This window comes from Mirounga leonina, unplaced genomic scaffold (genome assembly GCF_011800145.1).
Source record: "Mirounga leonina isolate KUSES-001 unplaced genomic scaffold, KU_Mleo_1.0 Mir_173, whole genome shotgun sequence".
In the NCBI taxonomy this organism is placed as follows: Eukaryota; Metazoa; Chordata; class Mammalia; order Carnivora; family Phocidae; genus Mirounga; species Mirounga leonina.
The window spans coordinates 32689114-32761202 of NW_023270447.1; the positions used below are offsets into that span (position 1 = coordinate 32689114).

A 72089-nucleotide genomic window follows, 5' to 3' on the forward strand; every position below is an offset into this window, starting at 1 on the left:
ACAGACTAATATCCCTGATGAACATGGATGCAAAAATTCTTACCAAAATATTAGCCAATAGGAGCCAACAGTACATTAAAAGGATTATTCACCACGACCAAGTGAGATTCATCCCTGGGCTGCAAGGTTGGTTCAACATCCGCAAATCAATCAATGTGATACAATACATTAATAAACAAAGGAACAAGAACCATATGATCCTCTCAATAGATGCAGAAAAAGCATTTGACAAAGTACAGCATCCTTTCTTGATTAAAACTCTTCAGAGTGTAGGGATGGAGTGTACATACCTCAATACCATAAAAGCCATCTATGAAAAACCCACAGCGAATATTATTCTCAATGGGGAAAAACTCAGAGCTTTTCCCCTAAGGTCAGGAACAGGGCAAAGATGTCCACTATCACCACTGCTATTCAACATAATACTAGAAGTCGTAGCCTCAGCAATCAGATCAAAAAGAAATAAAAGGTATCTAAACCAACAAAGAAGAAGTCAAACTCTCACTCTTTGCAGATTATATGATACTTTATGTGGAAAACCCAAAAGACTTCACCCCAAAACTGCTACATACAGGTATTCAATAAAGTGGCAGGATATAAAATCAATGCACAGAAATCAGCGGCATTTCTATACACCAACAACAAGACAGAAGAAAGAGAAATTAAGGCATCAATCCCATTTACAATTGCACCCAAAACCATAAGATACCTAGGAATAAATCTAACCAAAGAGGCAAAGAATCTGTACTTGGAAAACTATAGATTACTCATGAAAGAAATTGAGGAAGACACAAAGAAATGGAAAAACGTTCCATGCTCATGGACTAGAAGAACAAATATTGTGAAAATGTCAATGCTACCTAGAGCAGTCTACATACTTAATGCAATCCCTATCAAAATACCATCAACTTTTTTCAAAGAAATGGAACAAATAATCCTAAAATTTGTATGGAACCACAAAAGACCCCGAATAGCCAGAGGAATGTTGAAAAAGAAAAGCAAAGCTGGCGGCATCACAATTCCAGACTTCAAGCTCTATTACAAATCTGTCATCATCAAGACAGTATGGTACTGGCACAAAAACAGACACATAGATCAATGGGACAGAATAGAGAGCCCAGAAGTGGACCCTCAACTCTATGGCCATCTAATCTTCAACAAAGCAGGAAAGAATGTGCAATGGAAAAAAGACAGTCTCTTCAACAAATGGTGTTGGGAAAATTGGACAGCCACATGCAGAAGAATGAAACTGGACCATTTCCTTACACCACACACAAAAATAGACTCAAAATGGATGAAAGACCTAAATGTGAGACAGGAATCCATCAAAATCCTAAAGGAGAACATAGGCAGCAATCTCTTTGACCTCAACCACAGCAACTTCTTCCTAGGCACATCTCCAAAGGCAAGGGAAGCAAGGGCAAAAGTGAACTATTGGGACTTCATCAAGATAAATAGCTTTTGCACAGCAAAAGAAACAGTCAAGAAAACCAAAAGACAACCAACAGAATGTCATTTGCAAATGACATATCAGATAAAGGGCTAGTATCCAAAATCTATAGGGAACTTATCAAACTCAACACCCAAAGAACAAAGAATCCAATCAAGAAATGGGCTGAAGACATGAACAGACATTTTCCCAAAGAAGACATCCAAATGGCCAACAGACACATGAAAAAGTGCTCAACATCACTCGACATCAGAGAAATCCAAATCAAAACCTCAATGAGATACCACCTCACACCAGTCAGAATGGCTAAAATTAACAAGTCAGGAAATGACAAATGTTGGCGAGGATGTGAAGAAAGGGCAACCATCCTACACTGTTGGTGGGAATGCAAGCTGGTGCAGCGACTCTGGAAAACAGTATGGAGTTTCCTCAAAAACTTGAAAATAGAGCTATGCTACGACCCAGCAATTGCACTACTGGGTATTTATCCCAAAGATACAAATGTAGTGATCCGAAGGGGTATGTGCAAACCAATGTTTATAACAGCAATGTCCACAATAGCCAAATTATGGAAAGAGCCCAGATGTCCATCAACAGATGAATGAATAAAGAAGATGTGGTGTACACACACACATACACAATGGAATATTACGCAGCCATCAAAAGGAATGAACTCTTGCCATTTGCAACAATGTGGATGGAACTAGAGGGTATTATGCTAAATGAAATAAGTCAGTCAGAGAAAGACAAGTATCATATGATCTCACTGATACGAGGATTTTGTGAAACAAGACAGAGGATCATAGGGGAAGGGAGAAAAAAATGAAACAAGATGAAACCAGAAAGGGAGACAAACCATAAGAGACTCTTAATCTCAGGAAACAAACTGAGGGTTGCTGGAGTGGAGGGGGGTGAGAGGGATGGGGTGGCTGGGTGATGGACATTGGGTAGGGTATGTGCTATGGTGACTGCTGTGAATTGTGTAAGATTGATGAACCACAGACCTGTACCCATGAAACAAATAATATATAATGTGTTAATAAAAAAAAATGAAATCTTGCCATTTGCAATGATGTGGATGGAACTAGAAGGTATTATGCTAAGCAAAATAAGTCAATCAGAGAAAGACAATTATCATAAGTTCTCACTCATATGTGGAATTTAAGAAACAAAACAGAAGATCATCGGGGAAGAGAGGAGAAAATAAAAGAAGATGAAATCAGAGAGGGAGACAGACCAGAAGAGGTTCTTAATCATAGGAAACAAACTTAGGGTTGCTGGAGTGGTGGGGGGTAGGAGGGATGGTGTAGCTGGGTGATGGACATTGGGGAGGGTATGTGCTATGGTGAGCACTGTGAATTGTGTAAGACTGATGAATCACAGACCTGTACCTCTGAAATAAATAATACATTATATGTTTAAAAAAAAGAAAAAGAAGATAGTAGGAAGGGAAAAATGAAAGGTGGGAAATCGGAGGGGGAGACGAACCATGAGAGACTATGGACTCTGAGAAACAAACTGAGGGTTTTAGAGGGGATGGGGGTGGGGGGATGGGTTAGCCCGGTGATGGGTATTAAGGAGGGCATGTGTTTCATGGAGCACTGGGTGTTATACCCAAACAATGAATCATGGAAAACTACATCAAATACTAATGATGTAATGTATGGTGACTAACATGACATAATAAAAAACAAAAAGAAAAAAATACACTAGATGGATTAAATAGTAGACAAGAGGAAGCAGAAGAATGAATCAGTGACCTAGAGGACAGAGTGATGGAAAGCAATCAAGCTGAACAGGAGAGAGGAAAATAATAATAATTGAAAATAAACTTAGGGACCTCAGTGACACTATCAAGTATAGTAACATTTGCACTATCAGAATCCCAGAAGGAAAATAAAAGTGAAAGAGAGCAAAAAATTCATTTGAGGATATAATAGCTGAAAACTTCCCAAGTCTGGGGAAGGAAAGAGAAATCCAGATCTAGAAAACATAGAGAGCCCCCAACAAAATCAACCCAAGCAGGTCAACACCAAGACACATAGTAATTAAAATGGCAAAAAATAGTGATAAAGAAAGAATTTTAAAGGTTGCAAAAGAAGACAGTTACATACAAGGGGAACCCCACAAGCTTATCAGCTGATATTTCAGTAGAATCTTTGCAGGCCAAAAGGGACTGCCATGATATATTCAAAGTGTTGAAAGAAAAACAAAACAAAACAAAACACCCTGCAAACAAGAATACATTATGCAGCAAGGCTATCATTCAGAAGGAGAGATAAAGGAATCCAAAACAAATGAAGTTTAACAAATTCATGATCAATGAACCAGCCCTACAAGAAATATTAAATGGGACTTCTTGAGTCGAAAAGAAAGACCATAAGTAGGAGTAAGAAAATTAGGAAACATAAAAGCAGTAAAATTAAGTATATCTATAAAAATCAGTCAAGGGATTCACAAAATGAAAGGATGTCATGTATGATACCATATACCTAAAACATGATGGGGTGGGGGGAAAGAGTGAAGAATGAATTCAAACTTAAATGACTGTCAACTTAGTATAAACTACTATATGCATAAGATGTTATATACAAACCTAATGGTAACCAGAAATCAAAATCCAGTAATAGATATGCAAAAAATAAAGAGAAAGGAATCTAAGTATATCACTAAAGAAAGCCAGCAAACCATTAAAGAAGAGAGCAAGAGAAGAAAGGAACAGAGAAGAACTACAAAAACCATGATACAACAAGTAACAAAATGGCAATAAGGACATACCTATCAATAATTACTTTGAATATAAATGGACTAAGAGCTCCAATCAAAAGACATAGGGTAATGGAAAGGAAAAAAAGTAAGACCCATCTATATGCAGCCTACAAGAGACTTGTTTCAGATCTAAAAATATATGCAGATTAAAAGGGAAGGGATGGAAAAGCATTTATCATGCAAATAGAAGTGAAGAAAAAGCTGAGGTAGCAATACTTATACCACAAAAATAAACTTTCTAACAAAGACTGTAACAAAGATAAAGAACCACACCATATAATCATAAAGAGAACATAATACAATTAATTTTTTTAAAAAAGAGAGAACAATCCAACAAGAAGATATAACAATTGTAAATATTTATGCACCCAACATGGGAGCACCCAAATACATAAAGCAGCTAATAACAAACATAAAGGAACTAATTGATAGTAATACAGTAATAGTAGGGGACTTTAACACCCCACTTACATCAGTGGATAGATTATCCAAACAGAAAATCAGCAAGGAAACAGTGGCTTTGAGTGGCACAATAGACCAGATGGATCTAACAGATATATTCAGAATACTGCATCCTAAACAGCAAAATACACAGTCTTCTCAAGTACACATGGAACATTCTCCAGAAGAGATCACATGTTAGGCCACAAAACAAGTCTCAAAAAAATTCAAAAAGATAAAGGTCATACCATGCATCTTTTCTGACTACACCACTATGAAACTAGTAATCAACCACAAGAAAAAATATGGAAGGAACACAAACACAAGGAAATTAAATAAAATGCTACTAAACAATGAATGGGTCAACCAAACAAAGAGGAAATTAAAAAATATATGGAGACGAATGAAAATGAAAACACAACATTCCAAAATCTGTGGGATACAGCAAAGGCTGTTCTAAGAAGGAAGTATGTAGTAATACAGGCCTACCTCAAAAAGCAAGAAAACTCTCAAATATACAACCTAATCTTACAAAGGACTGAGAAAAAGAAAAACAAAGAAGGCCCAAAACCAGGGAAAGGAAGGAAATAATAAAGATTAGAGCAGAAATAAAAGAAATGCAAACTAAAAAACCACACAGTGAAACAGATCAATGAAACCAGGAACTCGGCCTTTGAAAAGATCAACAAAATGGATAAACTTTTAGTCAGATTCATAGAGACAGAGAGAGAGAGAGAGAGAGGGAGAACTCAGATAAACAAAATCAGAAATGAAAGAGAAATAACAACTGACACCACAGAAATACAAAGCATAACAGAATATTATGAAAAAGTATATGCCAACACATTGGACAACCTAGTGGAAATGAATAAATTCCTAGAAACATATAACCTACCAAAACTAAATCAGGAAGAAATAGAACATTTGAACAGACTGATTACCAGCAATGCAATTGAATCAGCAATTTAAAAACTCCAGGACCAGACAGCTTCACAGGTGAATTTTATCAAACATATAAAGAAGAGTTAATACCTATTCTTTTCAAGCCATTCCAAAACATAGAAAAGGAAAGCTTTCCAATTCAGTCCATGAGGCCAGAATTACTCTGATACCAAAACCAGGTAAAAACACTACAAAAAAAGAGAACTACGAGCTAATATCTCTGATAAATACAGAAGCAAAATTACTCAACAAAATATTAGTCAACTGAATCCAACAATACATTAAAACAATCATTCAACATGATCAAATGGGATTTAGTCCTAGGATGTGAGGGTGGTTCAATATTCACAGCTTCTCTTCTGCTGAGGTTTTAGTGCCCTTTGGGTGACCATTAAACAAAACCCCTATGATGGCTTGCTTTATACACACACAAGGGGACACGATGTCCTCTCAAACCATTTCCTTCACCTATTCCCTAAATGAGAGATTTAAACTTCTCAGAGAGTTTCCTTGGAGACTTTTGTCATGGATACAGGCAAAAAGAGCCCATCTGGGCAGCAGTTCCTAAACAGAAACCTGAGCAAACCTCATTACTGGTAGCCCAGAAATGTCCTCCCCAACTTGAATGCAGACCAACCTCAAGGAATTAGAAGAAAGCTTTATGATAAAAGAATTAACAACTGTTATAGATTCTACTTGGAAATTGCAGTCACCTCAAGTCTGCTAATTTCCAGCATCTCTTAGTGTCCCCAAAGAGTAATTCCCAAAACCATAATTTTCAGATGGATCCTATGATGGTTAATTTTACATGTCAACTTAGCTAGGCTATAGTGCCCTGTTGTTTGGCTTAGATGTTGCTGTGAAAGTATTTTTGCATGTGATTAATATTTAATCAGTAGACCTTGAATAAATGGTGGTGGGCCTCATCCAATCATTTGAAGGCCTTAAGAGCAAAAACTGGTTTCTTGGAGAGGAAGAAATTTGGTCTCAAGACTGCAACATAGAAACTCTGCCTGAGTTTCCAGCCTGTCTGACCGCCCTACATATTTCAGACTCAAAGACTGCAACATCAACTCTTACTTTCATTTCCAGCCTTCTGGCCTCCTGTACATATTTCAGACTTGTCAGCCCCAACAATCACATGTGCCAGTTCCTTAAAATAAAGTTCTCTTTCTATATCTGTATATATCTGATTGGTCATTCCTCTGGAGGACCCTGACTGATGGAGAGCCCGTCCTGCACTTCTTTCAGTACCCAGCACAGTGCTGAACTGACTTTTCTTGGGAGAAGTTCATCATTCCTTGAACATGAACTATAACATAAGTGTCTATACTCTATCTGGAAAAGTGCTGCTCTGGGTTTGACCCTGCCCTGCCACTTACTACCTGTATCAGACTCATCTTTATGCTCAGCCCTACATCTTTTTGGCAACTCAGTCACATGCAGCCTAGGTCATTCCCTAATGTGGCCTCTGCCCACATTAAGCCCTTCATGGCAGAAGTCACAATGACTTCAGCACTAAGGCCCAACTGACAGGACTCATGGAGACTCTATCTTCCCAATGAGGTTGCCAAGAGGGAACAGGTGACACAAACTGCAAGAGCAGGAAAATTAATGTCACCTGAGATAGATAATGATAAAAAGAAAGACTGGAGATATGAAGGAGCCAACAGAGAATTGTGCTTTTGCTCTCAAAGATGTGTTGTTCTGAGATACAATGGCTCCACATGGATATTTAGACTCCTTAGAGAAGCCCATGTGACCAAGTAGATAGCTGTAGAAAAAAACTCATAATAAAGCACCACTTTGAATTTGCTATCCTTTCTTCTGACTCACTTTTCCTTCATTTATGATCCCCTGGAATTGTACAACCACCACCCCCAAACCAACGTGTTGGCACGTAAATTTTGTCTAATTTTTGTCTTCAAAAGACCTGGGCTAAAACACTAGCTGTATGATCTTAGTAAATCATTTGACCAATGAGGGGAGCATTCCCAGCATTCCTCTTAACCTCACTCATCTAGTATCTCTGTTTCAGTAGGGAGGTGTAAAGGGTAGGCCAATCAGCCAGCAGTGTTTAGAGAAAGTGCCTTTTCATGAAGACCAGGAGTGGTGAAGACATATTCTATCTGCTACCATGCTTCGTAACACTTTATCATATCCTACCTTGAATAAAAAGTTGTTGGGGTGGGGTTGAAGGGATTTCTCTAGAGGAAATGTCACTTATCCTGAAACAGGAAATAGGATGGATTTTGAGGTTGGAGTTCAGGGCTAGAGTCCAGGCTCTAAGCCCTTGCAGACCTATCTTCGGGAAAATGGCTGCAGAGTGTGGGGAGTGTGTGTGTGCACGGACGTGTAAAATAGAGAAGTTACAGAATCAAGCATATAAAATGATTGAGAACTTGGGGTTGTGGGGGTAGGGAGATTCTATAAGTGAGTGTACCCAGGTGCTGGGGAATCAGAAGAGAGGCATCCTCTTCTCTGTACCTGGAGAACACCCAGCTACACCAGGGACAGAACAGGCCTGCTGTCACTGCCCTTCTTCAGTGGACAGGGGTTATACCATGCTCCAGGATTTTCAGGCTGGGGGTTGAGGATTCATGACCAAATCTCTAGGCTACCAATGTTTCAATGATACCATATGAAGGAGGCCCTCCCATAGGACCTGGAATCGAGCCCCGCATCAGGCTCTCTACTCAGTGGGGAGCCTGCTTATTCCTCTCCCTCTGCCTGCCGCTCCCCCTGCTTGTGCTCTCTCTCTCACTCTTGCTCAAATAAATAAATAAAAATCTTAAAAAAAAAAAAAAAGAATATATATTCTGGGGGCACCTGGGTGGCTCAGTTAGTTGAGCGGCCAACTCTTGATTTTGGCTCAGGTCATGATCTCCGGGTCGTGAGATCCAGCCCAGTATGGGGTTCTGCACTGGGCATAGAGCCTGCTTAAGAGTCTCTCTCTCTGCCCCTCCCCACCAACTTACATGCATGCACTCTCTCTAAAAACAACAACAAAAGTATATATTCTGGAGTTAAACTACCTGCATTTAAATCCTGGCTCTGCCACTTAGAAACTTTGTGACCTATGCTTCAGTCCCCTCAAATGTAAAATAAGGATCCTAATAACTAACTCATGGGATATAGGGATGATTAAAGAAAGTTAACACATGTAAGCATTTGCAACAGTGCCTGGCACATAATAAATGTTCACTAAATGTCAGGTAGTAATATGGTCTTGTTTTTTTTCCTAGAGATCTTCCCTTCCTCGTGGAAATGGAGGTTCCCAAAAGCCTCCCAGAATAGGCTGAACATGCCCACAATCAACTCTAAATGATGGAGCCTTTCTCCAAAATGAAGAGACTGAGCTGAAAAGAGTAAGAATGACAAAATTCAGAGTTTGACGTTAGGATTTCTGCCTAAGAGTTATTTTAAGGTACAAGCAGGTAGTGTCATGAAGACTTGGGAGCAGCTCAGTGATCCCACAGAGATGCCACTGGCAAACAAATCATTTAGCAGAGCCCAGGGTGTTCCTTGGAGATTCAGGCACGGGGCCTGAACTGGACTATTTTTGTTTCCATTTCCAAAGAGAAGCTGGAAGGGAGGGGCATTTGGATTCAGAGAATAAAATGGGGGTATTGGATGAGATGATCTAAAGACTGCTCCAGCATTCTACAAGGCACTGAGTCTCTGAGCATGACTAAAAGAAGGGGGATTAAAAAATATTCAAGGCAGGAGAATTCAGGCAGATGCTCAGGAAAATATGTCCCAACCAAATTCCTGCTGAACCTCAGAATACCCTGGTAAGGGAAATGATGTGAGTTTCATACCCAGAGTTATGGAAAAAAAAAAAAATGAAGCACAAAAGGTTGGGGGAAAGTTGTACATTGGCAGAGAGGTAAGTCTCTTCCAGCCAGCCTCATTTCACCATGACTAGAAGTTATGTTTTGTCAAAGAAAGCTTTAAAAGGATTTGGATGGACAAGTTCAACAGTGGCTACATACAAATTTTTCCCAGTCTCTTTTAAAATCTCCTGTTTAAGTAATGGTTGTTAGGCCCAGACTTACAAGGGTAAAATAATTCACAAATTATATTCAATTGTGACTGTCTGAAGATCTAGGACTAATGTAATGGTCCCACATGTCTCTAAGAAGCAGTCCAAATAGTTGTGATAGGCAGTATAGTTTGTGTGCTATAAGGTCATGAAATTAGATGTAAAACCCCATTTGATGGATAAGGATATTAAAATGGAATTAAAGTATTGTTGCAAGAGAGGAATTCTTGTGCTTCAAGAGATGAAAGATGGGGAAGCTTTGGCAAGTCCAGGGATGAGACAAGCAGCTGCTGTACAAATCTCTATGCTATTAGTTTACCAGAGCATCCCCGAGGTTTCCAGTCCACGATCTCTTGACCTACACAACCACCAATCATTCTGCCAAGATGCTGACTCCACATTCAGTGTAGGAGCTGCAGCCACCCTATTCAGTTGCTCAGCAAAGCCTCAGACTCACCATGCTCCTTCTCTCTTAGCCATTGAGTCTCTAATATGGCCTTTGTCACCCTGCTTATCATTCTTTCTTTGGAGGAAAGAAGGGAAGGGAAGAGAAGTGTTAAATGGCATCAACTGAAATCTGAGATGAGAAAGCAGTCTTCCCCTAGTGCTGTCTTCCTGCTCACACCAAATTTCACTGGCTTAAAAGCATAGCACAACTTTAAAAAGCAAAGCAAACCATTAATGTTATGACTCCAGCTTGGGCAAACTTTTCTTGAGACACAGAGGACATGCCTGTTAACACTGATTCCCTTTATCTCCAGCTGTCAGCCTCTTTGGGAAAGGGATTCTCATAGAAGAATGACCTCCAATAACATCAAGCATATTGGGACCTTACCATTTTTGGAAGAAGTGGCTATATTCATGCCTACCAGGTGGAGAAAATGTACAAAAAAAAAAAAAAAGGCCCCATCTCTTGGTCACTCAGTGACTCAGATTTCCTACCTGAAAATTAGAAAACTAGTCTCAAGCCAGTGTCTCTGTGACTAGCCAAAATGTCTGAATATTTGAAAATATGTGGATGTAGGGTACCAAGTGCACTCATCCAATGGACTGACTCACATTTTGGCAACTGGGTAATGCCAAATAGCATCTCGGTCAAAAATTTCGTGGAATTAAAGAAAAAATCAGCAAAAGGAATATCTGTTGTAAACAAAACAGACTCAGTTGTTATAATTTTTGGAACCCCCACAGTTGATTTAGCTCTGAGTGTGCCTTGGTTGGTTTGCTTGAAGGCCACCTGTCTCACTTTTGTCAACCTTTACTGTGACATAGGCAATGGAAAAAAATCTAAGACCTGGGTTCAAATTCCAGCTTACTAGGAACATTTCTGGTTACCCTGAACCTCAGCTGTATCATCTGTAAAGTGGGAATGAGAATAACTTATACTGTGACACTGTTGTGAGGAGTAAACATAAGGTATTTTAAGCCCCCAGTTTACAGCAGACCCTTGATAAGTAAATAGCAGCTTAAGAAGGGCAAACAGCGTAAATGAGTAACAGCACAGGGCAGAATCATTCATCTGTTTAAATCCCCTCCTACTGCCTCAGGGTTTCTCAAAAGTGTGATCTCTGACCATTTGCTGCGGGATCCCTCAGGGTGCTTGTAAGATACAGAGATTTGTGATCCCCATCCCAGATATGGTAAATCAGGATCTCTGGGTATCACCATTTCTAACATCCCTCCTGAATCGCCAGATGACACTTGAGTACCTTAAATTTGAGGACCACTGAATTAGAGCACTAGCTAAAACCTATTAACCTTTTTAGTCATTGGTTTGTAAAGACATAGATAAGTCATATGTTTCAATGATTTAAAAGCACTCTCTGAGTCCTGAGATCCACAGGTCCTCTGAAAGTTTAGATATTATCGCCATTTTGGGGAAGTTTAAAAAGCCAGTCAAGGTACTTTGTAGGAAAGCTGTCTTTTTATTTTTCCGTGATTCACTGGTCAACTGAGTAATTCTGTGCTATTATTTAGGCCCAATGGACAGCACTTACTCAATTCCCTGGGCTATTAAACACAATTTTATATTATTTGCTCATTTAGCTTAATAAAACTCCAAGACTGCTATAGAAGACACTTGGTCTCAAATCCACTTACTCTTAGACTCAATAGTCCAAAAGAAACCCTTGACCCAGGAGCACTGAAGTCTTGAATTTACAGTTCAGTAGAGAAAATTATTCAGCAGACAAGAGACATTGGGCTAGGATGGATACATGTTAGCACAAAGGTAAGAGTATGAACAGCAAACACTGGCCACTCCTTTGGCAATGGAGAAGTGTGGCCCCAGGGTATTGCCGAAAAAAGCAAAAATGAAGTTGGCAGAGGTGTCAAATTACCAGTGTTCATGTAGCAGTGAAACCAAGGAAGCACCATGAAGCCTGAAATATGAGCCAATTTCACTGGCAAAGACTGGGAGCTCCCCTTCAGCTTTAGTGAAGCTTGTATTGAATGGAACCCAGAGCTGAAGAGATACGGAGAACTTGGAGAGGGGCCATGAAGGGCAATCAAGATCAATCAGGCTTCAGAGAAATACATTCTTGGAGGGATTGGCTTCCTTTAGACCAGAGCAATAAGTTGTGGGTTGGGAGGGTGGCTGCGCAGAGGAGATTAACAGTGCATTTAGATGGGTAACTGGTAGTTAGGAGTGTAAATGTTTCCACTAACAACATCAAAAGAAGAAGCTTGGGCTGAACTTCAGCAGAAATTGGGCTTGAAATTGAAGACCTGGTTGCAAGGGAGAGTGTTATTCTGTTTTCAGTGTTTTAGGGGAAGCTCTAAGTGCTGCTTTCCTGCCTCAGAGCACCCTCTCCCCTCTGCCTCACTTCTCATTCCATTAGCCCCCAGTTCCTGATTTAGGGCTGACAATATGCCAGATACTGGGCTAACTGCTTTATCTGTCCATTCTCATTTATTTAATCTTCATTGCAGCCCTGCAATGTGGGTAGTGGCATGCTCATTATAGAAGAGAAAACAGGCTCCAAGAGCATAAGCAGCTTTTCCAGGGTCACAGAGTCAAAAAGTGGCAAACCCAATGCATCTTCTAAAACTCGAAGCACTATTTTATCCTGCCTACTTGTCTGAAGCCCAGGAGGCCAATGTGAATGGAAGCAAGAGAGCAAGCGAGTGAGTGAGTGGGGACAAAGGAAAAAGACAAGGTCAAAAAGTAACAGGCTGGAACTGGGGGCAGCCACCTGGTGATAAGTGTGATAAGCCCATGGATAGGATGTTGGATTTTCTTCTGAATATGAAGGGAAGCCACTAGAGAATTTTGAGCAGAAAAGTATTAACCTAGGTTTCAAATAGATCTGTGTGAATGTATTTTAAGGGAGAAGAGGTGGAAGCCAGGAAAATAATTGTGTAGCTATTTTAAAGCCCTGATGAGAGATGGTGGCTTCCACTGTTAGTGTTAGAGACGTAGGGAAGTAGGTGGTGTTAGAGATGTAGGGAAGTAGGTAGATTCTAGAAACATTTCAAGGGTACAACAAACAGCATGTGATGAATTGGTAAATGATATGTCCAAGGTTACGTAGGTAATAAGGTTGGACTAGGCTGGGTTCAGAACAAGGCTCTGACTATCTGAAACCAAACAGTGATCTTTCCCTGACTATAGTGAGCCATGATCACAGGTTACTGAGAAAGGGATTTCCCAAACCTGAGGCCAAAATAGAGATAGTTTCCAGTGTGTAATACTTATGACTGAGTTGTTTGTGTTTGTGCATATGCATGTGTATGTGTCCTGTATGTCCCTGGATCTTCTCCCCTCATACCAAAAAAAAAGGAGAGTTGACAACAGATTATCCAAAACACAGATAAAAAACAACTACCAACCCCATACCCAAACATGTCAGCCTACTTTGAAGATTAATGGAGGTCAGCTACAACCTAGAACAGCTACCATGGTCATGGTGAAAGGTAAAGTTTATGTTTTAAGCTGTATTCAGTAGAAGATGGGAGGAGCCACTCACCAAATGAAAAGACTCTGTGGCCACATTTACACAGCAAAAGCCAAGTGGAAGATTGAGCAATTACCTAGTAACTGCAGGCTGGGGAGTCAGCCAATTTGGGTAACTCAGATAAAAACATGTGCTTTGGCTGCTTCTCTTGCCTGAATTACTCGATAATGGCCCAACTGTCTGTTTTGCTTAGCTGAAGAGAACAAGAAACAGGTTCGTCTGAGTTGGAAACCTTCCATGGGCCATGGTGCAGCCCAAGCTGAGGAGCCAGCAGGGGAAAGGCTGCCCAAGGAGCCTGCCTTCAGGCTGGCATGACGTAGTCAACCCTGGTAAAGAATGAGTGCTCTGCTGGTGCCCTCTGCTAGGTTCTAGAGACCCGAAGATGAACAATCCTTATTCTGATGTTTCTCAAAGTCTAGTCTTGAGACAAACTTGAGAAAAGATAATTATAAAAAGTGTGTGAAGTATAGAGATATTCTTTGAAGAAATGATGGGGACACAAAGGCAGCAAATGACCCACACTGGGATAGGATAGGTAGGGAACAGCTAGGGAAGTCTTCCTGGAGGAGGTGATGCCCAAGGTAGGTCCTAGAAGATGAGTAGTTATTAGCCAGGAAAAGAGAGAGGGGGAAGGGACAGTGAAAACTAGTGTGAAGGCTGGTAGCATTTTTCCCTGCTGGTGGTAAAAGTTAGATTACTGGTAGGAGACCTGGATTTCATCTGGTCTCAGGAATTCAGCTGGATAGGGATCAAACCATTCTGAACACCTACAAACTCAACAGGAGATCAAAGAAAAGAATAGCAACAACTCTCTGAACAGAAAAGCAACCACTTTCTGGAAGGTAGGATGTGCGGAGAAGTGAATCCAAGGCGATATTCGGGAGGATAGAGGGCGGGGGAGGGGGCCTCCATCGGCCGCTTCTGGCAAGTGATAGAGCCGGAGCACAAAATCAGAACTTTTAGAAGTCTGCTCCGCTGAGGGAGGTCGCTCCAGTGGCTAAGTGGGGGGTGGAACCCTCATGGGACAGTGTGGTCTCAAGACCCTCAGGGTCACAGAAAGACCAGGGGTGCCTGAGTGTGGCAGAGCTCCCAGGTATCGGAGCGGGGAAGCTGGCTGCAGAGACGGAGCCGAGGCCCGGGCTCTCAGCTCGGGGTTGCCATAAACCGTGATCTGCGGCACAGTCAGGCCACTGCTCCTCCAGCAGGGACCCAACAAGTGGCAGATCCGGGGAGACTCCCCTTCCTCCCCTGGGAGGAGCAGCATGGGAGCGCACCGCAGGGATCTGCTGGGTTTGAAGACTCCACACTGAGTCGGGTGCCAGAGATAGAAACTCTCGGTCACAGTCCAGGTGAGCACAGAGTGCAGCAGGCGACTGGGGAGACGGGAGTGATTGACTGCTTTTCTCTGGAGGCTCAGTGAGGAGCGGGGCCCTGAGTTCTCAGCTCCCCCGGCTTGGAGACTGGGAGGCCACCATTTTCACTCTCGGCCTCCAAAGCTGTACAGAAAGCTTGGAACAAAAGCTCCTGAGAGCAAACCGGAGCAGATTACTTAGCCCAGACCGGGCAAGGGCGGGGCAATTCTGCCTTTGGCAAAGACATTTGGGAACCACGGCAACAGGCCCCTCCCCCAGAAGATCAGCGAGAACAGCCAGCCAAGACCAAGTTTATCGATCAATGAGAACGGCAGAACTCCAGTGCTGGGGGAATAATGCACATAGAATCCATGGCTTTTTTACCATGATTCTTTAGTCTTTCAAAGTTAATTTTTTTTAACTGTATTTTTTTTTTGAATTTTTCTTTTTCCCTTTTTCAACCAACATCTTATCAATCCCTTTTTTAAAAAACATTTTTATTTTTCATTTTTAGAGTCATATTCTATCCCTTCATAGTAGTTACCCTTATTTTTGGCATATATATATGTTGTTCTCTCTTTAAAATTTTGAGATAGTTTCTTCTAACAGATCAAAATATACCCTAAATCTCTACTGTATGGTTTTGTTCTACTCTCCTGCCTGATCACATTCTCTCCCTTTTTTCCTTTTTTTTCTAAATCCTCTTCTTTTTTTCAAACAAATTCTTATCAATCCCTTTTATAAAATTTTTTATAATTTTCATCTTTACAGTCATATTCCATCCCTTCATCATATCAACCCTTATTTTTGTACATATATAAGTTTTTCTTTCTTTAAAATTTTGGGAGGCACTTTCTTCTAACAGACCAAAATACACCCTAAATCTAGTGTGTGGCACTGATCTATGCACCAGCCTGATCATATTTGATCATATTCTGTTTTGTTTTGTTTTCTTCTGTTTTTATTTGTTTTTATCTTTTTCTTTTTCTTTTTTTTTCTTTTTCTTTTTTCTTTCTTTCCCTTTCTTTTCCCCTGGCTTCAGGTCTTTTCTGATTTGTTTAGAGTATATTTTCTGGGGACGTTGTTACCCTGTTAGCATTTTGTTCTCTCATTAATCTATTCTCCTCTGGACAAAATGACAAGATGGAAAAAATCACCTCAACAAAAAGAACAAGAGGTAGTACTGACCGCCAGGGACCTACTCAATACGGACATTAGTACGATGTCAGATCTAGAGTTCAAAATCATCACTTTAAAGATACTGGCTGGGCTTGAAAAAAGCATGGAAGTTATCAGAGAAACCCTTTCTGGAGAAAGAAAAGAACTAAAATCTAACCAAGTCGAAATCAAAAAGGCTATTAATGAGGTGCAATCAAAAATGGGGGCGCTAACTGCTAGGATAAATGAGGCAGAAGAGAGAATCAGTGATATAGAAGACCAAATGATGGAAAATAAAGAAGCTGAGAAAAAGAGAGATAAACAACTACTGGATCACAAGGGCAGAATTCGAGAGAGAAGCGATACCATAAGACGAAACAACATTAGAATAATTGGGATCCCAGAAGAAGAAGAAAGAGAGAGAGGGGCAGAAGGTATATTGGAGTAAATTATAGCACAGAACTTCCCTAATTTGGGGAAGGAAACAGGCATCAAAATCCAGGAAGCACAGAGAACCCCTCTCAAAATCAATAAAAATGGGTCAACACTCCGACATCTAATAGTAAAACTTACGAGTCTCAGAGACAAAGAGAAAATCCTGAAAGCAGCTCAGGAGAAGAGATATGTAACCTACAATGGTGGAAACATTAGATTGGCAACAGACCTATCCACAGAGACCTGGCAGGCCAGAAAGGACTGGCAGGATATATTCAGAGCACTAAACGAGAAAAATATTCCGCCAAGAATATTATATCCAGCTAGGCTGTCATTGAAAATTGAAGGAGAGCTAAAAAGCTTCCAGGACAAACAAAAACTAAAGGAATTTGCAAACACAAAACCAGCCCTACAAGAAATATTGAAAGGGGTCCTCTAAGCAAAGAGAGAGCCTAAAAGCAACATAGACCAGAAAGGAACACAGACAATATATAGTAACAGTCACCTTACAGGCAATACAATGGCACTAAATTCCTATCTTTCCATAGTTACCCTGAATGTAAATGGGCTAAATGCCCCAATCAAAAGACACAGGCTATCAGATAGGATTAAAAAACAAGACCCATCGATATGCTGTCTGCAAGAGACTCATTTTAGACCCAAAGACACCCCCAGATTGAAAGTGAGGGGGTGGAAAACCATTTACCATGCTAATGGACACCAAAAGAAAGCTGGGGTGACAATCCTTATATCAGACAAATTAGATTTTAAACCAAAGACTGTAATAAGAGATGAGGAAGGACACTATATCCTACTTAAAGGGTCTATCCAACATGAAGATCTAACAATTGTAAATATCTATGCCCCTAACATGGGAGCAGCCAATTATATAAGGCAATTAATAACAAAAACAAAGAAACACATCGACAACAATACAATAATAGTGGGGGACTTTAACACCCCCCTCACTGAAATGGACAGATTGTCTAAGCAAAAGATCAACAAGGAAATAAAGACTTTAAATGACACACTGGACCAAATGGACTTCACAGACATATTCAGAACATTCCATCCCAAAGCAATGGAATACACATTCTTCTCTAGTGCCCATGGAACATTCTCCAGAATCAATCACATCCTAGGTCATAAATCAGGTCTCAACCGGCACCAAAAGATTGGGATCATTCCCTGCCTATTTTCAGACCACAATGCTTTGAAACTAGAACTCAATCACAAGAGGAAAGTCGGAAAGAACTCAAATACATGGAGGCTAAAGAGCATCCTACTAAAGAATGAATGGGTCAACCAGGAAATTAATGAAGAATTAAAAAAATTCACGGAAACCAATGAGAATGAAAACACAACTGTTCAAAATCTTTGGGATGCAGCAAAGGCAGTCCCAAGAGGAAAGTATATAGCAATACAAGCCTTTCTCAAGAAACAAGAAAGGTCTCAAGTACACAACCTAACTGTACACCTAAAGGAGCTGAAGAAAGAACAACAAATAAAGCCTAAACCCAGCAGGAGAAGAGAAATAATAAAGAGCAGAGCAGAAATCAATGAAATAGAAACCAAAAGAACAGTAGAACAGATCAATGAAACTAGGAGCTGGTTCTTTGAAAGAATTAACAAGATTGATAAACCCCTGGCCAGACTTATCAAAAAGAAAAGAGAAATGACCCAAATCAACAAAATCATGAATGAAAGAGGAGAGATCACAACCAACACCAAAGAAATACAAACAATTATAAGAATATATTATGAGCAACTCTATGCCAGCGAATTAGATAACCTGAAAGAAATGGATGCATTCCTAGAGATGTATCAACTACTAAAACTGAACCAGAAAGAAATAGAAAACCTGAACAGGAAATTGAAGCAGTCATCAAAAATCTCCCAACAAACAAAAGCCCAGGGCCACATGGCTTCCCAGGGGAATTCTACCAAACATTTAAAGAAGAATTAATACCTATTCTTTTGAAACTGTTCCAAAAAATAGAAATGGAAGGAAAACTTCCAAACTCGTTTTATGAGGCCACCATTACCTTCATCCCAAAATGAGACAAAGACCCCATCAAAAAGGAGAATTACAGACCAATATCCTTGATGAACATGGATGCAAAAATTCTCACCAAAATACTAGCCAATAGGATCCAACAGTACATTAAAAGGATTATTCACCACGACCAAGTGGGATTTATCCCTGGGCTGCAAGGTTGGTTCAACATCTGCAAATCAATCAACGTGATACAATACATTAACAAAAGAAAGAACAGAATCATATGATCCTCTCAATAGATGCAGAAAAAGCATTTGACAAAGTACAGCATCCTTTCTTGATCAAAACTCTTCAGAGTATAGGGATAGAGGGTACATACCTCAATACCATAAAAGCCACCTATGAAAAACCCACAGCGAATATCATTCTCAATGGGCAAAAACTGAGAGCTTTCTGCCTAAGGTCAGGAACATGGCAGGGATGTCCACTATCACCACGGCCATTCAACATAGTATTAGAAGTCCTAGCCACAGCAATCAGACCACAAAAAGAAATAAAAGTTATCCAAATCGGCAAAGAAGAAGTCAAACTCTCACTGTTTGCAGATGATATGATACTTTATGTGGAAAACCCAAAAGACTCCACCCCAAAACGGCTAGAACTCATGCAGGAATTCAGTAAAGTGGCAGGATATAAAATCAATGAACAGAAATCAGTGGCATTCCTATACACCAACAACAAGACAGAAGAAAGAGAAATTAAGGAGTCGATCCCATTTACAATTGCACCCAAAACCATAAGATACCTAGGCATAAATCTAACCAAAGAGGCAAAGGATCTGTACTCAGAAAACTATAAAATACTCATGAAAGAAATTGAGGAAGACACAAAGAAATGGAAAAACGTTCCATGCTCATGGATTGGAAGAACAAATATTGTGAAGATGTCAATGCTACCTAGAGCAATCTACACATTCAGTGCAATCCCCATCAAAATACCATCCACTTTTTTCAAAGAAATGGAACAAATAATCCTAAAATTTGTATGGAACCACAAAAGACCCCGAATAGCCAGAGGAATGTTGAAAAAGAAAAGCAAAGCTGGCGGCATCAGAAATCCGGACTTCTAGCTCTATTACAAAGTGGTCATCATCAAGACAGTATGATACTGGCACAAAAACAGACACATAGATCAATGGAACAGAATAGAGAGTCCAGAAATGGATCCTCAACTCTATGGCCATCTAATCTTCAACAAAGCAGGAAGGAATGTCCAATGGCAAAAAGACAGTCTCTTCAACAAATGGTGTTGGGAAAATTGGACAGCCACATGCAGAAGAATGAAACTGGACCATTTCCTTACACCACACACAAAAATAGACTCTAAATCGTTGAAAGACCTAAATGTGAGACAGGAATCCATCAAAATCCTAAAGGAGAACACAGGCAGCAACCTCTTTGACCTCAACCATAGCAACTTCTTCCTAGAAACATCTCCAAAGGCAAGGGAAGCAAGGGCAAAAATGAACTATTGGGACTTCATCAAGATAAAAAGCTTTTGCACAGCAAAAGAAACAATCAACAAAACCAAAGGACGACTGACAGAATGAGAGAAGATATTTGCAAATGACATATCAGATAAAGGGCTAGTATCCAAAATCTATAAGGAACTTATCAAACTCAACACCCAAAGAACAAAGAATCCAATCAAGAAATGGGCAGAAGACATGAACAGACATTTTTCCAAAGAAGACATCCAAATGGCCAACAGACACATGAAAAAGTGCTCAACATCGCTTGGCATCAGGGAAATCCAAATCAAAACCTCAATGAGATACCACCTCACACCAGTCAGAATGGCTAAAATTAACAAGTCAGGAAACGACAGATGTTGACGGGGATGCGGAGAAAGGGGAACCCTCCTACACTCTTGGTGGGAATGCAAGCTGGTGCAGCCACTCTGGAAAACTGTATGGAGGTTCCTCAAAAAGTTGAAAATAGAGCTGCCCTAGGACCCAGCAATTGCACTACTGGGTATTTACCCCAAAGATACCAATGTAGGGATCCAAAGGGGTACGTGAACCCCGATGTTTATAGCAGCAATGTCCACAATAGCCAAACTGTGGAAAGAGCCAAGATGTCCATCGACAGATGAATGAATAAAGAAGATGTGGGATATATATACAATGGAATATTATGCAGCCATCAAAAGGAATGAGATCTTGCCATTTGCAACAACGTGGATGGAACTGGAGGGTGTTATGCTGAGCAAAATAAGTCAAACAGAGAAAGACATGTATCATATGACCTCACTGATATGAGAAATTCTTAATCTCAAGAAACAAACTGAGGGTTGCTGGAGTGGGGGGTGGGGGGGGAGGGATGGGGTGGCTGGGTGATAGACATTGGGGAGGGTATGTGCTATGGTGGGCACTGTGAATTGTGCAAGACTGTTGAATCACAGATCTCTACCTCTGAAACAAATAATGCAATATATGTTAAGAAAAAAAAAAAGAAGAAGATAGCAGGAGGGGAAGAATGAAGGGGGGGAAATCGGAGGGGGAGACGAACCATGAGAGATGATGGACTTTGAAAAAGAAACTGAGGGTTCTAGAGGGGAGGGGGGTGGGAGGATGGGTTAGCCTGGTGATGTGTATTAAAGAGGGCACATTCTGCATGGAGCACTGGGTGTTATGCACAAACAATGAATCATGGAACACTACATCAAAAACTAATGATGTAATGTATGGTGATTAATATAACAATAAAAAATTTTAAAAAAGAGAAGAAAAAGAAAAAAAAGTTAGATTACCAAAGAATAATAATTAATAGATAATATTCAGGCTTTACGATGCCCATGACATCTTACTAAGCACTTTATAGGCATTATATTACTGCATCTTCACAAAAATCAATTGGAAATGGGGTATTATTATTGTTTTTCTTATGAAAAAACTAAAGCACAGTTCAATAATTTGCCTACAATCACACCAGTGGGGTGTGGCAAAACCAGGACTTCAGACTATAGCACTTCAGAGTTTTTTCAGTTTTTTTTTTTTTTTTTTAAAGATTTTATTTATTTATTTGAGACAGAGAACATGAGAGGGAGGAGGGTCACAGGGAGAAGCAGACTCCCTGCCGAGCAGGGAGCCCGATGCGGGACTCGATCCAGGGACTCCAGGATCATGACCTGAGCCGAAGGCAGTCGCTTAACCAACTGAGCCACCCAGGCGCCCCAGAGTTTTTTCAGTTTTGATTTTGTCTGTAATGTGGCTTTTGTAGCCCTGGGTACCGCCACGCAGTTTCCATACATGTCCATGACAGATCAGAATAAACGCATGCTTCACAGAGGCCAGAAATCTGCTCTTAGAGCAGAACTTTAGCAGCCAAATGGCCTGCCTGCTCCTGAGTCAGCTCAACAATACCTGGACTACGCCCTCTTTGGTACGTGGCACCTTGTTCCCAGCCCTATGTGAGCTCAGTGTGCTCCTCAGAACCCATGAATTCCCTGTAGACTCTGACTACCTTTACTTAGTTCCACTACAGTCTCTCTCCTTCCATCATAACAGGAGCGCAAGCCTGCCAGAAGATGGGATTCATGTCTTTGTTAGAATTTTCTTGATCCCTCTCCCACCTTCCTTCCATTACTGATCTCCTGCAAGTGCCAGGCTCTGCTGAGGAGCCTGTGAAGCTAGCCTTGCCCACCAAGGCTCGTAAGACATGTTTTTACAGTTGTCATAAAATGCACCAGGCCATGTTCTGAAAGATAAATGATGAACTAGGAGAATTGCACATGGTCTCACTTGGAGGAATTTCAACCAAAGATGAAATTCTGTGGTTCAGAACCATACCGGCAAAGTAGCAGACTCATTCCAGTGCATCTGAAAGAAATGAACTAATAACTAGTAGTGTTTCTCTAGAGACTTCACCCTGGTTCCAGGAAGTAAATATTTTGAAATTGAATTTGTAACAATGGTTTCCATTTTCAAATATATCATCATAACTCCTTTGGGTTTTATTTATTTTTTTTTTTAAGATTTTATTTATTTATTTGACAGAGAAAGACACAACGAGAGAGGGAACACAAACGGGGAGTGGGAGAGGGAGAAGCAGACTCCCTGCCGAGCAGGGAGCCCGATGCGGGACTCGATCCCGGGACTCCAGGATCATGACCTGAGCCGAAGGCAGTCGCTTAACCAACTGAGCCACCCAGGCGCCCACTCCTTTGGGTTTTAAAAAAATATTTTTGCAAACATTCAAATCACCTCTGCAATCTAAATTATAGAGAGATTTTCTACACCCAAATTACACAAGGTGACACCTCTACTAGTCTCAAAAACTCTTTAAGATCAAGAAGGAAGTTTATGTGGAAAGCAAATAGATGTTTTCCATTTGTGCTGAGGTCGGGATAAGAGAAGAACTTCATATGAGAACATGGAACTCATTACCAGCATAGATACTCCACCTCTGATTTTATTTAAAGAAATGGATAGAGCACTGTCCTCCTGGGGTTGCCTGGGGGTAGGGCAGTGCTTGCCAGACTCCCGGTGCTCCAACAGCCTAGCCTGGGCTTGCCTGATCTCCTGTCACTAGCTCCACCCTCCTAAATTAATAGATCATGTTTTTACTACAGGTTTCTCATTCATCATCTCACTTTTGCCTCATAAAAATCTTCCTTCTACTGTTCAGTAAACTGGCTTCCAGTGAGGTTAGTGGATCCTTTATATACAGCTTATTGGTGTCAAAGAATGCACTAAAATCCAGGTGTCCCATATCTCATACTAAGTGGTATATAAATCTATAAAATGCCACAGGCATAAAAAAAGATATTTGCTGAAAAAAGGAAGGATGTTTTGAGAATTTAAGAAAAACTCTTTTGAAATTTGAAGTTTTCTTAGGATGTTCAAGTGTATTATTCTGATTATTTTCCTTTCAACCTCATTCAATTAACTGAGTATCTAGTGTAAATTTACCATATTACACACTGGAATACAATGGAAAGCAGGTCCCTCCCAAGGCTCACTATCCTTTATTTCTTAACGTTTTCTCTTGCTGTGATATTCCCCCCTACACACACACACACGCACATACACACACACATGCTGTCCACCCCTTAAACTCTGCTCTCAGCACACACACACACACACACACACACACAGTCCACCCCTTAAACTCTGCTCTCAGGCCCCACCAGCTACAAATTCTAGGTAGATCCTTGGTAAGTGTTGACACAATTTAAAAAGGGAGAAGAGCCTTTCCTGCAGGGGGTTTCACATCCTCTGAGCCTCTGGAAGTCTATCTTCTTTGGAGTTGCTTATGAAACCCAAGCAACTGGAAAGCACTTATGAATGTATTCTCCTGAGATCGCTACAGATTTATAAAAATAATCTGGTGCTCTGGAGAACTCTTGCATATTAAAACCAAAGGCCTCATTATGTTAATGTTCCTTAAATTTCAGGTCCCCATTTGTCAAATAGGGACATGATGTACAGAAAAGCATTAGAAAGGTATGCAGGACCATGTAAATAAAGGTACCAATGTAATGATCAATAAAGCTGATAAAATATGATAGTATAAAGAGTGTCAGGTACTAAAGTAAAATATTTGATATGAAGTAATGAAACCTCAGCTGAACAAATCCTAAAGAATGTATGCAGAATACCTAAAGGAAGAAATGTCACAAAAGTGGTAGCTTGTGTTTAACTTTACCCCTTTTATAAGAAACTAATTCTCTGAAATGTAAACTTTCATATGAAGAAATAAATGAAATATAAGACTTTAAAAATTATCTGACTATCAAATTGGAAAAATTAAGATATTAATTCCACTGGTAGGCAGGAGAGACCAGTGCTCTGGAAAATACCTCAGATACTGCCGGTGGAGATGTATATTAGTGCCGTATTTTGGGGACAATTAATGATTTTCAAGAGTCTTTAAATTTGCATGCACATCCATTCCACTTCTAAGAATTTATACTTGGGAAATACGGATGTAAATAAAAAGGTAGCTATGAGATGCTCATCATGGTGTTACTTAAAATAGTGCTTAAAGTACAGAAGTTAATAATATGGTACCTGGTATCACTGAGCTGCTAGACTCAAACCCTGATTTTATTATTTCTTACTGAGATTCTAGACATATTACATTTTAATTTCTGTATTTGTAAAATAAAGCTGATAATAATAGAACCTGTTTCAAGAGGTGGCTATGACTATTTTAACAAAATACATCTAAGGCACTTAGGGCATACTAAAAAGTGCTCATGGTGTTAGATTATGTTCATTATAATGAACAATTAAAAACAATCTATATATCTAATAAATTGTTCCATCCTAGCAATGTAGTGCTATATATCAATTAAAATGATACTGTAGGTGAATATTTGACTTAGAAAGATAATTATGGGGGCGCCTGGGTGGCTGAGTTGGTTAAGCGACTGCCTTCGGCTCAGGTCATGATCCTGGAGTCCCGGGATCGAGTCCCGCATCGGGCTCCCTGCTCGGCAGGGGGTCTGCTTCTCCCTCTGACCCTCCTCCCTCTCATGCTTTCTGTCTCTCATTCTCTCTCTCGCAAATAAATAAATAAAAAAAATCTTAAAAAAAAAAAAAGATAATTATGTTAAAGGGGAAAAGAAGCTTATAAAATAGTATTAACTATGTGACTGAATCCAAGCAGATGTTTATAAAGACATGATCTAGTGTATGTACCTGAATGTGTTTTGAACTCAAATGCATTTATGTCTCCAAAAATTTAGCTATATTTCACAAGGGCAAAAATCAAATAGTGCTAATTTCAGTTCCTTTACTTCCTGAGGTGGGGGTCAATAAGAATTTTTCCTGGGCTAATACACTTTTGCTACTTAGTGTGCTGCAATCCAAACAACTTCTAATAATAAAGTAGAAGCATTTCTTAGCGGTGAAGTCGTACATGTCATAACAAAGTCCTGAGATACTATCTAGTGTCATAATGCTACTAAAGTAATTATATACATAATTTACCAAGTCAAGAAATACTATAGTTACCAGCATTCAAGTTCCTATAACAATTTTTAAAAGCATGAACTATGATTCTTTTTTTTTTCTTTTTTTTTTAAAGATTTTATTTAGTTATTTGACAGAGAGAGACACAGCGAGAGAGGGAACACAAGCAGGGGGAGCGGCAGAGGGAGAAGCAGGCTCTCCACGGAGCAGGGAGCCCGATGCGGGGCTCGATCCCGGGATCTCGGGATCATGACCTGAGCCGAAGGCAGACGCTTAACGACTGAGCCACCCAGGCGCCCATGAACTATGATTCTAATAATGTTTATTATGGGATACTTATAACAGATATAATTTACAATAATCTGGGATTTTAAGAATGACATTTGCATAATATAAAAGTACTACTGAATATTAATGCTACCATGTCCAACTAACAAGATTCACTTAAGGGTACTGATTAAGTGTGACTCTAGTTTCAGTGTTGGAATTGGTGAGTCAACTGATTTACATAGCAAAAAGTTATCCTTACTCTCTCACAGATTATGAATCTCTGAATCCCTAAGAGATAACTATTTGTTACCCAGGTCTTTGCTAATCCAATGATAAAAAGTCTTCCTCCAAATCTCACAAAAGTTGTTTGATCACCCCCAATTTCAAGCAAGTAAGTACTGTGCCTACATATGTACTCTATTACTAATATGGAAATCAATTCTTTGTTAATGTTATAAAATTAGGACCTCTGACTTCCACCAATAGGAATGAAAACATAGGCATTGTTTGTATCACATGAATTTTTTTAGTACTTTCATATCTATCTCATTGCATTATTAATATTAACTTTATATGCAGGATATATAAATCTCATTCACTTTGACAGCTTTGGACCTCTGTTACGGAAGTTTTACTTCAACTTTGGGCTTCATCTTCAGAACTAAAAAGTGTAGTGATGTGGTTTGTAAAAACTCTCTGAACAGTTAGAGGGTGGTGAGCACAGGAAAATAACAAAAGAGGAGAACTAACACAATCAAGCACCTTCCAAGCTAAATGATGCCAATTATATCCAGCTGGGAAATGCTATAAGCTGCTAACAGTGCAGAGCTTGGCTAGACTACAAGAGCTTTCCTCGACATCTGGTAGAGGTAAAGCTGACCTCACCACTCCGTGCCTGGGACAGGTAGACAAAAACCCAAGGAGATTAGCATCAATCTCACAAGATCAGACAGAGTGACTATTGGCTACATTCTTTGTTTTTTGGGAAAAAAAAATTCTAACTGGAGTAGCAGGTTTAAAAAAAACAAAACAAAACAAAAGCTTTTTTCATCCTTTCTCCCATAGTGAAACTTAGGCTTATTGCCTCTGGTTTGAGGAGATAGTGAGTTACTTACACCCACGTGATTGCTTTCTGGTTGCATTTATGATTACTAGAATAGAATTACAAATACTCCACTATTACTTCCAGTCCTCAGCCAGATGTGAATCTGCTAAGTTAAACAAAGACTTAAGATTCTGAAGATATTTTTTTCCATTACCTTTTTTTTTCTTACTTGTATATGAAAAACAAGAAGTGAGTACTGATTAAGTTCTTTAAATTAAAAAATTAGTGAGGGCGGTACCACTTACTTTTGTAATTCCAAGACAAGCGTCCACTGTTACAAAGGATAAAGTCCTGGGGTTTAGATTTCAGCTCTCAGAATCACAATCCCTAAAGAGTGTTCACTAGGAAGAAAAAGTAAAGAGTCTGCTCTAGAAACATTGCTCATAAACTCCAAATACTTTTAGTTCTCCTTTTTCACCCCTGAAGAAATATATTCTCATGGCCCATATTTCATTTCTGACTTGGGATACCCAAAAAGGTCGTTTTGAAAAGTGCTCTGTCTTTTCTTTCACATTAATTTTATTAGCTAGTTTAAAAGGGATAATTTGCCAAATTAGATGTTTTCATGTGTTCTTTTGTTGAGTAAGTGCAATCATCTACAAATAAGTTTCCTATTAAAATGTACTCAAAACACAGCTCAAAACAAAATGACTTTCTAAAATTAAGAGTTGTTATATTTGAGACTAACGTTGACTTAATGCTGAAAACACACACAAAAAAGGACAAATTGGTTGAAACTTTCACAAGAATGGAAAATGTTTAATAAACTTAGAGTGGTGGGCTTATTAAACTATAGTGTTATTTACAGCCATAATTCATCAACCACAAACACAATAATGTGTTTGCATGGCATGCTACAACAGAAGCTTTATTCAATTCATTCAGAAAACATTGGCAAAATAAATTTCAGTTGCAAATTCACAGATACAAGCTTCAAAGTATAAAGTTGTATATAACAAAAAATACAGGTAATATTTATAACAATAACTTACAGATACAAACTAATGATAAACTACAATTTCACAAAGGATTGTAAACATTTTGCACACTTGTCAGTCCTTTCTTTTAGGCAAAGTGCTCTTTTGATGACAAATAAATTAACAGATACACACTAGAGTGAACTATTTCCAGACAATACAAAAAAAGTTTTGATCTGTTTTCTTCTTGTAAACATAAATTTTACAAAAAATGAAGAATCAATAAAAGTGTCTTGCAGGCCAACTATAGATACATACCTGGTTAAGCAAAGTGATGTTGAAAATGCTTTGAGTGTTAAATAAAAAATTAACATTAATATCTTTTCAATGGTATTTTATACATAATAAATGACAAGATTATATCCTTAATCATTTCTATCCCTGAAAAAAGGAATTAGGTATGACTTATTGGCAGTTGTGTCATTGAATGGGGTAACAAGGGCTGGAGTCCAAGAGTTGTTGGTGAATGAGCTATAAAATAGAAAGAAATTTGTGGATCAGTTTTGTAGGCTGAATAAAACTGATTTAAAAACAAACAAAAACAATCCAAGGCAATGCGTTTTCATTACTCATTATAGCTGAGGGCACCAAGCTACACTCATTCCACTAACCTCAGCAGAAGCATTAACTTATTCAGCATAGTGAGTACAGTATTAAATGAGAATCCAGGAATAGTTTACCCCCAAAACCTTTTTTGGGGCCACAAGCTTTTGACACTTTAATGTCCTCCATCCATACCCCATTCACTGCACTTTACCCTGCAGCTAGAACACACAAAAGCTTTGTCTGCAGAGATGCTGCTAGCTTCCATATAAAGCTGTCTATAGGATGACCCCCCCAAAATTCTCCTTTATGAATGCTTAACCACCTCTTCCCTAAACATGCATCAAAGCACGTTTGACTCAGGCAACACTGTAGTCATTCATGTGAACATACACAGTTTTAATGCTAGTATAATTGCAACAATGGTACAGGGCTCTGGTTTTTTATTTAACCAAAACTTTAAATGAAGTTTCTATTCTCAGCAAGGTCTGTGATGCTTCAAACCAAACCTCCCTCTGAGAGCAACTAGGAAAGCTGGCCCAAATTTTTGAAAATCTCTTGGAAGGCATCTGAAAGATACCAAGATAATGAGAAGCTGCAAAGCAAGTCCCAGAAGAGAAGGGAAATAAAATGAGGCTACTTTCCACCACCTACCCCCCAAAATTAGTGACAATTTTAAAAGAAAAGGGATGTGTGAGAGGCTGAGAATTTGAGCAGACTTGTAGGAGTCAGACTTTGTCTGGGAGATGCAGAACAAACACGAAAGATCAGGGACCACCGAAGAGAAGGTCTGGTTTAAAATAACAGAAACAAACACAACAAAACAGAAGCGTTGTCTGGAATCCCAAAAGGCTAAGTCCAAGTAGTGACCCAGAAATACACCAGCCTTCCTGAGGACTGATGCTGATTGGATTAAGTTGATCTTACCCCAGCCTAACTTCCTGCCAGAGGCAAAACCAAATCCTCTCTGGCGGAGACCATTCAGAGCTTCAAATTATTTCTAGTTTTTCATACCCAACCCAACATCTAAGGTGCAATAAAAAATAAAAAGGGAAATAAGAAGACATGACTGAAAACAAAGAGATCCAAATATTGGAGTTATTAGACATAAACTTTAGTATTACAATAACAATTTTATTAAGGAATAAAGTGGCAAAAATAGAAGATTTCAGCATAAAAGTGAAAACTATATAAAAGAATGAAATGGAAATTCTAAAACTGAAGATACAATAACTGAAATTAAGAACTCAGTGGGTAAGTTTTACAACCATATTAGGTACTTAGTGACCTGGAGATAGGTCAGAAGAAAATACCTAGACTAAAGCATGGAAGGTCAAAAGGCCGGGAAATATGGAATTTTTTCATAAGGGGCAGAAACAATATTTGAAGAGACAAAAACTGAGACTTTTCCATAATGAAATACATCAAACTACATACTCAAGAAGCATATCATTATAATAAAACTGAAAACCAAACACATAGAGAAAAGCTGGGATAAAACAATATTTACTTTCAATAGAGCAAGAATAAGACCAATAGCTGATTTCAACAATAAGTAGCATCAGATTAACTATCCATATCCTAAGCAATAGAAACAGTGAAAGCCAGAAGCCAGTGTTACCTTACCTTCAAAGTGCCGGAAAAAAAATAGCTGCCAACCTAAAGTTCCACATACACAGGAAATACCATTAACAACTGCATTAAAACAAACACTTATGAATGAACCTTAGATGTGCAAGATTACTGAGCCAAAAACTCTAGAATATAAAAAAGTACTTAAAGATGGTCTAAATAAATAGAAAGACAAAGTTCATAGGATGGAAGGTGATATTATTAAGATGGCAGTTTCTTACAAAGTGATCTAACAGACTATGTCAAAATTTCAATTTATTTTTTGGTGGAAATTGACAAGCTGGTAAAATTTATGGAAATGCAAGGGTCAAGAATAGGCAATACAAACTTAAATAAAAACAAAGTAGGAAGACTTTTTCTACTGGATATCAAGAATTGTAGAACTTGAATAATTAAAACAATTAGGTATAAATATGAAAATAAGTAGTCCAATAAAATAGAGTATACAGAAATTAACACCTACATTACATGAACAGTTGATTTATGAGAAATGTGTCACTACAAAACAGCTGGGAAATTGGTATTTTTATCAATATAACAAAAGAGTTTTGCTTCCTATCTCATACTACATACAAAATCCAATTCCAGACGGACTGTAAATCTAAATGTCAAAGGTCAGATAAGTTTCAAGAAGATAACATAAGAGAAATATGTTCACTATTTTTGAGGAGAAATAATTTCTTGAATAGGTCACAAAGAAAGCACTGTCTATGAAGGAAAAAAACTGATGAAATGAACTACATTAAAATTAGGAACTTGTGCTCAACAAAACATACCCTTAAGAGAGTAGAAAAAGGCAAGCCAATGAATAGGAGGAAATATCATCAAAAAACTTTTTATATGCAAAATACAGTAAGAATTAAGATAAATCAAGGAGAAAACAAAATGGACAAGCCAATAAACCAACAGACAAAAGACATGAATAGGCTCTTCACAAAAAAAAGGATATACAAATGCCCAGGGAAAACATGCTGAATCTCATCAGTCATGAGGGAAAAGCAAATTAAAATAATGAGCACTACCCAACCATCAAACTGGTTAAAAGAAATCACACCATACCAAGTGTTGGCAAGGATGTGGAGCACCTTGAACTCTCACATAGTGCTGGGCCAAGTGTTAACTGGTTCAGCCACTATGGGAAACTGGCAGAATCAGCTGAAGTTGAGTGTATGGGTAGCCTATGACCCTAAGTTCCACTCCCAGGTACATACCAAACAGAAGTATGAATTAATGTACATCAAAAGGCATGTAAAATAAAGTCCATAGCAGCATATTCATAAAAGCCTAAACATGCTCAAACACAAATGTTTATCAACCATAAAATGGTTAAATTGTGGTATATTCCCACAGTGGAATTCCATATAACAATAAAACAAATCACTGATTCTTGCAATAAATACAAGTGAATCTCACGAACAATGTACTTGAAAGAAGTGAGATACACAAGAATACATTCCATACGGTTCAGTTTATATAAAGCTCAAAAACAGGCAAAACTAAAACATGATTTTAGAAGTCAAGGCAACGTTACTCTGGAGGAAGAGGATAATAATTGGAAGGGGACATAAGAGAGGTTTCTGGGGTGTTAATTATGTTCTACTTCATCTGGTATTTACATGGATATTCTCACTTTAATAATTCATCAAGCTGGATACTTGTTATGTGTGCACTTTTCTATATGTATGTTTTGCTTCAATAAAGTTTAACAAAACTCAGTACACTAACTCCGATCTAAAATTCTGAGTGTGCCATTTGCAACGAGGTGGATGGAACTAGAGGGTATTATGCTAAGCGAAATAAGTCAATCAGAGAAAGACAATTATCATATGATCTCACTCATGTGGAATTTAAGAAACAAAACAGAGGATCATAGGGGAAGAGAGGAAAAAATAAAAGAAGACGAAATCAGAGAGGGAGACAAACCATAAGAGATTCTTAATTGTAGGAAACAAACTGAGGGTTGCTAGAGGGGAGGTGGGTGGAGGGATGGGGTAATTGGGTGATGGACATTAAGGAGGACACATGATGTAATGGGTATTATATGCAACTGATGAATCACTGAACTCTACCTCTGAAACTAATAATACACTGTATGTTAATTAATTGATTTTAAATAAATAAAATTCTGAGTGTGAATACTTTCTCTGACCATAGGAAAATAAATTATTTAAATATCAGGTGAAAACAAAACAAAACAACAAAAAACGTTTTTTTCCTAAGTAAAAAATCAAGCACTAACAGTCATTATCAATATTTGTATTTTAGCTGTGAAGTGGGTGTTAAACTTGTCCCTTAAAATGTAGTCACAGAAATAAGAATGTTTGGACATTTCTGCTCCCTACTGCAACCCCCCACACATAATTTTTCGGCTACGACTGAGGTAATATTTCAAAATAGGAATCCTATCAATCAGCTAATATTAGCAGTTATCAGTTATTGTGCTTGGTCAACAGCTGTTAAAGGTTGGGATACCTACCATCCATGTAACTATGCAGCGCAGTTAGCATCGTCCCATCTTGGGGCACATAGGCAGAATAAGCCATTTCTTCTAACATGGGTGGAGACAGCCTGGAGGGCGGGACTGCTGTGACTGGGGCAGAGGAGGAGTGATTAGGACTGACGTGTTTCTTATGGCGTGCTCGACAATTCTGAAACCACACCTGAGGGAGGAGAAAAGCAATGTAGGTATGTCACATGTCAACTCTGAGTACCTTATCAACTCAGTTTACAAAGAAATGAATCCTCAATTTCTTTATGATATGAGCATGGTATAAATCTAAACAAGCTTTTTAAACAGTTCTGTGGACAGAAGAGAAACATTTGTATAAATAACAATGGTCATTTTCTTTGTTCATATCGTAACTATCTGGTGATTTACTTAAAAGCCAATTCTATACTATCCTAGCATCTTCCAAAATAAAAGGGAGGGAAGAAGTTCAAGAATTTCAGAAAAGTTTCCTTGGCTTTAACTACCGACATTTGGGACAAAAAGAAAAACAGAAAAAAAAGCCCTTTAAATCAGAACTTAACAACAACGACAATAAAAAAACCCAACTAAATGTATTCTTAGACACCTGCTGGACTTATTTCAAATCCTTTTCCAAATGACTAAATCCCTACTGAGAACTTAAAGCTTTCTACAAACCTCTTGATTCAGTTATTCCAATCACATTTTAACCTGCCGAGTTCAATTTCTCTTAGTGAATACATAGACTATTCCCTAAGAAGCATGTTAAGGTCAGGCTTATAATAAGAAAAAATGAGTAATACTTAAGAAGAATAAAATATAAACACATCCACTGGTGAAACAGTTCACAAAATGTAAAGAGATAACCACCCTGTTGTCTACTCTATCACAGAAATAAAGGAAACAAATTCAAGGCAAGCATAGTTTTGCATCCAGGTCAGGATGAGTGAGGCTAGGCTGCCCAGAATGCTCCCAGTAATTAATCTGCCTGTGTTTTAACTCTCTGCTGTTAGATAAAACTTGACTATAGAGTGTTACTCTATTAAAATATCATAGCACTTATTTGCCATCACTCCAAATAAGTCTGTCATGAGGAGAAAGAGAAGTGAAGGAATAAAAAGTTTAAGGAAATAAAGATAACATTTTAGTGTCAGGGGAGAAGGCCAGGGAGAGATCAGGGGCATAAGCCCCCGCCCAAGGCTGGTAGGAAGTTATTTGATGGCACAAGAGAATCAGGGCTGAATAATGTAGAACAGAAGGAATCTGCAAAAAGATTTATACAAAAAAGCTGACCTGACTTCAAAGACACATCCTGCCCTTGGGACTCAAAATTAGAGAGCTGGCGAAGTACAAACTCTAGGGGTTTCAGGAACAAGACATAGGCCTATACCAAGGAAAAGGAGTGGGGAGTCATAGCCTTCCCCTCCATTTCGGGAGTATTAGACTCTTAGACACTTACACAAGTTTCTCCAAAGTATCTTACATCTCCAATAAATTATATACTGGATGGAACCTACTCAGTTGTTTTTTTTTTTAAAAAAAAAATCCAGACTTTGGAAATATTATGAAAAAGGCATGACATATCAGCAGAAAAACTACCTTAATGCTGATTCAAATAGCTCCTCGGAAAGATCATCAACAGGTAGTCAAGTAGAGAGAGGTTTATAAACACAAATGTCATGTAACTTGCACAGAAAAATATAGTTGACAATTCCAGACCATCAGAAAATAACTTCTGGCATGAGGGCCACCCAACTTCAGAATTCAAATACAAGTCATTTTGACCCTCCTCACTGAACTTAAAATTTCTTGTTTTGCAAACCTCCAAGAAGAGTTAAATTTTTTTCTGAGCAACACACTTTAAAATTTTTTGAGTTCTAAACTGTAAACTATATAAGCTAAGATCAGGCTATGTAGACATTCTGAAAAAGAAAAGACTAATCCATAAGATGGATCTCTGAGAAAGTCCAAAGAGCCAAATATCAGATTTTTATGTATAAACAAGATGGAATTTTAAATTATTGGGAAAGCATGGCATAATACTGATTTAGAGAAACTTGGCTAATCATTTGTGAGGAAAAAAATGGTAAAATCCCTACCTCACTAATAACCAAAAGTTAATTCCACAGCTAGCCCTCTGCCCACAAGTGCTCCTGCATATCCTCCCCAAAAGTTAATTCCAGATAAATTAAAAATTAGATGTAAATAATTGGAACCATAAACATTTAAGGGAAACAACAGTCAATACTGATAAACTCTCTAGCTGAAGAAGCATAAAAAGGGCCAAAGCTAGAAGAAAAAAATATTGAGAGATTGGAATACATAAAAATATAAAAGTTCTGGGGCACCTGGGTGCTTCAGTCACTTAAGCGTTTGAATCTTGGTTTCGGCTCAGGTCATGATCTCAGGGTCGTTAGATCGACCTCCACGTGGAACCCCACGCTCAGGGAGAAGTCTGCTTGAGATTCTTTCCCCCTCCCTCTCCCTTCCTTTCTGCCCCTCCCTCCAATCATGCTCAATCTCTCTTTAAAATAAATAAAGTATTTAAAATATACATATATAAGTTCTATGTGGAGAAAATAAATGAAAAGAAACTGATGAACTATGGAAGTTTAACATGATAAAAAGAATAAAAATCAGTAAGATGGAGAGAAAAGGCACCACCCAATAGAAAAGTGGACTAAAAACATACAATTTCTAAAATTACAAAATAAGCAAACATGTTAAAGGTCATTGATAATCAAAGAAATATAAATAAAAATGATTTTCTACCAAAATTGGAAGGGATGTAAAAGAATGACAGTATTCAAGATTTGCATGGGTTGGTAAAAGGGAACTTGCATATGTAGCTCCTGGCAGAATAAACCGGTATGAACTTTCTGGAAGGTGATTTTTGTACTATCAGTTAATCAGTTAAAGGCCCTAAAAATGTTTTATCTTTTGACTCAACAACCCCACTTCTAGAAATTTATCATATGGAAACTAAGGAACAAGTGAGCAAGGTGTACATACAGTGTTATTCATTACAGCACTTTTAGGATAATGAAAATTTGGAAATAAAGTAAATGTATATATAGACATATAATATATAATTGCATGCTAGTACTCCTTCCTTTGCTATCCTCTCAAAAATATTTAAATTCAATCTTCACATATTAAAAACCACCATCCAACAATATATTCTCCAAGTTCTAGTACTTGGAATCAAGATAATTTGCCCATAATACTGGTAACCTAAATACTTAGAAATTTTGTGACATTGTCTGGGGTCCTTATTTCTTCAAATAATAAGAAAAGCTCCCGGAAAATCCTTCATTTTCCTTTACTTCAAGCTTCAAAATAATCTCATAATAGTCATGAATTGACTTAGCTGGAGCAGTTATTGTCATTGAACGTACTCTTAGATTAGAAGGAACCCTCAGCCCATTGAGTCTGTACCACCTCAACAAAGGAAGCTCCATTTCCAGGCTCCCGAAACTCACTACCTCCAATGGCAGCCCATGTCATTTTTGTAGACTTTCATGCTGAGAAAGTTCTTCATCATGAGTGAAATCTGCCTTTTCCTTCATTCCCAAAGACCTGATTCTGCTATCTGCAGGACAGCCTTCCATATATATTTAAAGATACTTACTCTGTTTATACTATTCCTTCTCTCACTATCTCATCTCCAGACAAATATTCCTATTGCTGTTAATATTAGCCCATGATTTCTAGTTCTTTCATGACCTTATTAGCCTGACTCTAAAGGAAGCAGTCTGTTCAGATTGGTTTCTTGTTAGACCACTTTTTAAAATTTGGCACTCCAGGGGTGCCTGGGTGGCTCAGTCGTTAAGCGTCTGCCTTCGGCTCGGGTCGTGATCCCAGGGTCCTGGGATCGAGCTCCACATCAGGCTCCCTGCTCAGTGGGAAGCCTGCTTCTCCCTCTCCCACTCCCCCTGCTTGTGTTCCCTCTCTCACTGTGTCTCTGTCAAATAAATAAAATCTTTAAAAAAATAAATAAATAAAATTTGACACTCTGAAATAAACACAATACCCTGGACATTTGAAAAGCACTGAGGTCGTATGACTCAGCTCCTCAGAGAACCTCATTAAACTGCAGTCAGACAAATCTACTGGGAATCTAAGTCTTTAGAGAAGCTGCAGTACCATCAGGTGTTTCCCCATCAGCTTCTTTGTATAGATGATTTAATTATGAAATGCCTCAGGCTTAATAATAATAAATTGAAGAATGAGCACCCTATTTAAGAAATATCAGCCACCCAATTTAAGAAATAAAACATAGAGGGGCGCCTGGGTGGCTCAGTCGTTAAGCGTCTGCCTTCAGCTCAGGTCATGGTCCCAGGGTCCTGGGATCGAGCTCCACATCAGGCTCCCTGCTCAGTGGGAAGCCTGCTTCTCCCTCTCCCACTCCCCCTGCTTGTGTTCCCTCTCTCGCTGTGTCTCTCTGTCAAATAAATAAATAAAATCTTTAAAAAAAAAAAGAAAGAAAGAAAACATATATACAAAGTTGGATTTTACCTCCTCCCCCCCAACCTCCAACTAAATTTCATCTTGCTGGTTATGGTTACTTGCATTAATTCCATAAACTTTTTGAACCTTGAATGTTATTTAAAATTATTTTCTATTTCCCTGATTTCTCTATAAGATCTTGACACAGTTGGCCAGCTCCACCTGAACACATTCCTTTGGCTTCCATGATGCTTTTCTACCAGACTCATTCCTTGATCCTGACTGTTACTATGTCCCTTTCAAATAGCACCACTTACCCTCCCCTCTCCCTAAAGTTCATTCTTCTCCTTTTACTGTCTATGATCTCGTTCTAAAGGATCTTACCCAATTTCATGGCATTGGATCTTTTTGTTTGAGTCCTGTTCATCTTTTAAAATACCTGTTTATATGCCCAACTGCCACCATCACTGTATGATTGGCAGAGCTAAAAGGAAATTCATCTCCTTCCCAATTACAAATCATCTTTCTTTGACTTGAATATTCCTGTCAATAGCACTATTCCTATGGATACTCTGATTTCAAATTTAAGAGTCATCCTTCACTTCTCTCTCCTTCCCCATTATAGTGTCCAGGTCCTTTTCTTGCCTCTTTGCCACCAGCACACACACAATAAAATGTTTCTCAATGAATTTGAGGTCACTACCCCATTTAAGTCTCTTAAAAAAATCACTACTTTGCTGGGCATCCCAACTAATCTGTATATCTCTAATTTAGTTCTTCCAACCCTAATTCTTGCCATTTGCTCACCAGCTACTATGGCTTTCTCCTGCTCAGGACAGAACTCTATAATCACGCCCCTATAAGTTCAGCTCCAACAATTTCATCTCTCACAATTTGCAAATATAAAATTAACATTTCAATGAATTTGTTCTAATTCATCCTTCCCTTGCTTTGTTCACACCACTCCCTCTACCTGGATCTTTAACAAAGGTCATCAAGTCCCCCTTCACTCACACACACACACACACACACAATCACAGAAAAGTGGAAAAAAATTACTGGCTTCAGAACCAGATCTAGCTTGGAACCACAGTTCTCTTTTTTAGGTTGAGGATCTTATTCGGGTTGCTGCCAACACTGAATGAAGTAACTTGTACACAGAGTTGTTTAACAATTGATAGCCCAGCCCAAGCAGACTAATTATCAGGTTTAAAAAAAAACTGATACAGAGTGTAAACCTAAAATGGGAAGCTAATGCTTTGATATTTCTCAGACACACACACACACACACACACACACACACAGCACATTCATTAAGACCTAGAGTAGACCTTTTAGTATCTCTTGATTAACCTTTAAAATAATCACCTGTATCACACGTCTGCTCAAGCCTGTCCTTTCTGCCAGTTTCTGGAGGGTCTGTGCATCTGGGTTGTTGTCCTGAGCAAACTGTGCTTGCATAACCTGTTTTTTTAAAAAAAAAATAAAAAATAAAGGTAGTAAATAGCTAAATATAAGAAACTCAATCTTCTGCATTTTGATGACAGGAGAGATAAGACATGCACAAGAAAATAAGATACTTGTATTTTATTACTAGAAAATCAATATGGGTGAATGCATATAAATGAAAAGAAAGCATATGCTGTAAATTTACAAACAAGTCGCTACACTGAGATCTTTCAAAAAAAATTCATTTCAACATAAAACCTGTCTCTCAACTATGCTGCTAAAAATGAGCTCACCTTTGTTCTTCTTCCATTCTTCTACAAATGAAATGAATAAATGGCATGTCTATTTACTATTTCTTCCACTTTGTTAAATATTTCTTGCATTAGAAAACTTTTAAAAATACAAAAATCCTATCAAATTTATCTCCAACCTCTACTAAGTTAAATAGGCTCATACTACAATTTTTTATTCGTCAGCAATTGTATACAGTGCAATAGATGGATTCCATACTCCAACATTAATTGTTTTGAGCACTTGCTCCATGCAAAACAGTATCAGGGATCTTAAAAAAAAAAAAAAGATATCAATCAGCCCAGTGAATAGGAATTTCCTGGGATCTAAACATCTATATATTGAAAAAGCTCTCAGGTGATTTGATATGAACCTTTGGATTAGAATCACTGTGCTAAGTGCCATGAGACAGTGACACATGAAAAAACTGTCCCTGGTCTCAACTTTTTGAGACAAAGATATGGACATGCCAATAACTACAATACAAGGTAAGGGGAGAAGCATAAAGCGGGAGGGAGTACCAGAATAAAGCATAAGCCAAGGGCTTTGGATTCTTTCTGAAGAGGAAATCATGGGAATCAAGAGGGATATTTGAATTTTATTACTTAAAAGTCAATCAACTGAGGGAAGTAGTATAAAGTATAAAGGATTATGAAAAATGAGAGAGGGAGTCTGTCATCCAACATAATTGTACATGTCTATGGGTGTGGGATGGGGATAACCAATCTCCCTAAAGACCTTAGCCATCACTGGCCTCAACACCATTCTCCATAGGCAAAATTAATTGCATTCTCCACTATGTTTCTCATCTAATACAGACTTCTGCCACTGCACACATCACAAGGCAGCTAAATAATTCACTGGCAAGTCTAGCTCTCCATAGCAAAGTAAGCTTCTTGAGGGCAAAGGGAATGTCTTATTCTTCATATCCCCAGGAACTAATACCCTTTCCCATCACATAATATGTGCTTAAGGGTTTGTAACACAATGAACCCTGACAACATGAGGAAAAGTTGAAGATAGTGTGGAGAAAAAGACCAATGTTGTTCCAGGAAACCTTACAAAGTTTACAAATTATATAATTTTTTCAGTTCTGATTAGTGACTTCTAGAATAAGGTATTCCTGGCTTCCTGTCCAACCATATTTGTTCACACACTCACTGTAAACAGCATGTATTTTACCTTTTAAAAATGGGCAAAACTGACCTAAAAGTTTATAATTTCACTCAGTTCACCTCATTCTTCCTTTCTTATTCCAAATGTGTTACTTCAATATTGTCATGTACAAGTAGTTGTGTTCATATGTAGTTGAGCATGTATTATCCCAAAGAGAAAAAAGAATGAGCAAATTAATGGTCTTTGTTTTTTTAATTTTTCAAGAGGAAAAGCTAAACAGATATTTAAGGATTTGCTTGTTAGGCCATTATTGATAACTTATAAAACAAAAAAACAGCATGCTTTTTCACAAATGCATTTCAAATTCACAAGTTTAATAATGAAACCAAGTTATACTTAATAAAGCAATTTCTCATCAAAGAATAAAGCAAAGCTTAAATGAACACTGATGGTTTAGAATCAGTATATGCTAAAGGGAAAGTAAGATGTGCTTATCAATGTTTAATCTCTCTCACACACACAAAAAGCCTTTTAATTTCTACTTAATTTCATTGTTCTTCAGTCACTAATGATGTTGAAACCCACCCCACTTCTTTTCTGAGGTCTTTTTAACATGGTCAAGGAGTGAGCCTTTGTAGACACTCATCATTTTAAGGCCAGGAAATCCCAGAAATGACAGGTATCTGCATAGTAGCAGCTGACCAAGTCAATCTGAAAGTGGATTAAAATAGGTGCTAACCTTGGCATGTTTTATATTCATAATCATTGAGCAAGAGCTTCCAACTACAATATGCAAACCACAACATTGGCAGGAACTTCTTAAATACCATTTCTACAAATGGGACCATATTTAAAATATTCTTGCCAACACAAAATGTTATTCTGTTGTGAACCTTAAACAACTTTTTCTTCCCGTAAATTTCTAAATAATTTTGGGAAATTATCTTGTTTATTCTTCCCATGTTAACTCTCCTCTGTCCAAAGCAGTCGTTCATGAACAGTCTTGACTTATTGATCACCTGTAATATTTTGTTATTCTGCTGAATTCAAGCACTATTTGAATATACCAGTTTTCTGAAAGGACAATTTGACAATGAGGGTACATTGCCTGATTTATTAGAGGTTCTAGCAAAATATAATGATTTAAGTTTTTTAAAAATTTACAGCTATGTTTTCCAGATTCCTCAGGTATAAAGAAACACTTGAGGGCAAAGATTGTGTCTCATTTGTTTCAGCCATCCCTGGCTTAAGACAGATACTAATAATATTAATACTGAAAAAAATGAGTATATGCTTTGAAGGCATATCACTTCTATTTTCATTTTTTAAAACCTATGGTTCCAATATAAATCTTTAAAAACTTATGCAAGATTTGGAATCTCACTCTTGTTTTAGCTGCTGCTGCCATTAAGTGGAGCTTTTATTTCACTCAGGATCTGGTGGCCAAGCAAAATGAAAACACCAGAGGATTGGGGAAGTTTCCAAATCTCTTCTCTGCTATTCCCTTGGTAGTCTGCCTTGAGGGGAGTTCCTGCACCTCTTGGATGAGGCTACCTACATCAAGGAATTATTGTTAAGAATTAAAGGAGAGAATGTAGATAAATGCCTAGCATAGCATAACTTTCACAAATATTATTCCCTCTTTATTTAATTAGTACCTGTAATTATTTTCCTATATGAAATTGTATATCTACCTGAAGTTGTTTCAAGTTTTCACTATTATAATTTTAATAACTTTAACTTCACATAAACTTTTACTGTCAGCCTTATAATTATTAAAACTATAGCCAGCCCTTCATGGAAACAGCCCATTTTAAAAACAATATATTTATATTAGAAATTCTATTTTAACTCAGACATCTTTTAGCTACTAGTATTTTGCTCCCAGGTCTCCCACAGCTATTCATATCTCCTAATTTAGGGCTTTATGTGATCTAAGTTAAGTTCCCTTGAAATATTTGTATCACATTAAGGTTTCTTTCTTAATCATTCTCCCAAATAAAAATTCTCTCTTAAAACCCTTTTACTGTATTTATCTTAAACACTGGCAAGTCTTTGATACCATATGTGATTTTCAGAATATTACTTTTACTCAATTGCTAACGTTGTATAATGTCCTTTAAAGTTTGAGCTAAGATACATCCTATGTGTAAAGCACCCAGTAGTACATGGTAGGCGCTCAATAAATGTTACTTTACCTTACCATAAAACAAATACCTCATCCACATTAATCTTTTAGAAAACGTGATTTCTTTATCTGAAAAAATGTCAGAAAGAATCATTATATGTGTAGACTTAAAGATAAAGCAATGAGTAATTAATTATTTTTTTGACAACTGACATGAGTTGAACTTATAACAATTATATTTAGGGCAACTAAACTGAAATAATACCTCCTCTTTCAGGGGACATAATCAACCTTCAGCATCAAACTATAGAATTAGCTCCCTCTATCCCTTTTAAAAACATGAAAAGGTTTACTTGGTTGTGGAGTCAATAACTAGATTCCTGTTGTTTATGGTAAGGCATATTCAATTCTTCCTATTCAGAAAATTATACAAACTTAGCCATTAAGAGGCTCATTATAATTTCTTAAAAAGGTGAACACATTAGTGTCCCATAGGCCCACATACTGTATGTCTCTTTCTGTTAATAGTCTTAAAATATTTTGTCTTCTATCCCCATTATAGGTAGTAATGTAAATAAATGCCTTGGTTAAACTGATTTTATCAGAAAGTCAGGACTGATCAATATTTTGTTTGCACTTTGACGTTAATACCAATAAATCCCAGGGAAATAAAGCTTGAATGACTAGTTCATACCAGGTCATGACTCTGGAAATACTGACAAACATTTTAGGGCTATAAGTATATTTTCATACAATCACCAAGTTAGTATTCATTAAAAGCACAGGCTAACTTTTTTGAAAATATGAAAATGTTCTTAGGCAGCATGAAATTGTTTTGGGTGTTTGGGGGAGGGCAGGGGAGTTGGGGGATTTTTTTGTTTGTGTTGTTTGTTTTGGTCAGGAGGGACTTCAAAAATCATAAATTCATTGTCATGTCTACCTGGAGCTGATCTGCTGTAAAGCTGGTCCGAGCTCTTTTTGCTGGTTTTGGATGATTAACATCTTGCTCTGTGAGGAGGGCACCTTCAACACTAATCCCATTGCCTGAATTTAAAAAACAACAGCATACATGTTGGTAACTCAAATGGGTCCGCTGATCAAGTAATAATATGTTTCTTGTATCTCTTGGCTTCGTGTGAAATTGCAGATTGCCCAAATCTGTCCGTTAAGTTTTAAAACGCACTAGAAATATTCTGTGGAAACAATATATAGGCTTGTACATTTACTCAAAAGTGCAAAAAGTTAGAAGAGCATACATCTAAGGTTCATCCTAAGAAGGCAAATACAGGAAAACAACTGGTTACAAAAAGCAAAACACAGTCTTAAATTCAAGGCTGCTGCCTGAGAATATGGTACAAGGCTAATACACATGCCATGGCTTTTCCTGCATATAAACACATGTAGATCATCACTAACAGTAGAATGCTTAATGAGTTTTACCACAACTACACTGCACAAAATAATGCATTAAAATGACCTAAGGAAAAATCATTTTTATTCCCTGTATTCATTGTCCCAAAAGACTCCAAAGTATTTTAAGTATATATTTACCATTTTCCACTTCTCTTTTTAAATTATCCAGCATACAGTCATAATGCACTCTGCAGAGGACTTTCTCTTCCACCAAAGCAAACTCCTCTCCCGTGGAAAGTTGCCTTTTGCAAGAAAAGCAGGCAAAGCATGCCAAGTGATAGACATTCCCCTTGGCCCTCCGGACCCAGTCAGTAGAATGGATATGCCTCCCACAACGAGAGCAGCGAGTTCCATACCTTCTATATAAACAGAAGAGCAGGAGGTGAAGATTTTAATATTTGGTGAGATACTCATCAGCCTGAGTAAACTAATACATTATATTACTCATTGCATTAACCTAAGTATTTACATCTTTTGAAAATGAAACAGGCATCAATTATTTTTCTGAAAGTCAATATGGTAAGCAATCAAGACTTAAGATAGGGCCGTAGTTCAAATCAGTTTATGAAACAAAAACTTCTCATTGTTACTTTAAAGGAAGACTGGATTTTTTCTTTTAAAATAAATGCAATATGAGTTTCAATATCCCTTTTGTAGCAAATATCAACACATTTATAAATTCCTAGAGATTCAAGATACAAACACACATATACTCCAGATTGAAACCTGAAAGTGCAAAAGCATACAGTAAAAATATGACTTCTTAAAACCAAATTGAGATAATTAAAAAATGTTTTAAATATCATTTTTAAGTTAAAATATTTAAACATTTAAAATTGATATTATCAAAGAATGGGTAGAACAGAAACTGTTCACCCTGAGAGTGAGGAATGAAAACTCAGATATGTTTCCATTGGTGAATAAGCTATTGCATTGCTAGTCACAGGAGGGGGAGATACATTATCTAAAACTTTCAGAGACCAACCTGGACATTAAATGCAGGTTAAATGTAACAAAATGCCAGATGTAGTTTTTTTTTTTTTTCTCCTGGTCTGAGTAACTGGACATTCTTTGCTATGTGTCCTATCATAATCACAGTCATGGCCTTGCATATCTACATCAAACTAGATATGTGTCTGTTTCTATTCATTAGCATATCTTTAGAGGTATTGCCAGTTTTGTTTAAGTTAATCTGAAAAAGTGAATCCTAAAACTAAATTGCAGAATATAATATGAAGTATAAAAAAATCCTGAAGAACTAGACTTTCAATAACTTGCTGAAACTAAACCTTTCAAAAAGCTTTAAATTATCATAAAAAAATTAATATTTGCATATCTTAAATCAAAAAGGAGGCAAATTGCTATCATTTTTGAAGAAATGGAGAGTAAACCTGATGAGAAATATATGTTTTTGGTAATTACAAAATTCTGTGACTTTATAAAACAAAGGGTCTGGGTTTTATGAAGTGCTTTTAATTAGCAATTTTATTCAAATCAATCACTAAACTCTCTGAAACCAGGTTTTGAAACTGAGTATAAACAACATAATTAGTATTACAAACTTCATTATATAGTAGTAATTTCCCAATTTCATGGTGAACATTTTTCTTCATTTAGAAATTCAAATAAAGAAAAAAATATGGTAATTTTAAAAGTCATGCTTAGGAATAATTTCAATTTCTAGACAGCTATCCATTAAGAATTATATCCTAGAAGAAACAGTGCATTTAAACAATTTATAAAGAGATCACAGAAAAGATGTTACATTTAATATCTTGGGCAAATACAATCTCACAAAACAAAGATCAAAGAACAGACAAAAAAGAAACAGGCTTTTTGGATAGAATAATCAGACTTGGTGTATTTCTGATACTGGAATCCTCTAAATTATATCGTTTAACACATTCTCCAAACTGCTGACATTTTGTAGGTATAACTAGGGATCATTCTATAGTAAACTGGTAAACACTTAACAAAACCTTGATTTTTCCCACCATAATTATTTCATTTCATTTTAGCATCCCCTGCAAATAACAGACTTTGTCACAATAAGTCATCTTATATTTTATACTTGACCTGTGCACAGCGAGAAGTTTCCCTGTTTTTAATATCTAAACCTTTCATTCCCAAAGAGGAAATACTTATTTTAAATTAGTTTTTGTATACTGAATTCCTAGAACACATAAACATGCTTATTGTATTTGTTTTGATATAAGTTATACCTCAAAAATGTGAAGCATTCTCATTTTGAAATCCATTATATAAGAAAAACTGGGTTTCCATACATAAAACTGGACAAGAAAGCTTGTTTACAAAATTCTCTTTGCGTATTATCTTGGAGTGTCTACTAAAAAATATTCCACAGTGTACCTGAAATAATCAAGTTTGCAGAAAATGTCTTTGTCTTTAATGTAACAGCTGGTATGCCTTCCTAAGGAGGTCCTGCAGACACTGCAGGAGAGACACCGAACATGCCAGCACAGGTCATTCACCTGTAAAGGAAAAGAAGCAATTTTAATACCGCACTCACAGTATCGTTCATTGGTTTTGTACACTAAGCAATTTTAAAAACTGGCTCCTTAATATTTTAACATATGCGCTGAATGTTTCTATCTAAAAGGTGTAATTTACACAAATATGTGTCTAGATATATTCCCTTTCAGACCCCAACCAGGAAAATCACAATAGCATATTTTACACTGTGTGTTAAATTGTTTATTCCTTTGAAGAATTCAGGGTGTGTGCTTTTTTTTTCTTTTTGAAATCGAACTTCTATGAATACGGAAAACTTTGGTCACTTTAGTCCTACATACAGGCTTGTTTTATTTTTTCTTTCACCAAATTCTTCCCACCAGGAAACCTGGTAGCTAAAGAAGTCAAGCCACATACCTTCTCAATCTATTTTTTGACCAAACAATTATAAATGTTACAGTAGTTGAAGTGACAGAGAAAGAAAGTGAAAAAGCAGCTTTGTAAAATACTTACCCTTATAAAGAAGCCAGGCAATCCATTTCCCTTACCAAACAGAAATTGCTAAGGTAGATTTAAAAGTTGATATGGCTACCTTCTAACATTAAATAATAAAATCAAGGAGTAAATTATTGGAACCCTAACTAATGATTTGGCTATTGGAGAAAAAAATTGATCTGATTATAAGTGGTTCTAAAAAGGCAACCCAAGCACTGTTTGCCATTTATATTCCAAGTAATAAGGCATAAAATAGTGTCTAATAAATCACAACACTTTATATTTTCTAAATAGGAACATGAAATATTGTCAATTCAGGGAACAAATCATAACAACCCTCACCTTAAACTGTTGCCATAATACTATAATCACCACAACTTCAGCCTTCAAGAATGAAGATGTGTATTGGATTGAACTTGCTTATAACACAGGCTCCCAACGTTTGCTCTTGTTAAATGGATACAAGAATTGAGTTTATGTTTAACCAATTAAGCATAATTTCATTTCATATAAGAGAACAGCAATGATGCAAAAACACCAGTTACACCCTACAAATGGATCTAATGTCTAAAATAGTAATTAGAAAATTGTGAAAAGGGGAAATTGTGAAATAGCCTTTATTATGAAATAGTGTAGCAAAAGCCCTATCTGTCCAATGATTCAGATTAGCACTACTGTTCAAAAATGTTTTTTCAAAATGTTTGTGATACAAAATATGAAAGATACTTTGAAGCTGAAGGAAAAAGTTTCACTTGCTTCTAATTGCAGTTATAGGCCTCTTTCCAAAGCATTAATGAAGAGTATCATTTTGGTGAAATTTTTTAAATTTTAAGTTTTGCTTACTACATAGGAAAACTTGGAAGAAACAAACAAAGGAAATCAGAATAAAAAATATTAACAATGGTTAATACTATCCTAGAAATAAATATGTATTTTCCTTCTATTTTTTTCCTAACATGGGACAATTAAAGTTTAAAAATACAGGCTTCCTTTAGCATTCCAATGCACAGGAACTTCTACATTTTGATCTTATCCAGGCTCTTCTTTTTCCTCTCTCCAAGCAAGTATAGATTCAGGCTTCAGAGCAGAGTCATGGCTATCTTCTACCTCCCTAAAACCAAACCTAATGCCTGGTTTGTCACCCTTTTTTAAAGTTTACTTTAAAAAGAAAAGAATGTTCATCTTCCATTTCTTTTCCAGGGAGGAAAGTAAGGTAAAGAGAGAAAATTCTAGAGAATATAGACCTTTCCTGATGGCTGTTATTGATCCAATTTGTATATGTATATGGGACCAAGCCAGAAAAACCATCCAAACAGGGCACTGAAATATTAGACGAGGTAAAAGACACATCTAATTCCTCTCCTACTTTTTTAACTCAATTTTACTTGTCTCATGAGATGATGTCTTTCTATATTAAATGGTTTCTATATTTTCTATATTAAACAGTTGTACCCTCAAATACTCTACTAGGTCTAACAATTATTTTTCACCAGTGACTCAAATTGAATTTAAACTTCTCTTTTAGAATAATTACTCAAAAAAAAAAAGAACTCAGTTTTTATATAATCATATAATGTCAAACTTTAGAGCTAATATACTAATACACTAATATGTACAAAAATGGACAGAATAAGACTGTACATAGAAGACTTCACTGGCAGGACAACAGTCCTACAACAAATAGCCTTATGTAAGTTATTTAGATAACTTAGGTATTTTATGTAAGTAAATATAATATACAAATGTATTTTTAACATATAAAAGTGAATACTAGAAACAATATTTACTTCAGATGTGTGTTGTCATTTTATAATGCCTTTTTTTCTAAATCCTCTCTGGTATGAAGTATTAAAGCCTTTATAGACCCATTTAGAAACATTCTTAAAGATTATGTTAATTATTGAGAGAGCTCACTGAAAATAACAAACTAGTTTTGGTCCAAAAGATGATTTTGAGATATCCAAAAAAGCTCAGGTCTAAAAACAGGGTATCTTAAAAATGTAGATTTAAAGAGAGAGCCATGTTAATTGGCCATCTTTAAGACTCAATCCCCAATTAAAATTAATTTAGTTACTTTTCAATTTTTCACCAAAACTTCTTTTGGCGCTTTATCTGGGTTGTATCTATAAGGTATTATTCCCACTTTACAGATTAAACAGCTTTATACATTGAGGTAGAAATTTAAATTTAAAAAAGCCCAATAACTCGCCTTTTGAACTCATGCTCTCCATAATTAATCCTTCTGAAAAAATGGGGGGAGGAGGTGGGGGGAGATTGATGAGGAGGGAATAGAAAGTGTACTGGTTTGCTACTAATTCAGTGTAGGAGAGATCATTATTTTAAATAGTTGTTTTAAAGAGCTGTTGAAATTGAAAACCCACGGTATTAGGATTAAGACACATGGGACCATGACCCTGCACTCAGTGACATGGTTAACTGTGGCCTGCCAGAATTTCTACTCCAAAATTCCCGCACAGTATTTTGAGAGAAGTGAAACAGATTAAGACAGTCAATGACAGTCAAGAAGTCAAAACTAGCACTTCATCCCAGGCATCCATCCATCTATCTTTCTTCTTTCTTTTTGCTTCCCTTCCTGCCTTCTTTCTCTCCTGCCTTCCTTTTTTTGGGGGGTGGGGGATGGGGGGTCTAACTTTATATGGATTTCCATTTTTTTCACAAGCACTGGAGAGGACATTAAATAAGCATTGGGTGGCCTTCAAATATTAGTAAGAGGGCGGAGGTACTGAAAATGGTTTTTATGTACATGGTCCTACAAACTTTTACTCTGGAAAAGCCTCAAGTGACTGTTACTAAACATAAAACTATGTAAAAATCCTGTTCAGAAAGACCCTTTAAGGCACTTTACAGTGGTCCTTACCAAAGGAGACACCGCAAGGGGGAATCAGCCAACATATACTGACCAGGAACTCTTAGAAGCAGGCAGGTGTAGGGGTGTTATTGGGGGTGGAGGGACCATTACCCAGGCTCGGTGAAAATAATCACGCAGGACCCTGTTCCAAAATGAGTAAAAGGATTAACCCACTTTTGCTTCTCTACAAGTCGGTGGCTGACTCTAGTACAACCACCCCCGGGGTATCGGCTCTTCTAGACCACGACGTGTCATATACACAAGCTGTTTTGCAATAACGTGGGAGATTCTACGATTTCTTCTCCCACTCTTTCGATTTGCCCTGGACTGGGCTGTTTTGCGGAGAAAGCCTACAACCTGCAGGAGAACTCGAAAGGAAAAGAGGGGGGAAAAAACTTTTCTCTTTTCCCAAAGTTCCCTGGTAACCCCGCTCCCCTTGGGCCTCGCGGCTCCACCCTACCTTGAGAAGGTACTTGTCCACGATCTCCAGGCCGCAGCTGTTGCACACACACTTGCCAGGGGGGCAGACAGAGCCCGAGGCCATGGACCGGGGCGAGGACGACGGGGACAGCGGGGCCGAGGAGGAGCACGAGTCCTCGTCCCCCGCTCCCTCGGGGCTCACCTGAAGGAAGCCGTGAGGCGCAGTCGCAGGCGGTTCCAGACCCCTCCTCCTCTCCTCATCCCACGGAACCGCCGGGGCTCCCCCACCCCCTTCCCCTCCTTTCCCCCTGGCCACCCCCAGTTCGTGAGGTCTTGCTTCCCGCTCTCTCCCCCGGGTCCAAGCTCCCGCCACGCACCCGCTGGGGCTGTCGACCCGTGACCTCAAGGACCCAGGGAGCCTTACAGCTCGGCCCAGCCCGTCCCGCCGGCTCAGCTTTCCACCACGCCCTGCCCCAGGCCCCCCTTCCACCCGCTCCCCGAGGGGCCAGCTGGGCCCAGGAAGGAGCGCGGGGACAGCGGCCCTTCGCCCTGGGCCGCCTCCACACGTCCAGTCTTGCCAACTGCCGTGTCCCTCCCCACTCACCAGTCCCTCTTCCCCGGCGCCTTTCCGAGTCCTCGCGGCCGCCAGGGCTGCAATCCGCCCGCACTCCTCCGACATGAGCCCCTGGCACTGCGGGGTGGGAGGAGGGGAAAACGGGGAAAAAACGGAGAGCAGAAGTTCAGAGCCGGCACGCTCGGCCCTGAGCCTCGGCTTCTGGCACGCGGAGCGGGCTAATGAAGGCCCCCAGCGCGCCGGGCCGCGCGTGCAGCCGTCAGGGCTCCAGGGCCCCGGCGCCGCGGGCAAGCGGGCGGGAGCGCAGCCTCCCTTGTCAGCCGCCGGCCCCCGCGGCGCAGCCCGAGCGCGTGGCAAGGCGGCCACCGCAGCGCTGAGGGCTCGCCCGGCGCGCTGCGGAGCTCTCGGGGCCGCAGGTCCCTAGCGCTCACCGGAGCAAGTCGGTTCCCCGCCCCCCTGCCGGGGGTAACAAGTTAATAACAATCATCCCAGCACAAAGCATTTTCTTTCTAGACGTCAATCACGACGGAGCCGGGATCACCAGGCTAAAGCGGGTGCAAGGGGCGGGGGCGGGGGGGGGCGAATGGGAGAGAAGAAAAGAGGATTGAGGAGGGGGTGGGGGAAGAAACTTGATTTCTTTAATAACCTCAATTAAAAGAGCAAGACACATATATTTTTAAAAGGGAGCTTTTTGAATTGGATAGCCCAAAAGGTGAAGAGGTTTAATAGGATACTTGAAAGCTAATTACAGCGGGATTTAAGAAGCCTGGTGTTTGTTCCGATGACAATTTGAATGAAAATGCTTCAGATTAAACCAAGCCAGCAGCTCTTTCGTAAACTTACAGCAATTAGAGCTGCGAGTGATTTACACTCGTTTCTTTAAGGTATAAATTGCCACTTATAGCTCAGTAAGTCAACATTTGAGCTACTAAAGGATTATTTTTAACCAGCGCAAAAAGCGGGACGAATAATGGAAAATATCCAGCTGAATTTAATTTGTGCCATTAAAACTCACCCAACCTCGGTCAAAATGTTTTAAAGCAACAGCGCGCATTACTCAAGTGTTTCCAAGCCTTTGCTGGAGTTTTGTTCTTAAACGAAAACGCAGCCTCTCTAGGCTTTTTCTGCCCTCGTTTACAAAAACTCCAGTTTGAGGGCAGGGGTGCGGAACTCGAGCGGCCCACACCTGCGTTTCTGACTCTTCACCTCCCTACTTCCGGCTGCGCCAGGCGAGACACCGTCCGAACCCGGGAGACCCCCTCCCTGCCCGGCCCTCAGCGGGGACCCTCGGGTGCGCTCCCTAGGCTGGCCCCAGCGCCGCCGCTCGGAGGCCTCATCCTCTCAGACACAAAGAGAGTTTAAGCAGAAAAGTCCGGCTTTCGCTGGGTATTCCCCGCCAACGTCCGACAGAGTCAGCGGTACCCAAAGCGGGTCCCTCTGAGGCGCTCAAAGAGGCTGCAGATGATTTTCAAACTTAAAACGCGAGACACCAACGGGTCCTGCCTCCGGAGTGAGGTGAGCGCTTGTCAGTTTTCCCCATCTACTGGACGAAAGGTGTGACTCGTTTGCCCTGGGTTTTGCCCTGTTCTTATTTTTGGTATTTTAAGTGAAATGGCCCTCCTGGCCCGCCCTGGGATCCCCCGAGGCCTTCCAGGAGCCATGACTCCCTCTGTCTCGCCGTGGGCCCCCGGCGCCGCGAGTCGTCCAGCGGCCAGAGGCGCGCCCGCGAGCGGCTGGACGCAAGGAGCCGAGCCTCTGGTCCCACCCCGACAGCCGCCCCGACCTCCCGACTCGCTCTTCCCCACGCCACGATCACCACACGGCAAATAGAACAAAAGCACGACTCACATGTACCCGAGAACGCCTTAGGCTCGAGGCTTCGTCTCCCAAATTACAGTCTCCATGCCTCAGGTTAAGTGAGCTTGTGGGGAGGGGAGGCAATGATTACTGACTAACGCTACTACGTAATAAGAAAAAAAAAAAAAATTGCCAGGTCTGAAGATGAGGCCGTTACAGGTAATTTCTGAACCTTGTTTGGGAGCCCGAACAGCTCGCGTTTCAAGGAAAGTGCAATTCAGCTCGTCTGGCCAGGCGTCGGCTCGCTCACCTTCTCAGGGGGAACTGCCAGCTCCGGCACGTCCTTTTCTTCTAGTTTACACATAAACATCTGATCGCTTTTCCAATACATGGCACTGCTAGGGCTGCTTATCGCATACCAACTCCAGAGGGTCAGCGGCCGTCCGGGTCTGCCGATCTTCCCCCCTCCCCTGCGCCAAAGCACTAATAAAAGCTGACACCGAGAAGAGGAAGAATGCTACAAGCAAGTCTTCGTCCAAAGAGGCCGCTGTGGCCGTTACCACTCTGGCGGACTGTTCTTAAGATTCTTATCCCAACTTCACTGAGGTCTGTCCCTCCAGGAAAAGGAAAAAAAAAGTTTTGTTTTCCAGAGGGTGGAACCTTACATAAAGGGAGGGAAGGGGGTGTGTGTGCAGGGGGAGTCTTCTCCTGGAGGAATAGCCTCACCTCCTTAAGGAAAACCCGCCTTCTGTACATGTTAAGATCTTTATCAGAGCAAGCCAACTTACTCCAGATTTAGTATTAAAGAGGGGGGGAAAAAAAACAACACTAGGAATGGCCTGTTAACTTTTGACTTAAAAAAAAAAAATCTGCTCTCTGCATTTGCCGTAGCTTTTTAATTCTCGCTCCCCAACCAAAACCTAAACAAAGATTCAGGTTACATCTCTTTCTGCAGCAAGCAGAAGGGGAAGCGGAGGTCTGAGTGACTTAAACTTTTTAGTTATTCTCCTGAAACACGCAGCTCTCCTGTCTAGCCAAGGAACTCGACCGCTCCCTGGCAGCCTGGGGGCTGACTTATCTAGCGGTTCCCGCTCCCTTTGCGAAAAGTTTTCTCATTAAGATAAAGAAGGAACATCTGAGCAGCACAAAAGCTTATGATTTGCGACTAGATTTGAAATCAAGGCTACAAGAAAGAAAAAAGTATGTTGCTAATAGTATTGCTCTTTCATCTCGTCCTAGACAAAATTTAAGCCCTAGAAGGGGCCAGTTCCTGCCTCAAATGTTGGCTGTGGGTTTGTGGAGGGAGGGGGGTGGTGTTCTCAGAATACCGTAATTTTGATGAGGATTGGAGGGTATGTTTGTTTAAATAGCTTCTTTATGGTGCAAATTTTACTTCATTATTTAGTGTGTAAAGGGGAATTTAGTAAGAGACTAACAATATTTTTATTTCCAATTTTCCCTTTTTTAAGAAACGAAACAAAGCAAAACAATTTAAGAATACCTGGGAGTCTGTTTCCTAAAGGCCTTTAGTAAAATCATGTGATGTTCCAATTAAACGGATATATGTATCTACATATCTATCTATATATAATCTTCTATATTCCTATCTCCTTGCCTTGTTTGTCTAGAAGAGTAAGATCGAAGGGCTCTCGCCCAGACAAGTCAACAGCAGACTAGAGGAGGGGCAATGGGCAGAGATAGGTAGCCTTCCTGTAATGAAGTGAGCCTGTATAACAGTCTGGGACCGAGCAACGACTGCAAATTTAGTTTTCCCTCAAGTACATTTTTCTCCCATAAACACGAGGGTCCCCAGAGCATTTTCCTAATGCCATTGTTTTCCTTTTCGCGCAGCTGCGCACAGGTTAATATTAGCCATCCCCCTTCTGGTCCTTTCTGGGAGATCTCGCTTAAATTTATGAAGTGGGGGGTAGAGGACGCTGGGATCTGTGCCCTCTTACAGAACTGAAGGCTTGGGGCGGACCTAATTCTCCTAAAAAAGCTAACCTGTGCGTGGAGAACAGAAAGTCTTGCGGTTTTCATCAAGTGCAAAAATTAGTATTGGGGGGAAAATCCACATAATGCATTTTCCATGAAATAGCATCGGTCTCGAGATGTCTTTTCCGAATGGAAAGAGAGTCGTCAAAACATTGGCTCTATCGGGGTGTTCATAGAGAGCAGGATTGAAAGTGGAATTAAAAAAAAAAATAAAGGTCCAGTTCAGAGATTTAGTTCCTATTCATTAGGGTCTGCAAAATGAATCTGGGGGTCCTGCTTGGCTACTCTCCGGGAGAATTAATCGCCCGGGTCATTTGGAGATCCGGAGAGCGCGGGAGCTGTCTGGGGAAGTAGGGCGGGGGCTCGGGCGTTTATGCGGTCTTTCCACCCACCCTCGCCTAATCAGTCGGCTCGGCTCTCAATCAGGTTTTCAAAATACTAATCTTAATCTAAGAGCCCCTATCTCTGCATCAGTGAAGGAAATGATCATTTTTACTGGCTTCTGGGCATGGGGAAGAAGAATGGTCGTCAGACCTCAGAAGACCTAGAAGACTGGTCTGGCGTTCGCTTTACTGCTGACGAACTGCCGGACGCGGACCTTTTCCCGGGGTGTGATTGTGCGCACACAGCCTTGCTCTGTAGGCCTCCCGGCCGGTGAGTCTGTTTCTGTGTCCTCGGCGTTGTAAGCCTTTGGCTGCGGTCGTGTGCGGAGGTGGGAGGAGGGGGGTGTGCAGGTATTTGCTGTGAATGTTGGGGCTGAGCGTCCTGTTGGTGCTGGGCCCAAGGACCTCCTGACCCTTTGTCAGGGGTGAACACCTGAACGTGGCCCGGCTTCTTGGAGCTCTCGTCACACCTCTTACTCACGCTCCTCCCCCGCTAGGGCAAAGGAAAAGTTCGCCCGCTACTTCGCAGAGTTGGGTTCCTGTGCTAAAAATCAGGGCTCTTTTTGTCTTTCTAATAAGAGTTTTTAGCCCAAACTCCAATTGAAACCAATTTTGGTCGAAGGAGGACATACCAAAAAACATCATCTTGTGTTTCTGCAGGTGGGAGAGGAATCAGCCGCGCTGGGTCGATTCTTACCTACTAACTTGAAATTTCTAGATGGCCATCTCTCCTTAAATGAAAATCAAGAGACCATAAGCCCACCCAGGGGACTAACCAACACCCCTGGACTGCAAAGGCTCTTTGCAAGGCCCGAGGAAGAAACCCAGAGAGACTTGGGAGGACGCCCTGGCAAATTGGGAGGCGCTGGGTGTGTCTCCCGAAAGCCGGAGGGGGTCAGGGAAGGGGTCTGGGTCCCCTGGGGCCAGGCCTTGATTGAAGGTCCAGGGATGGAGAGCGGGAACACCAACCCGCTCTGACCCCTACAGTTTCCACTCACCGCGAAGAGCTGCCTAATTGGGCTGCGAGCAGCTGCGAAATTTGTAATCGCCTAATAAGCCTTCCACCTCGGTAATTCTTATCAAAAGGCATAAAACTGATATTTTCACACTCGGCTTCCTCCACAGGAGCCGTTTATAAACATCCTTCATCAGTAGGATGAAATTAAGACTTCATTGACAAAGGTCTCTGGAACTCGATATTTAAAAGCAATAGATTCGAATTAGCAAATTATTACTTTAAGTAGGGAAAGTCCCCACCAACTTGACTATTGAACCCTTTGCCTCTGAGCTCCTCGCGGTGAGTAACCACATGTTTGAGGGAACTTAACCTGAAGTTTCCGCGTTAATCAAGCAACCTCCGGAATCTCGCTTCCTGAATCCGCGCGCGCCCTGACTCCCGGCCCTTCCACCAGCCTTCGAGGACCCGCTCGGGTCAGACCTTGTGGGGACCAGGGCGAGGACAGCTGGGGCCTGGGCGAAAACGCGGCTAAACCGGACGCGCCCAAGACTCCCGAGCCTCAGGCGCAGGGCCAGTGCCGGCCATGGCACCTCTACGCTTTCCCCCGTCCAGGGACCCCGCGCTGGGGGCCCCCCGGAGCCCTGTCGCAGCGTGAGGCAGGGGAGACCTCCGCGCCGGTAAGAAAGCGCTGCTTCTGGCTGATTCTTGTGGCGACTTCTTTACCCATGAAGGTAAAAACTCGCCCTGAAGCTGCGAAAGTCACACTTGGTTCAGGGGTAGGAGTGTGTCCTTTGATATTTGCCCACCCCGTCTAATCATTATTAATACTAATTTGGAAAGAGACTGAAGGAGATAGCTTCGAGAGACTTTCTACCACCAACTTGCGCAGCTCAGACCCGCGTCACCCCACAGAGATCGCGCAGCGGGAAACGAGCTCACCTTGGGACTTACCGGTCCCAGGCTCCTTCTCAGTTTCTGAGGGAAAAGAAGGGGCAGTGGAGGACGCCCAAAGGTGGCAAGGGCCTCCGTCTGGGACCTCCTAGTCTCTGCCCAACTGCCTAGGCTCACTAAACTTCCGGGCGAGGCTACCCGGCTCCGCGTGGGACAGCCGGGAACGCACTGGCGCGCAGGCAGCGCCTGGGCTAAGCCGCCGGGCCGGCCGGGCGTCTGTTGCGCTAGCTGGAGTCGTGCGCGCCTGTTGGGGCCCGCGGTCTCCAGCGGTTCTAGAGACCCAACAACCGAAAACCACGTTCCGAGCCCCAGAGGGCTGTACATGTGGAGTCCGTATCTCTTTTCAGCGGGTGCGCTTGTCCCCCAAGAACGCGAGTAAACTTGCCCAGTCCTCTGCGGAAGGAGAGAGGGAAAGCGTTTCTCGCCTGATAGGACGGGTAATACGAGTGATAGAATTAGGAGCCCTAGGGAGCCCGAAATTAGTCAAGACGCAGTCTGGGGACGCTCCAGACTAAATGCTACTGCGCAAAGCGCGAAAGTCCACTACATTATTTACCCATTGTGACATTCCAAGCCCACAATCTTCGCCTTAAGCACACTTGTGGTTTACAGCTGCTAATTTTATATGCATTTTATCGTTCAGAATAAGCAAAGCGGCAGGACCAGGGGAAACCTGATTCTAACCTGTTTCTACAGACCTCGGCCCACACAACTCTGTAAAAATCGAACTAGGAGGTGGGGGGGGGGAGAACAACTCAAAACCCAACAGTTCTCTAACCCCTAATTCCCCCGCCCTGGGTTTTCCTACACATCCTACTAGGCTCACAGGGCGGATCTAGAATGGAGCTCACTAATCTAGAAGGAGGACGGGAACCCTAGCCCCACAGACTTCCCCTCCTCCACCTCCTCTTGTCCCCAGGGATCCCCGAGAGGCGCACTAAAACCCGGACAGGGAGGCAAAAAAGGCAAAGTTGATCTGAGTGTAGAAACATGGGCGCCTGAGAGTGTTTGTCGGGTGGAGTGGGGAGGGGTGGTGGTGGTGGGGAGTTGTGTGAGCCTCCTATTCTCAGGCTTCAATCCGGTTTTGATAAGGGAACACACAGCTCTCGTTTTTAGCCGGTGTGAGTGTGTCCCATGCAAACTCGGGTCTTCCAGCCCACAATCTCGGCAACAACATCTTCCCGGCAACACTAACACATCCCGTCGTTTCTTTACCCATCGATGTATCCTGTAAAATGATGCTTTAAAAAAAAAAGGAGGGGGGGAAATCTTCGGAATAATCTTGAAACATGATATTTTTTAAAAAGTTAAAAAAACTTTTTATATGGTTTCTGCTTCAGGAGACTGGTTCTTGTAACTTTGGCAATATTTTCCTCCTTTCCTTCCTCTCCTTCCCCTCTCCCTCCCTCCTTTCCTTCTTACCTACAAGCCTGACTGCCTGTCCGCCTTCATGGGAACTCCAGGTTTAAGAAGCTAGGCAACTTGTTATTAGAGTACGAGTATGAGATTTTGAAATTAGTCAAACCTGTAATGGATTTCAGAGCAATTTAACAACTTAACACCTCGGTTTTCTCATCCAGAAAATGGAGATGACAGCACTGATGATGTTGAAATGTGTTCACCGATGCGCAGTAGATTCTCAATCGTAGGCTCTGCCTGCGCCCTTCTGTGCTGCGCTGAGAGGTCTAGATGCAGAGGTGTCAACAAAGCTCTCATTCCCCAGGTGAAGGGGACAGGCCAGTGCTCTTCCTCAGCACCGACCTGGCTTCCAGTCGGCTATTTCTGGGCGTTCAACAGATCCGGTTGCCAATGCCAGATAAGCCTCCCAGAGCTGCAGAGACTCTGGAGAAGAGCTGGCAACTGGGAGCCACTCTATTATGGCAATTTGTCCCATGGAGGCACAATGAAAAATCTTCCTCCTCTTTTGTCACTTGTTTAACAATTGCGGGTTAATCTGGCACATTTAAATGCTTGGCACCCTGACTCCTGTCAGTTTGTGCAAACTTCTGAATATTGTGAAAGTGGCAGTAATCATAGTTGTTGCTTATTACCTGTCAAATGCCCCACCGGCGCTGAGGTGTAAAACCCTACTTCAGTAACTTGCCTGAGGCCATATCACCAAAGTGGGTTGGAATGCAAGCCCAGAGGCCAGACTCAAGGCCGCCTTTTAACCATTCCCCAGTGTTGCCCTATTTGCGGTCAGTTAAAAAACAGACACCTTCAATTAATGGATTCATTTACCCATCTCAAGATGGGTCTTTATATAGTTCAGTTGATCTGGGTTGCAGCTCCAGCACAGGTAGTCCAGCTACAGGCCTCTTGCTGGCACCGGCATCCAGCGGAGCTTCAGGCTTTCCCCAGATGCAAAGCATCTGGTATCCCGTGGGAAAGAGCGCCCCCTTCCTACCTCAATGAGGTTACATAGCATAGAAGGATTTGGAGCCTCAAACCAGCCACAAAGGGGGAAAGGGAGCCAACGGAGCCTTTAACTTGGCGGTAAAATCTCTCTCTTCTTGCAAATTACAGAATCCAATGACTAATCATCAGCGAGTGGATCAAAGCCTGGATTAAACAAGTGAACACCGCTCTCTGTATCTCCTGTGCTGCAAAGGCCCACGCTCACTTCTGGAACTTTCCTTTGGCTTGGACCAAAGTTCGGGTCACTGCATGGAGTCTGGCAGAGGCCGTGGTGCCCAGCCCTGGCTGTTCACAGGTCATCTCGCAGCACCCTCTCACACCCTCTCTTGCCACTTCAGAGAAGTCTTCGGAAATAGTTTTCCCAGACACAAATGGGTGAATAAAGTTGACCCCACCAGATCTTCCCGCAGGCTGCGAGGACCCTGGAGGCAGGAACCTTGTGCTGTTCCTGACTCTGGAACCTAGCTCAGTGCCTGGCACTGGGCAATAAAGGATGGCTTTTTGAACGAAAGACAGTATGTGCTGGCAGGTACAGAGGGTTTCAAGCCTTTCTGTGTATTTTTGGTTCGAGCTTGCTACTTCTTCACATTGGCACTTTCTTGTCCAGAACTCAAATTTTTTAGTCACATAGAAGAGTGAGGCAAGGAAGGGCATGGAGATCCTGCCAATTTAAATTAAAGGAATTCCTGGTCTTCGCTTTTCTTTTAGGGCGAGGGACTTGCAGCCTCCATTGGATCTTCTGGCACAATGGTTCATTTTGACCCTTCATGAGGGTCCTTCAGACCTTAATGTTTCAATTAAATTGGAAACCTACTCTGGGTGCCTAAGAGACCATCCAGGTCTGAACCTCAGTTATAGAGGAGGCTATTGGGAGTCAGAGTAGGAACGTGTTGAACCTCAGAAGTCTCCATGACACCCTGACTCCTGTCAGTTTGTGCAAAGTTCTGAATATTGTGAAAGTGGCCGGGTAAGCTTCCATGGCCCCATTTTGATTGCACACATGGGAATGCTGTGCGTGTTGTCCCGACATAAGTCAGCATAAGTTTGGGCTTGCCCCAGAATCAGAAGGGGGCCTGGGTGGACAGTCAGGATGGGAGCTGAGGTCATGCGGAGCCAGATACTGGTGCTCTCAGACTTCCCTGGCCTGGAAAGGAGATGCATACCTGTTTTCAGTCAGCAACAAGGCAGAAGAACATGGAGAAGACATGTGGGCTGTAGATGGAGTCTTAAACAGGACTGATCCAGTCTCTGTGCGATCATAACCATGTGTCTTGGGTGCCTGGGTGGCTTGGCCTAGTCTCTCCCCAGACCCAGCCTGTTTCAAGCAGGAACAGGTCCTGAGCAGGAACAGTAGCCCCAGGACTCAGAAACTAGCCCAGAGTCCTGGAAAAGGGCTGGAAGAGGTCTCTCGACCTGAGATGGTTGCACCAGCCCCCTTGGTCTTGAATTTACCTGGACACTAAGGGAGGAAAACGCTAGGACTTTATCTTGAAGACTTTTTTTTTTTTTAAAGATTTATTTATTTGATACAGAGAGAGAGAGAGAGACAGCAAGAAAGGGAACACTTGAGTCTCTTGCCAGACACACCACAACAGTTTGCAAACTGAGTCACAGCTGCGACATAGGCATACCAATGTGTCAAAAATCATTTCAAAAGAGTGTAATCCCGACAATTTCCTTTGAGTGCCACCCCTTCCTCTGGAGGGACTCAGAGGGGCATTTTTTAAAAGGCTGCCTTCATGTTGCACCATCTTTCAGGAATAATGCCTTTATCTGCCTCAGCGCTTTATAGTTTGCCTTTATTATTGAGTTTCAAAGTCACTGGACACAATGGGCAGCAGTTTCTTGGAGGTTTTTAATACACATGGTCTCTTTTCAAGGTTTCCTCCTCCTCCTCCTTTCAGAATACTTCTGCCCTGGCTCAATAATTAATTTTACGGATATTGTAGGAAAAACCTCCAGTATTAAAAAAATATCTGCATCAGCCCACGTAAATCTTTTAAAGGTCGGGGTGGGGGAAAGAAGCAGTTAGTAAAGTCATAATATCTGATTATTTACACTGCTCCCCTTGCAGCTGTCTTTTTTCCTAAAAAGACTTTGCATTTTTAGAGATGAATATGTGCATGCAAGTACTACCCTTTTATAATAAGAAATACCATTTATTGTTTCACATCGCCCAGATTTCAAATATGTTGTAACGTATATTCCTCACAATTATCTATGAGGTATATATTCCTATGCCCAGTTCACAGATCGGGAACCTAAAGCTCATACAGAGGGCCAGGTTGTTGGGCAAATTAAGGACGGTACGGATGTAAACCTATTCCAAGGTCTTAACCACTGAGTTTTATACAAAGGATATTGTGTGAACCTTGCAGAGTATAAAGTGAAGCCCCCTCTCCTGGCTGGTTGGATGTGTGGCTCCTCCCTTTCTCCTGGAGTCCTGGAAGCTGGAATTCTCTTAGGAGCGGGAGTGGGGGGGTGGGGGGGGCGCGGCTGGAGGGACCTGACCTCCGCTCGTGGTCAGTTATGTAAGGCTCGGACGCACGTGTGGAGCCCGCGGGGAAAACGGACTAGAGGGCTGAGAAGTTGAAGGAGGATGGGGGTAGATCGCGTGCTGGGAAAACACGTTCTCATCGCCTGCTGGTCATAAATATTGTTGTATTTCCTTGGTAACCCCCAGCCCGAGGCGGAGGCCTGCAGGCTGTCTCCTGTGGGTGTGAGGCCCTTCCCCGCCGGCGGCGGGCTTCGGAGGCGACCTCCCCACGCAGGTCCTGACGGCGTCCAGGACTCTGCCCTTCAGCCCTCTGGGTCGCAGTGCCAGCCAGGCTGCAGCCGGGGACAAGCCGGGAACGTCCCCGCCGCGCGGTGCACTCCGGGAGGCGCCGAGGCGTGTGCGCGCCGCGCGCTGCGAAGGGCAAACGCCCAGAAACGTGCTCTGGTCGGAAAGGCGGGCGGGGACCCTGCGTGACCCGCCACCTCACTGACCCGAACTCGGGGAGGAGGGTGGCCGCGGCTCCGAGCGCCAGAATGTCTACCCCAGGCCGGGCTCTGAGGCAGGCTCCTCGTCCTGGTGGGTTTGCCCACTGGCCTCCTCGCGCCCTTCTCCGTGGGCGACCCGAGGGCGGAGGCTTAGGTTTCAAAAGCGAAACTTTCGTCTCATCTAGCTTCCAGAGGATGTTAGGACTTTTCTTTCCTGAGAAAGTCAGCGTCTGGAGGGGACCCAAGGCCCAAGCCCTCCTTCCCCTCAGCCGCATCTGCCCGTGAATAGGTAGGTAGCTCTCGCTCAACTCTTGAGAAGCCCCGGAGTGTTCATCCCAGTAGCCCACAGAAAGCTGATCAGTGAAAAGGTAAAACCAAACCCAAGCCAACAGCAAGGGAAGTAATGGGGCAAGGCCTGACTAGGCCAGAACAAGGTGTGTCTGAGCTGTTCAGTCAGGTGGACAGGCTGAGGGTGCCCAGTCGGGGGAGTGAAGCTGGCGCGGGAGACACGCGGGTCTGAGACCTGCTGCGGATTCCGGGTCGCCTGGTGGACGAGTCGTCCTCCAGGAGCGGCGTGTACTCAGGCAGGCCGGGCCCTGGGGAGCCAGGGCCTAGGGGCGCTAGGCCCGACCTGAGCCCCGCGGGGAAACGCTTACAGCCTCCGAGGGCCTCTGCAGGGATTCGAGTTTCTTCTACTTGGCTTTAGTTTCTGTGCCAGTCGTGGTCGCTTGGCCCTTAGTACTTTTAATACTGTTGTGTAACGCTTGGGCAAATAATTTGAACTGACCAGGCACTTGTATACACGCTTCTAAAAGGGGTGTGTGTGTGTGTGTGTGTGTGTGTGTGTGTGTGTGTGTGTGTGTGGAAGGGGGGGAGAGAAAGATTTCTCGACTGATGAGAATATTTTCAGTTTCAAATGATGGCTCGGAGCCCACAGATCTGCGAAATTTCTCTTATTTTCTTTCAACATGATTAGTTTTTTAAATGTGTCTAATAAAATTATGTTCTTAATTTTGGCCACCCTGACAGAGATAAAATATCAACGCATAAGGGGAAGCCAAAGCGAAAAATATGTGTGTGCCAACCTTGGTGTGGAAAAATATCGGTAGCATTTCTTATTTGACAAGGAAATGCATTTGTTCAGTGTTTTTCTTTCTCTTTTCTTTTTCTTCTTCTTTTTTTTTTTCAGTTGGCAAGGGCATCGTTTTTAATATATATCCATGTTTATTGTTTCTGTTTGGTACTTTGGTCATTTGCGGCACATCTGTTTCTGATATTGTTCCTATGTTAAGCACACACTATTGTGTTAGCAAGATTTTACACCATCTGTTTAAGAAAATTCTTGCCAGTGCTATTTGATGCCCTGTTGAACTTTAGCCAAACTTCTTCATTTTATAATGTTCTCTCAGTCCTGAGCATATATAATACACTTTAATGAAATTATGCTTTTATACTTGCTGACAGACATCAGAAACACATTTATGCAGGTCAACAGCAGTTTAGCTAAATGTTGGATAGGAAGAACAATATTAAAATAGTAAAGATGTTAAAAATAAAAGTATTTGGAAACAAAACTATTAAATTAAAATCAAATAATCACCCGAATAAACAACTGCCACACACACACACACACACATTTGAACACAGTGGCTATTGAGAGTTAATGTATAGTTTTGATGATTTATGTATTTGTATATGTTTCACTACATATATTAAATCTAGGAATTTGTGTTCTTGACACTATTCCCAAGAGTATAAACTGGTTTAAATAATAAAGTAGAATAACATTGTAATGTAACTGTATCAAATATATATTAAGTGTAACGCATGCAGATAAACTTAATCATTGAGCCTAACTAAAATGGTATTTTTTTTCTTTTTATCCTGTGGCCACTCATACAGGTTTTACACAGTGTTTTCAAAAGCTAACAGGCAATGTTACCCACTTCTGAACTCCTTAAAAGTAGAGCTATTTGTGACAATTCAAAAAATATTCAAGTATCAAATTTGGTGGCTAAGCATATATAGCTAATAATGGCACCACTACAAGACGGGAATTGGCTTGAAAAAGTGAATCTGGCTGCATGTTTTCAAAATCTTTTCTAAAATGTAACATTTTAGAACATTACCTAGAACATTAATGTAACATTACCTATTTTGTTTATATCCAAAGTGTATATCCTGGTGTAAAGCCTTAAAAATAGTTTCACATGATATTTTAGTTATAAGCCCAGAAATATATGGCTTGGCATTTGGGTTAATAAGCTTCTGACATTCATTCTGGGAAATCAGTATTCTTCAATTGACAAAGAAGTTTCCTTTGATTGAAATCTGCCCAAAACAGGTTGCACATTCTTTCAGTTGTTACCTGGACAGACTGCTTTTATTGCAGAGGCTATGATTAAAAGTAACTGCTTAGAGGTGTATAGTCTCTTTCTAGTTGTTTCTATAGGAAAACAAATCTTTGTTTTGGGGTATTTAATTTGTATATAAAATATATCTGTGGTGATATAGGCAATTGGCATTATTTATGTAAGACTTGGAATTCAGTACTTTGTTACTGTGAGATAAATCTGGTTGCAGAAAAGGGAACCATTCTCATAACATTTCTGCCTACATACACTTCTAGAAAATTATTTATCAAGATCTATATTTTCCTTAAACTATTAAGTTAGATGTGCTGAAATGTAACCTATAAATTTTGTTTTTAATAACTGATGTTACAAAAAAAAAAAAAAAAACCTTATGAATCTTCACATGTCTGGTTCCAGTTAATCTGCTTATACTATTTATTGGATAAAATAACAAACCTGATTTAGTCAATTTGGAGTGTTGCACCACCAATTTTCTATGTGCTTCTTTAAGGTCTGATGCCTGTTCCTACACATATTTAGTTCATAGTTGTACTCATATAAAACCTGGGATTAGAAGAATAATTAACTAGATGTATTTTCTTAAAATTTTTTTGCAGTTACATCAGTATAAAAGGGAGATGATCTCAAAATGAATGTTAATAATTATTGAAAGTACACTGTATGCATCTTTGTGCATTCAATTTATCAAACACCGACAAAGTACCAGTGCTGGGGGTATAAAGAAGAGTAAGACATGGGTGGTCCTTGCTCTCAGAAAATTTTCAATCCATTAAGGAGACTGACAAAAATACAACTAGCTCATCCCTGCAATTCTATAATGATCTCTATCTACTCCTTGGGCTCTGAATTGGTAAAGTAGATGATCTCATCACAACACTTTGTATATGTTTAAAAAATTTTAAACATATTTGTGTGGAATGAAATGAACAAAAGTGAACTATCCCCAGAAGGCTGTATGGCTTCTGAGATAACTTATATATTCTGTACATTTTCAGGTATAGGAAGGGGACAGTATTAGCTTCTTGTTCCTGAAACATCTGCTCAATTATTTTGAGTCTTGCATCACAATTATTTCTTGGGTCTGTTGTAGAATCTGCTGAAAGAATAGTGGTGGGACACTGTTTTGAGCTAGAAATATTTTTTAGTTTGTTTAATTCTAAAATCTAAAGTAGTTCTTTTCCTCTTACCACTTCCCTCTCCGACAAAATAATTTTATATTTTCATCTCTGTAAACTTTTATAGGTGATTGGGAAAAGAAAGGAGAACTCTATAAAGACTATCATTTAAGTCAATTTGCTATTTTTCCAACATATATTTGCTAGCTTTGAGAATTAATTATCTTAAAACTACAAGGCTGGGTTTATTTTTTCACACAAATTGGGGAGTAACTGTTTAGCAGACTTTTTAAAAAGTTTTGTTTATAAAAAGGTTTTTTTTGGGAATTTAGAGTAAAAAATGGAGATTTAAAGTTTCTTTAGCACTTACAAGAATTAAAGCCAAGTTAAAGAAGAAGAAGAAGGTAGCGGGAGGGGAAGAATGAAGCGGGGGAAATCGGAGGGGTAGACAAACCATGAGAGACGATGGACTCTGAAAAACAAACAGGGTTCTAGAGGGGAGGGGGGTGGGAGGATGGGTTAGCTTGGTGGTGGATATTGAGGAGGGCACATTCTGCATGGAGCGCTGGGTGTTATGCACAAACAATGAATCATGGAACACTTCATCTAAAACTAATGATGTAATGTATGGGGATTAACATAAGAATAAAAAAAAAAGAATTAAAGCCAAGTTAAATTTAATTACTCTCTCTAATACTTTTAGAGATTAATTTTTAGAGTATAATTTTCTTCTTTTATATACATTGATGAAAAATATCAGGAGAGAAAGGAGCAATCATATGATTGAATTAATTGAATGTCTTTTACCCTTGAAGAGACATTGTATTTTAATTGTCTTCTGTTTAATCATGGTTTTTGGAATAAGTCTGCATTATGCTTTCCTTTTGAGGATATTGCATCTCATTTTGCCATAATCACAGATCTGTTTATGTGACCAGTTGATTCCTACTGGGTATTGTTGCACATTTCATTTCTGATTCTCTCCATTTTCCTCAATCCCTTGCTTCCACTCCAGCAGAAGTGAAAGCTCTTACAGCCTATAGTTCACTTTCAGCTCCTTTGATTTTTAGCTGTATGATGACCTTGGGCAAATCACTTAACTTTCTGAGCCCCAGTCTCACCAGTTTTGTTTTTTGGGTTTTTTTGGGGTGGGGGGAATAAGGGTCATAAGAGTAACTTATCATTGAAAATCTTTCTAGTTTTTAATGGTAAATCACTGCTCACAGATTTTCAAGAGCTTTTCTCAAAACAGCTTTGAAATCTTAGTTATGACTGTCCTCCAGAGGGAAATTTTTCTTCAGGTTATACCTCTGTTTAAGAGTACCATTGTATCATAGTTTATTTGCTGAGACTAAACTCTGATCTCTCACCAGCAGCAGTTCTTCTCCAAAGCTAGGCAGAATTATCTTAAGAAAAGTTAGCTGACTCCAGCCAAGCATATGAATCCAGGTCTGACAAAATGAGATTATTCCCAAACAGGCATCATTCTTCCAGTGCTCCTCTCTCAGTCTTTAAAACCTAACTTAAACGCTGTCTTCTCCTCAAGCATTTCCTTCCAAACTGGAGGTGATTTTTCTTTAAGCAACCATATTCATCAAGTTGGGTAGTTGCTAGCTTGTTTAATTGATGTCCACAGCTGAATGTGATTCTCCTAATGTTATAGCTCTGGCATCTTACTTTTGGTGATTCAGCCTTAGAGTTTGGTGTAAATACACCCTGCTAATGATGCAGATAAGGCAGAGCTAAAAACTGGTAACATGATCTGATAGGTCATTTGTTAATAAGCTCAACATATTCTTCTTTGTGTCCTTTATTTCAAGAAGACTTATCACCCATCATGAATATGACATGCATTTTTTGTTTGTTTTTCTGGTAGTTATAATGAATCTGGCCATCCTCCATTCAGGCCTCCTTAGGCAGTGGACTGCAGTCAAGGATGAAGACTGTAGCCATGAAAGAAACTGAAGGGGGAACTAGAACAGTGCAGGCTTGGCCTGGAGCATATGATATTTTACTTTCTAAAAAATACATTTTAAAAAAAAGTTTTACAGTATAGTTCCTGACATTGATTATGGTGGTAAAAACACTGGCATGGCTAATGTTTTATTTTAGGTGGCCAACATCTCGGTAGTAGCTGGGTAAAACAGAAGTCTCATCATCCTGGGGATGGGATTTGCAACCCATTTTACCACTGCAGAAGATTACTTCCATTCTCCTCAAGGTATAGGTTATTTCCATATAAAATAATCCTATATATATATATATATATTTTCAATTCATATAGAGTTGTGTACTAATTGATCTCAGTAATTATCAATATCCATTGTCAAAATATTACCAGGTCAAGTGATGAACATTGCAATTGTCTTACCAAGATCTGTTCCTTACAACATTGTGTTGTAGCCATGTGGTTTGATTAGGATTGATCCTAACCCTAAATCCGCAAGTGCCAAACTAATGGGGGTAAACCAGTCCTCACTGTGATTGATTCAGGGATGGTTTCAGGAACTTAAGCTGCACGAGAATAGGGAATATGTTTTGTTCGTTGCTAATACCCAGTACCAAGAATAGTACCTGACATACAATAGGTGATCAATAAAATTTGTTGAATGAATGAAACAAGATTGATCAAAATGATCCTTGGGAATTTTGTTTGATCCTTAGGATATTGGAGTGTCCTTATTTTCTGTAGATATAAACAAGGAAGCATGTAGCAAATGTATTCATTTTGTGGCCATGAACGAAATACCTAAGGATGAAACTGACACAGGGAGGAGAAATGGGGGCAGGACTCAGAAAATGAATGACAAACATCTTCTGTGGTAACCTGTGCCTCTACATTACTCCTATGGTTTATCTTGAATTAGATATTTTTGGTTCAACCAAGAGCATCCAGGATGATATAATGAGAAAGGTTCAAGGTGTATAGCAAAGAACAGTCAGCACATTCTTTAGCTCTTTATATACACTGATTTTTTTTTTTTTAAGATTTTATTTATTTATTTGACAGAGACACAGCGAGAGAGGGAACACAAGCAGGGGAAGTGGGAGAGGGAGAAGCTGTATGAGCCGAGCGGAGAGCCCGATGCGGGGCTCGATCCCAGGACCCTGGGATCATGACCTGAGCCGAAGGCAGACGCTTAACGACTGAGCCACCCAGGCACCCCTATATATACTGATTCTTGAAGCTAAGAGTTTAAAGACTTGAATATAAAACTATCACATGACAATCTTTGACTGAATTAAGGTTTTTGGTAAAAATTCCAAGACATGTGAAATCTAAACAGTTTTCATGTTGTGGTTGAGCCAGAGCCCTTTTAACAAATTAACAAATAGTTTTAAAAATATATTTTAGTTTTTCTACATCCAGAAACTTAGCAAGTATTAGGTAATAATACACAGAAAACTGGATATGTTCCTTTTAGGTAAATTTTGGTTATGTGGCTTTTTACCTTCCCTAAATTTGGTATAAGATCATGTGTACTTAGAACACAATGGTATACATAGTGCTAAATAAAACATTTGAGGTGGCTTTAATCTAGCCACTAATATTGAATATATTTTTCTTTATTGATCAGAAATAAGGCATGTCTCTTATTTGTCTTTTCATTGTATTTTGAAGATCTATTTTAAAAATTCTTAAATCTATGGTAGAACTGTAGCCTTAGGCTCTCCTCTAAAACATCATTACCAAAATTTAACACAAATCTGTAATGATTTGAACTTAACCTGAAGCTATGTCTGTAGTTTTCATTCTATATGACAGAATGTTAATAAATACTCACAATTTAAATTTTGAAAGTTGCAGTCTGGAATGCCACTTGAAAACCTAAGTGAGAGAGATAATGGAGACTTAATACTAGCCATACAGTGATTACCTTCCATGATCTGATCCCCACATTCTTTTTTTTTTTAAAGATTTTATTTACTTATTTGACAGAGAGAGACATAGCGAGAGATGGAATACAAGCAGAGGGAGTGGGAGAGGGAGAAGCAGGCTTCCCACAGAGCAGGGAGCCCTATGCAGGGCTCCATACAGGGCGCAATGCGGGGCTTGATACGGGGCTCGATGCAGGGCTCGATGCGGGGCTCCATCCCAGCATCCTGGGATCATGACCTGAGCCGAAGGCAGACGCTCAACAACTGAGCCACCCAGGCGCCCCTGATCCCCACATTCTGATTTAAATACCTGATCTTCATGCTTGGCTGGCACTTTGTCCATTCCTCTGTCTGCTACCCAGTTGTTTAGGTGGGCTTATCTGAGTTCCTCACTAGCTTGAAAACTTTTGAGGGCAGCGACCATATCTTACGAGACTTGAGATTCCCAGTGTTTCAAATAGTTGGCTGTACTGTGATGAACAAATGGATGGATCATTGAATAAATGAGTGGCTATTCTTTTTGATGGGATCTCAATGCAAATGACTTCAGTGACCAGATAGTAACATGAAAGTGGGAAGGGGTCCCAATAAAATACAATACGGAGTGGTAGGCCTGTGACATACCTTGCTTATGCACATTCAAATTAATTTTCGTTTTAAAAACTGAGTGTCAAGATACTTATGAAGATTGCTACTTTGGGATCCCTGCATTAGGTCATCTTTTAAAAAAATCTGAACTTGCAGGTAAAAGACTCAGCTCTGCTACTTGCTAGCCTTGTGACCTTTCTATGCCTGTTTTTTATTTAGAAAATGAAGATAATAATAACTTCTTTGACTAACTTATAGGGTTGTTGTGATGATCAAATGAGATAATGTATCAGAGATTTCTAAAAAAATGTATAGCAATAAACAATTCTTAGGTAACCCTACGAACTTCTAGAAGCATAAATTATGGGGGACATTCTGAGTGCAAACAAACAAAAGGAGCCACAGTGATAAGGGCTCATTGGCACTTAGGGAACATAACAGAAGAAGTCTGATAGTGGTTTCTATTGTAATTCATATCTAAATTCAAATGACTTGATTTTGGTACTTAGTGTGCAACCTAGGGATTTGGAACTGCTTGGGGTTTTCCAAAGAGTTTATAAGATGAGGTCCAGAAAGACTTCCTATTAAGAGAAGACTCATTAGGAAGTCCTGGTGGAATAGCAAATGGATTCAGACACTCTTGAATTAGAAGCTTACATACCTAGGGGTTAACTACATTTCTGCCCCCAGATTTGTGCTGATTGCTGGTCTTCCCTTCACCACCAGGCTCTTAAGAAGGTGAAGCCTAAAACCCTTCTATGGGGAAGGAAAAAGCTGTGGCACCTAAGGTTCTTCTTCCCCCAAGGGGGAGAGTAGATAGATAGAACTTGTTTTTAGAAACATAGAGTATAGATAACCTAAGTGATGAGCAGAGCAGCACTAGACTTTGTCTTCTGGCAGCAAGAGAATGGTAAAAATGGCCTGCAGATATTCTATCAATATATTTATTGAGTACCCGTTGTGTGCCAAGCACTCTGACAGACACTGGGGACACACTGATGAACAGAACAGGCATAGTCCTTCCTGATCCCTTGATGCTTACAGTCAGGTTGCTGATGAAGACATTAAACAATTTACAAATAATTTTTCCCATACTTGGGAATAGATGATAATAGAAAAATACTTATGAACCTATTCTCCAGTGTAAAGTAGTCCTTCCAAACTTTTCTGTCCAAATGAGTTTTGTTACATCCTTCAAAATAAATTTTAAAGTACTTCTTTGTTTTTCTTCTTCAAGGTTACTACTGAGTATTTAAGGATTTAAAATTTAATTCAACCCTGAAAGTAGACATGGGCAAATTCTCCAATATCTCAAAGTAAATAAAGCAAATAGTTAAAAAACAAAAGAATTAAGAACAAAGCCAAGGATTTTTTTTTTACCTTTTTTTTTAAACAAAACCAAGTTATGATAGTTTAACTATAAACACTCTTGCAATTTTTTAAATTTAAATCTTAGTGGATTTTTTTTTAAAGATTTTATTTATTTATTTGAGAGAGAGAGAATGAGAGACAGAGAGCACAAGAGGGAAGAGGGCAGAGGGAGAAGCAGACCCCCCACCGAGCAGGGAGCCCGATGCGGGACTCGATCCCGGGACTCCAGGATCATGACCCGAGCCGAAGGCAGTCGCTTAACCAACTGAGCCACCCAGGCGCCCAATCTTAGTGGATTTTTTAAAGGTAACAGTCCATTAAAACATATTTCTTGTTACTTCTTATCTCATTTGTAGTAGGTACTCAATAAATATTTGTTGTATAAATGCATAAATTCATGGTCGGATCCTGAAGAATGTGGAAATACAGTGGGGAAAAGATGCAATTTTACTTCCCTCCTACAGGCCATGACCCTATGGAGTTGATGAGTGTAGTTTAAAAAACAAACAGCAGTATCAAAACCTCATACTCTATGGGGCAGGAAGAATTTAAAAAAACAAAACAAAACAAAAACCCAAAAAAACCTCAAAGGCAAATAAGCACTAGAAGTTGCTGGCTTGATAGTTGTAACTCTCAGAATCCTTTAAGTATTTACTACTTATCTCACTTTCAGCACAAAAATGCTATTTACGAAGCTGTTTTGCAAAGAGGTTTTCCACATCTCTCAATTATTTCTGGCTACTAGCTCATCTAGTAGTTTAGATCAGAGAAAAATAAATAGTCCAACTGGCTTGTTTATCATGATGCATCTGAAGCTTCCATTTTTAGGAAAGTACTTCCTACAGTATTTTCATCAAGGCAGCAACTCCACCATTTTTTACTTTACAAAATAATTTTAAGCTGTTGGGTATGCAACTCAGTCGTTAATTCAGTGTCTGATAAAGAATTTAGTTTTTCTTTTTTGCTAGACTATAAACTGTCTCCAAAATGCTTTTGGGAGTTTGCTTTAGGGTATCGCCTCTTCTCTTCCTATTGAGATACTGTTCACTTGTTTTGCTTATGTTTTCCAGTTTGTGGATTT

At 40.0% G+C, this 72089-nt stretch overlaps 1 protein-coding gene across 2 annotated transcripts; it reads right to left on the minus strand.

Moving 5' to 3' along the window:
- Window positions 1-26792: 26792 nt before the first annotated feature.
- Window positions 26793-53017, minus strand: LHX8 (LIM homeobox 8). 2 transcript variants are annotated; one of them, XM_035018259.1, is made up of 10 exons: window positions 52304-53017; window positions 52045-52117; window positions 50227-50313; window positions 49663-49824; window positions 45737-45858; window positions 43505-43725; window positions 42894-42997; window positions 38338-38433; window positions 32530-32713; window positions 26793-28349 (listed from the first exon to the last, which is right to left on the minus strand). In XM_035018259.1, exons 3-10 carry the CDS (start codon window positions 50299-50301, stop codon window positions 28273-28275), a joined length of 1041 nt encoding a protein of 346 aa, XP_034874150.1. In that variant the 5' UTR covers window positions 50302-50313; window positions 52045-52117; window positions 52304-53017; the 3' UTR covers window positions 26793-28272. The 2 variants fall into 2 exon arrangements, with proteins under 2 accessions (XP_034874150.1, XP_034874148.1); XM_035018257.1 differs by lacking the exon at window positions 52045-52117 and having other exon boundaries at window positions 52304-52592.
- Window positions 53018-72089: the final 19072 nt, after the last annotated feature.

Bases quoted from the DNA above. Each gene is read 5' to 3' on its own strand.
- LHX8 (XM_035018257.1), bottom strand. From the start codon at position 52,384: ATGTATTGGAAAAGCGATCAGATGTTTATGTGTAAACTAGAAGAAAAG. The intron at 43,726-45,736 runs GTACACTGTGGA...CTGTTTATATAG, and splicing joins TGCAAACTTGATTATTTCAG to AAGGTATGGAACTCGCTGCT. The intron at 38,434-42,893 runs GTAGACATGACA...TTAAAAAAACAG, and splicing joins TTACAGCAGATCAGCTCCAG to GTTATGCAAGCACAGTTTGC.